This window comes from Sturnira hondurensis, unplaced genomic scaffold (genome assembly GCF_014824575.4).
Source record: "Sturnira hondurensis isolate 20B ecotype Veracruz unplaced genomic scaffold, ASM1482457v3 Scaffold0019428, whole genome shotgun sequence".
NCBI lineage: Eukaryota > Metazoa > Chordata > Mammalia > Chiroptera > Phyllostomidae > Sturnira > Sturnira hondurensis.
This window is the reverse complement of record NW_028092059.1, coordinates 3532289-3604377: the sequence shown is the minus strand read 5'-3', so window position 1 is coordinate 3604377 and position 72089 is coordinate 3532289.

Below are 72089 nucleotides of genomic sequence, written 5' to 3'. Positions count from 1 at the left end.
TTTCACAGGAAGATAATAAAATACCCTGATAAAAATGCATAAAAGCAACTTCTGGCCAAGATGGAGGCATAGATGGAAATACTGTGCCTCCTCGCACAACCAAAATTAAGGACAACAAAGATTTAGAAACAAAAACACAACCAGAACAGACAGAAAATTGAATGGTATGGAAGTCCCTTCCGACAACCATTCAGGCAGACCCATAAGAGGGGTGGAGTCCGCGGCCAGAGGAGAGGGATCATGGCAGGAAAAGGCAGTGGCAGCCAGACCCAGGAGCGCAGGTGCAGGTCACACATTCGTGTGCAGATAAACTAGGCAAAAATGGGCAGCAAGACAGACTGCGCAACCCAGGGTCCCAGAGAAAAGCACCAATTGAAATGGTGCCAGCTTGTGGGAAGCAGTAGAGGGGACTGAAATCCCAGAGAGAGTGGAATAAGAGCCATTGTTCCCTCTCTGAACCTGCCCCCACACATAGCATCATAACCCAGCAACCTGGGTTGCCCCGCCCAGGCGAACACCTGAGGCTCTGCCACTCATACTTAACAGGTGCGACCTGACCAAAAATGACTCAATGAGAAGAACAAATCAAAGCCTGAGAGCCAATACTTTTAAGCAACCAAGAGATAACCAACCTATCAGATGCACAATTCAAAATACTGCTGATCAGGATGCCCATAGAACTGGTTGATTTTTGTTGCAAATTAGATGAAAAAACAAAGGCTATACTAAGTGAAATGAAGAAAAATGCACAGGGAACCGATAGTGATGGAAAGAAAACCAGGACTCAAATCAATGGAGTGGACCAGAAGGAAGAAAGAAACAACCAAACAGAAAAGAATGAAGAAACAAGAATTCAAAAAATGAGGAGAGGCTTAGGAACCTCCAGGACATCTTTAAACATTCCAACATCCAAATATAGGAGTACCAGAAGGTGAAGAGGAGGAGCAACAAGTGGAAAACTTATTTGAATGGCTAATGAAGGAGAACTTCCCCAATCTGGCAAAGGAAATAGAATTCCAGGAAGTTCAGGAAGCTCAGAGAGTCCCAAATAAGTTGGATCCAAGGAGGAACACACCAAGGCACATCATAATTACATTAGCCAAGATAAAAATGAAGGGGAGAATCCCAGAAGCAGCAAGAGCTAAGGGGACAGTCACCTACAATGGAGTTTCCATCAGACTGTTTGCTGATCTCAAGAAGGGGCTGGAAAAAAGTATTCCAAGTCATGAAATCCAAAGACCTACATCCAAGATTGCTCTTACTATATGAAATGTTAAAGGGACTTATCTAAGAAAAAGAAGATAAAAAATATGAACAGTGAAAGGACAGCAAACTCACAGTTATTAACAACCACACCTAAAACAAAAGCAAACTAAGTGGACGCCTAGAACAGGAATGGAGCCACGGAAGTGGAGATCACATAGAAGGTTAGCAACAGGGGAGTGGGAGGAGGAGTGGGGGGAGAAGGTACAAAGAATAAGTAGTATAGATGGTGGGGAGAAAATGGGGGGGGGGAGAGTAGTGTGGGAGAGAACACTACTCTTTCCCACACTACTAGAAGCTAACGGGGGGGAGCTAAAAAACTTATGACACATGGACATAATGACATAATCAATAAAATATACTTTAAAAATGCATAAAAACAAATAACTTCAAACTATAGAAAAGGTTGTATTTAAAGACTCATTCTTTTTTGTATTTCCTTATAAACTGTTGCTTCTTATGATTTACTAAAACAATTGTAGGGTCTGTAATACAGAATAATTTTTAATGTGAAAAGCATGACTTTTGTCCAAGTTGTTAATTTGAACAAAATTTGAAATGCAGTATTGTCTTCTCCGCTGACAAGGAGACATCACTAAGTCAGTATTGATTTCCAAAGTCCTAAAAATTAGGATGGTCTTTATCATTTCTAAATATTGCCAGAACCCCAAATGGGCTCAAGACACTAGGCAGAGACACTGGCTGTGATCACATGTAGTGTATTTATTTCCAGCTGCCACAATAACTTGCTTGCCACCTATATTATTACGAAGGGACTCAGATTCACTATAAAAATCAAGCATTTTTTTTCAAATATAAATCTAAAATGTTGAGTATTTTTTCTAAGTAGAATATACTTAGATACCTTTAATGCATATTATAAATCATATTATGTAAATATTTTAAGTTATCAAGAGGCCATGCCTTACTATAAATATGTGGCAGGGTATGCATAAACAATCATTACAATGTCATATGAATAAGTAACAGGTGTTATTGGGCAAATATAATTTAGAGGTCAGCTAAATAGAGGCAACTGGCTTCTCATTGCCACTGACCCAGAAGAAAGTCAAAGTGGGGCTATGGCATTTCTGGATAGGCACTGGAGTCACTTTCCAATGGAGAAACCCACCCTCCACCCTCGCTCTTCAACAACAATGTTATGGTACAAGAGTGAGAAGAGCCTTGGAAGTAGGATATAAAAAGATAGCCCTTAGGCAGCAGATACTTTTGTATTAGAATTCCAGCTGTACAGGAAATTATCTGCAGATGCTGGTAGCTAGCACCTGGTGATTCTGAGATAAATTTGACTCAGAATTTTGGGGAAAGCGGGTCCTTGCACCAGTCAGGCAATTAGAACTATTTTACTAGAAAATATTCAATACTTTTTATTATGCCATAATATAAAACTCAGTGCCAATAAAAATAGTTTATTAGTAAATGCTTGCTAAATAAAACATGTAATAGCCACAAATGTAAAAAAAGACAGATAACAATATTCTTTGCCATCTTCCCCAATACAAGAAATTAGAATTCTCTTTTTTCATATTGCCTACATAACATGCAATTTGCTATACTAAACTTCACCGTAACTTGGGTATTATTATTTGAGTATTATTACCTCCATTTCCTGAGGTGAAATTAAGGTTAATTATCCAATGTTATCTGGATTAATTGAAAGATCTATAATTGAACCCAGATATAACTGATTCCAAAGTCTATACTCTTTTCATTTCATTTGTCAAGTGATGATTTGAAAACTCTACTTAGCTGTACACAGTTGTGCATTTTTTTATGCATTAAAATTTTTAAACAATGAAATTCTCTATTTTTGTACTACCAATTCTCTCCTGTCACTTCCTCACACTGTTACCAGACTCAGGACTCTAGAACAGGTAGAGTGTCATGAAGAGCTGAAATATTAGAAGAGATGAAGAGATTTTCAGTTTTTTCAGTCTAGAGCAAGTTAGAATCTGAATGAAGGTTGAAGTGAAGAGTGAAATACAGAATACAATGTATAACATCTCTTAATATTTGGATAAAAGACTTCAAGAAACCCCATAAGCCAGAGTATTGGGAGAAGTTAGTGCAAAAGAGATTCACAGCCATAGAAAGGAGAGACTTGTCTCAGGTACTGTATATTGACTTATAAACTGTGAATAATGACAAAGGATTATAGTGTAGTGGCTTTTGGACTGTGTTTAGCTAAGAAATTCTTGTTTCAAGCCAAATATTACTGACATACATAATAAAATACAACAATTCTGTTTCTGTTCCTGTTATTGTTTGGCTAGGAAGTATACTCAATCTTCTATTTTTATGATTTTTCTTCCTTGGACATCTTAAAATCTATGATTTTATGTATCTCCACTTAATATAAAGATTTGTGATTACATTTTGAGTGAACTATTTCCCTTGAAGTCTATGGCCACATTTTGACCTCCTCCATGGCTTTGTTCAGTGCCCAACAAACAGAATTATGTGTTTAAGAATTAATTACAGTATTGGCCAAAAGCTATTGATTGACCATCTATTAAGGGTAGATGTGTGTACAATTACCTGCATGCCTTATTTCTTGATCTAACTTCAATCTCTCTTATTAGGTAGTTGGCTTATTTAATATAGTATCTGTAGTACCTGAAATCCAGCACAGGCAGAATAAATGTTTTGGATGACAGGACCTTTGATTCTTCCAACTACAGATTGAGTTCTATTGGGTTTCAAAGTAGATTTTTATGGCAATTGGTAAAGTTTGGCAGCATCCATACAAAAGAGCTTGACACTGAGCCTGATAACCAGTAAACTCTCTGTGAAATCAGAGTGCCTGTATTGAAATTCTGGCTTTGTCTCCTACTAGATGGCTTACTGGGGAAACATATCTTACCTTCTCTATCCCTCAATTTCTATATCCATATACTACAGTTAATACCAATATCTATTTCATAGTATCATTGTAAAGATGAAATATGTAAGGAAGGAAGAAAGAAAGGAACGAAGGAAGGAAGGAAGGAAAGAAAGGGAGGAGTGAAGGGAGAAAAATTAGTATAGTGTTTTGCTCATAGCAAATATTTTTTATTAATTTTGTAAACACAGATTTTATTAATACCTAGGGATCTAGAAATTCCCTTCAGCTAGATAATAGGTAAATAAAATATTTACCTATTTTGAAGGCTAAAACTAATTGAAATTAAGGGAAATGCACAGGAAACCAGTAGTGATGGAAAGGAAACTGGGACTAAAATCAAGGGAGTGGACCAGAAGGAAGAAAAAAATGACCAAACAGAAAAGAATGAAGAAACAAGACTTCAAAAAAATGAGGAGAGGCTTAGGAACTTTCAGGATATCTTTAAATGTTCCAACATCCGAATATAGGGGTACCAGAAGGGGAAGAGGAAGAGCAACAAGTGGAAAACTTATTTGAACAGCTAATAAAGGAGAACTTCCCCAATCTGGCAAAGGAAACAGACTTCCAGGAAGTCCAGGAAGCTCAGAGAGTGCCAAAGAAGTTGGACCCAAGAAGGAACACACCAAGCACATCATAATTACATTAGCCAAGATTAAAATGAAGGAGAGAACTCTAGAAGCATCGAGAGATAAGGGGACAGTCACCTACAAAGGAACTCCTATCAGACTGTTACCTGATTTCTCAAAAGAGACCTTATAGGCAAGAAGGGGCAAGTATTCCAAGTCATGAAATCCAAAGACCTACATCCAAGATTGCTCTATCCAGCAAAGCTTTCATTTAGAATGGAAGGGCAGATACAGTGCTTCTCAGATAAGATCAAATTCAAGGAGTTCATCATCACCAAGCCCTTATTACATGAAATGTTAAAGGGACTCATCTAAGAAAAAGAAGATAAAAAATATGAACAGTGAAAGGACAGCAAACTCACAGTTATTAACAACCACACCTAAAACAAAAGCAAACCAAGAGGACAGCTAGATCAGGAGTGGAACCATAGAAATGAAGAACACATGGAGGGTTAGTAACAGGGGAGTGGGAGGAGGAGAAGGGGGGAAGGTACAGAAAATAGCATAGACAGTAGGTAGAAAATAGATAGGGGGAAGGGCAAGAATAGTATGGGAAATATAGAATCTAAAGAATTTGTGACACATGGACATGAACTAATAGGGGGAATGGGGGAGAGGAGGTGTGCAGGGTGGAGGGGAATGAAGGGATATAGGACAACTGTAATGGCATAATCAATAAAATATATATATATAAAAGAAAGATGGACTCTGCAATCTGGGAAATGCCTCAGCACAGGGATCCTGGCAGCTGTTCCTTCAGTTTTCTCTCCAAAACCACAAGCCCCAGACCTTCTTCATGTGCCTCTACTTCATGCTGCCCTCCCGCCACAGGAGTCCAGGGTAACTGGCTGCAAATAGAATTTTGTGCATTGGCCCTTTAAGACGCTTTCTGCATCTCCAGCCATCTCTCCCTGGCAGACAGAAGCCCCATTGCCTTTCAGAGCTGGAAATTATTTGAGTTCCTTTCTTTGTTCTCAAGCAGGTGAGACCATCTTGGGGGGTAGATCTCACTCTTCTTAGGGGGAACCTCCTGGCCACTGAAATATCCACCCAGAACTTTACCTGTGGTAGTCCAGCCAGCTGTTACCTGTGGTAGTCCAGCCAGCCCTCTTGTTCATCCTCCACACTCACTGCCAGTTACCTTGTGCGGAAGTGGTTTCTTATGTCTGTCCTTGGTTATGAGGCTTCTCTCCAGCTAGTGTTCACTTTTATTCAGAATGATTTCTCTACAATTTAATTCCAATTCCAGTTTGGTCCTGGGAGGAATTTCCACTTACTCCCCCACCATCTTTGATCCTCTCTCAGTTACAATTTCACAAAATTCTCACACTCGTTTCTGGTAACAAGCTCTTACAATAATGTAATTATTGTCTTTAGTAATCAAAAATATTGCTGTGAGTGTCTCTGAGGAATCTGGAAATTAGGAAAATATTCTTTTTTCTTCAAGTATTAGTTTTTAAAACCAACATTTATTAGATAAGAAAAGAGATGAGCAAAGTCACCCACAAGACTCAACTCAAACTTAAAAATCACTATACTTAAACAAATGGTGTCAAAATGGGCATTGGTCAACCATGAAGATAGAAATAATTATTTACAGAGAATAATGTTGAACATAAGCATTATTCTAAACAGTTTCCAGAAGAGAGAACATTTGTAATGGGCTTGGACTATTGCAGTTCTTTTGACAAGACCAAGCCTTGCTATTATGACATTAAAATATAAGGTTATATGAATCCAATACTATTAACACTTCAGTTTAGCAACTCTACTTTTATGCTGCATCCACAGTTACCAAATATCCTAATTAAGATTTGGCTTCCCCTGTAGATCTGCCTACTGGAGGAAAAGGACTGACTGTGCAGCTTCAAGTATAGTGGGTTATGGGGTAGTTTTTAGTTGAATACGTTGGTTGCAGGGAACAGAAATCTATTTGTGCTAGCTTAAAAAAAACAACCAAATATGAGTATGTGAATTGATAATGAAGATATTCCACAGGAAATAGAATGTGCCTTGGAATTTGTGGGGATGCATGCTGACAGGTCTCAGAAGTGGTCTAAAATGAGAAAGTGGAAAGCCACAGAGAACCAATAAAACCCTCCCTCTCCTGCTCTCATTTTCCTTCTCCACATGGATGCTTCCTTTTTCATTTTCTATAAACAATTACTTCTGTTTCTCTAGACTACATGGGAATTAGAAGATTACTATTTAGCATTTCCCCAGCATACTGTTTTTAAGTTTAGCCATACACATAGATTTTCTTTTCTTTCTTTTTTACTATTGAGGTATAATTGACCTATACTTATTACTCACAGGTCCATGGTTCCAGGACCTTCCTGTTGTGCCCCCTTTTGATGAGATCACCATGAAGCATACCAAAACCCTGCTCTTTTTGGTTTAAATTGATCAATCTGGCCTTACCCCAGAAACCCGAAAGAACTTCACCCAGAAACCCCAATAAAGACATGTGATTTGGTCTTGCCACTCTCTCTGCCAGCACCCTGCCCTGCCCTTCAGATGTGGCCCCTCACAGTGCATATGTCCATGTGAATCTAGGGCCTGTGCATAATACATTTTTCTATTTCAATTTCCTTTGTTGAACCACTGTTCACCAACCAGCACCATGGAGCTCTATCTAACAAAGCTTAATTTAAAAAGTCACAACATGTGTGAATTTGGGAATCAGTTTGTCAATTTCTACAAAGAAAGATTTCTTGAATGTTGTTGGAATTATGTTGAAACTATACATCAATTTGGGGAGAATTGACATCTCAACGTTTTGAGTCTTCTGACAAATAAAGAAGATTTATCATTCCAATTCTTTGGATCTTCTAAAAAATTTAGTAAAATTTAGTAGTTCTTAGTGTACAGAATTTGCATATTTTGTACCACACTATTTCTGCATATGTTATACTTTTGAATCTATTGTAAGTGGTATTTTATTCCATTTTTGAATTGTTTGTTGCTAGTACATAGAAATTCAATTGTTTTCTACATTGATCATGCAATTTTTATTGTTACTGAACACACTTAAGTTATAATAACTGTGGGTGTATTATTCCACATTTCCTTTATAAACAGGTTTATCTGTGAGTAAAGACAATTTTAATTATTTTCTGTCTGGATGCCTCTTATTCCACTTACTTTTATTATTGCATTGGCTCAAAATTCCACTAAACTATCAAAAAGAAGTAGTGAGATCAGAAATCTTCCTGATTTTAGAAAGAAAGGAAAGCATTCAGTCTTTCAACACTAAGTGTGATGTTAGCTGTAGGGTTTTTTTGTAGATACCCTTTATGTGAATTAGGATGTCTTCTTTTATTCCTAATTTCTTCAGAAGTTTTATCAGGAATGGATGCTGAGTTTTGTCAAATGCTTTTTCTACTGAGGTGATCACATGTCTTTATTGTTGTTGGTTGTGTTTTTAGTTTGGTAATAAGTTGGGTAATAATTATTTCTTTTATAGTGTTAAGCTATCTTTGTAGTCCAGAGCTTTATGCGATTTAACTATGATATATTATCATTTATGTATGTTGTTGGATATGATTTGCAAATTATTTAATTGATGATTTATGCTTATTTATTTATGAGGCATATTGGTCTATTTTATAAAACAGCTCTGGTCCATACCAGGATAATACTCACTATTGAAATGATTTTGGGAAAAATGCATTTTTATACTGTTGTAATGGAATTGTTTTCTTAAATTCCTTTTTTAGATTATTTATTGCCAGTTATTTTTGCATGTTAATCTTTTACCTTGAGACATTACTGGATTCATTTGCTAACTCTAAGAGGTATTTTGTGGATTCCTTAGGTTTTTCTATATGTTTTTTGCATTTATTATTATTATTAAAAATGATCATGTCATTTGCAGAGATAGATTTTCTTTTTCAATTTGAACACCTTCTATTACTTCTTATTGCATATTTTCTTTTGCTAGAACTTCAAGCACAAAGTTCAGTCACAGTGGCATGAGTACTCATCCATATAGTACTCATCTTTTTCTATTTGTCATCTTAGGGGCAAAGCTTTTAATTATTCACTATTAAACATATTGTTAACTGGGTTTTTAACATATACCCTTTATCATGTTGAAAAATTTCCTTGTATTCATGGTTTTCTGAGAAATTTTATTATGCATGTTGGTTTTTGTTAAATGCTTTTACTATATTAATTGAGGCGATCATTTTCTCCCATTCATTCTATTTATGTGGTACATAACATTAATTGTTTTGCATATGGTCAAGCATTATTGCATTCCTGGGGTAAAGCCCACTTTTTCCTAATCTATATTCTTTCTATATGCTACTGTTTTGTTGAGTAATTTTCTATCTATATTCATGAAGGATATTGGCCTGTAATTGTCTTTATACAATGTATTCATTTGATATCTGTATCAAGGTAATGCTAGCAGCATTGAATGAGATAGGAAGTCTTACCTTTACTCTTTTCTTCTCCCCTTCTCCTTATTCTTGTTCTTTAATTCTTATTCCTTTTTTCTTCTTAATATTCTTATTCTTATGCTTCTCCTTCTTTAGGAAGCTCAAACTTTAGGAAGTTTGAGAAGTATTGGTCTTACTTCTTCTTTAAATGCTGGGTAGAATTCACTATTGAAGCCTTCTGCTCTTGAGCTTTTATTTATTAGATTCTTTCTTTTTTATTAAATTTATTGGCATGACATTTGTTAATGAGGTTATCTAGGTTTCAAGTATACATTTTTATAATACATAATCTATGTATTGTATTGTATTTTGTGTTCACCACCGAAAGTCATCATCTTTCATTACCATCTATATGCCTAATTTTATTCTTTACACCTCCTATCCCTCTTTCCTCTGACAACTGCCACATGATGATTCTTTTTGTTAATCATTTTTTTACTGTTATTCTATTATAGTTGTCTCAATTTTTCCACTCTTTGCCCTCATCCACCCATCCCACCCACTATCCCACATTGTTGTCCATGTGTATGAGTCATTCATACATGTTCTTTGACTATGGTTCTTAACTTTTTCTGACACTTAGCATGATAATCTCAAGGACTGTCTGGGTTGTCACAAATGGCAGTATTTCATCTTTTCTTATGGTTGAGCAGTACTGCATTGTATATATACATACCACATCCTCTTTATCCAGTCATCTATCAAAGGGGTCAGTGTCTGAAAAAGGAACTCATACAACTCAACACCAAACAAGCAATCCAATTAAAAAATGGGCACAGGACCTGAACAGACACATCCCCCCAAAATATAGATTCCCTGCAGATATATAAAAAGATGCTCACCTTCACTAGCAATTAGGGAAATACAAATCAAAAGTACAAAGGGATACCACCTTGTACCTATTAGAATGACTATTATAAGCAAGACGAGTAGTAACCAGTCATGGAGATTGTAGAGAAAAAGTAATCCTCATTCACTGTTGATGGGAATGAAAACTGATATAGCTACTATGTAAAACAATATGGAGTTTCCTTAAAAATTAAGAGTATAATTATTGTATGATCCATCAAACATGCTTCTGGGTATCTACCCCAAAATTTTGAAAACATTTATTCTCAGAGATGTATACTCCCCCATGTTCCTTGCAACATTATACACAGTCGAGCCAACACATGGACACAACCAAAGTGTTCCTTCTTAGATGTTCAATGTTTTTGAATGAATGATTCAATGTCTTGCCTTGTTACTGATCTATTTAGATTTTTTTATTTCTTTGTTAGTGTATTTGTGTTTTTAGAAATTTATTTCATACAGGTTTTCTCACTTTTTACCACATAACTGTTCCTAATATTCTCTTATAATCATTTTAGTTCTGTAAGGCCAGTAGCAGTGAGCTCATTTTCATTTCTAATTTCATTCATCTTCACCTGTTTTATAAATCTATGTAGTGGTTTGTCAATTTGTTGAACTTTTCATTTTTATTTATTTTTGTTTCTTGGATCATATAGGTTTTGAGTGTATATTTCTGTGATACAAGGTCTGTATATTGCATTGTATTCCCTTATTGACTGTTTTACAAGACAAACTTTTGGTTTTACTTATCCTATTGTTTTCCATTACCTTCTTTTTGATTATATCTGCTCTAATCTTTAACATCCTTCCTTCTGTTAGCTTTGTGTTTTGAATGTTCTTATTTTATAGTTCATTTAGGTGAAAAATTTCATTGTTGATTTGAGATTTTATTTTTATATGTGGGTATTTATACGTGTAAGTATTTTGGTAAGTACTGTATTCTTTGCATTCCATAAATTTTAGTATGCTGTGTTTTCATTTTCATTTGTCTCAAAGTAATTTCTAATTACCTTCATCATTTTTCTTTGGCCCTTTGGTTGTTTAAAAATATATTGTTTCACCCTGGCTGGTGTGGCTCACCCAACTGAGCGCCGACCTACAAACCAAAGTTGCTGGCTCAATTGCCAGTCAGGGCACATGCCTTGGTTGCGGACCAGGTCACCAGTAGTGGGCACATGAGAGGCGACCACACATTGATACTTTTCTCCTCTTTCTCCCTCCACTCCCTTCTGTCTAAAAGTAAATAAAATCTTTTTAAAATATGTTGTTTAACTTAACATATTTGTTAATATTCTAGTCTTTTTTGTTATTGATTTCCAGTTTTTCTTTCATTATTTTGAGGATTTTATGATTTTAGTCCTTTTATATTGAAACTTGCTCTGTGGCCTAACATATGGTTGGTCCTGGAAAATGTCTCTTGTGTCCTTGAGAAATGTGTATATGCTGCTGTTAATGGGTAGAAGTTTGCCATTATGATTATGTCTAGTTGGCATGGTGTTGTTCGAGTCACCTATTTTCTTATTGATCTGTTAAGATATCCTATCCATTTTTGAAAGTGGAGCACCAAAGTTTCCAACTAATATTGTAGAACTGTTTATTTCTCCATTGAATTCTCTCAGTTTTATATTTTGTTGAATCAGTTACTGAGAGGAACTATTGAAATATCAAGCCATAATTATATGTTTGACTAAGTCTCATTTCAGTTTTATTGGTTTTTGCTTCATGTATTTTGGAGCTCTACATTTAGAGTTATATTTTTCTTAGATAATTGGCCTCTTTATTATCACATAATATTTCCCTTTCTCTGGTTAGTAGTCTTCTGAGTTCTGTTTTGCTTAATATTAATAAAGCTTCTGGCTTCCCTTTCATTAGTTTTTGTGGTAGATATTTTAATCCTTCTCCTTATAACCTATACATGTTCTATATTTAAAATGAATCTGTTTTAGAAATCAAGAAGTCATGTTTTAGTTTTTTATCCAATCTAACAATCTTTATCTTTTAAACAATATATTTAGACTGTTTATATGTAGTGTAATTAATGATATTGCTGGACTGAAATACACTATCTGGTGGTTTCCTATTTATTATCTCTATACTTTATTTCTTTTTCTGATTTATTTTAAAATTAATTTTATATTTTATGATTCCATTTTGTTTACTATTACCTTAATATTTATATCAATTTTTAAAACTTTAAGTGATTATTTTATATTTTAAAATATTTATTTATAATCAATTACATTATATGTTTATATTTTATTTTAGTGCCTTGGGTTTATAATACCTTAAAATATTTTCTTATTTCCTCCCTTCATTCTTTATAATGTTTTTGCTCTGCATTTTTCTTTTCCCTACTTGAAATATATGTACAAAATCATTATTTCTATTTTTGCTTGATTCAGTCAGTTAGAGTAATTAAAAATATATTTTACCTTTATTTACTTATTTTCTTATACTTTCCAATTTTTAGTATACATCCCAAATTTTGCCTGGTATCATATTTCTGAAGAACTACTTTTAACATTTGTTGTAAGGTAAGTCTTATGGCAATTAACATTCTCTTTCTCTCTTTTGCACCTGGATATGTCTTTATATATTTTTCATTTTTAACATAATCTTACTGAGTAGAGATTGTTTTTTTTTTAATATATTTTATTGATTATACCATTACAGTTGTTCTATTCCCCCCCCTTCAATCCCTTCCACCCACACCCTCCCTCCCCCACCATTCTGCCCCCCTTAGTTTATAACCACATGTCTCAAGTTCTTTGGATTCTATATTTCCCCCACTATTCTCGCCCTCCCCCCTATCTATTTTCTACCTACCATCTATGCTATTTTCTGTGCCTTCTCCTCCCTTATCCCTCTCCCCCCACCCTGTTTCTAACCCTCTATGTGTTCTTCATTTCTATGGTTCCACTCCTGATCTAGCTGTCCTCTTGGTTTGCTTTTGTTTTAGGTGTGGTTGTTAATAGCTGTGTGTTTGCTGTCCTTTCACTGTTAATATTTTTCATCTTCTTTTTCTTACATAAGTCCCTTTAGCATTTCATATAATAAGGGCTTGGTGATGATGAACTCCTTGAACTTGCCCTTATCTGAGAAGCACTTTATCTGTCCTTCCATTCTAAATGAAAGTTTTGCTGGATAAAGCAATCTTGGCTGTAGGTCTTTGGATTTCATGACTTGGAATACTTCTTTCCAGCCCCTTCTTGCCTGTAAGGTCTCTTTTGAGAAATCCGCTGACAGTCTGATGGGAACTCCTTTGTAGGTGACTGTCCTCCTATCCCTTGCTGCTTCTAGGATTCTCTCCTTCATTTTGGTCTTGGCTAATGTAATTATGATGTGCCTTGGTGTGTTCCTTCTTGGGTCCAACTTCTTTGGCACTCTCTGAGCTTCCTGGATTTCCTGGAAGTCTATTTCCTTTGCCAGACTGGGGAAGTTCTCCTTTATTATTTGTTCAAATACGTTTTCCACTCGTGGCTGTTTCTTTCCCCCTTCTGGTACCCCTATAATTCGGATGTTGGAACGTTTAAAGATGTCCTGGAGGTTCCTAAGCCTCTCCTCATTTTTTTGAATTCTCATTTCTTCATTCCTTTCTGGTGGGATGTTTTGTTCTTCCTTCTGGTCCATTCCATTGATTTGAGTCCCAGTTTCCTTTCCATCACTATTGGTTTCCTGTGCATCTCCCTTCATTTCAATTAGTTTAGCCTTCATATATTCCTCTAATTTGTAACTTTGTTCCTCTAATTTGTGACTATAATCTACCAGTTCTGTGAGCATCCTGATAAATAGTGTCCTGAATTGTGCTTCTGAGAGGCTGGCAATTTCTCGGTCGCTTAGAGTTATTGGCTCTGGGACTTTGAGTTTTTCTTGTGCCATCTTTCGGGTTGTTCATGCCTGTTCCATAGCAGGATCAGAGCCCTAAAGTGTTCACTAGAACAGGGCAACTAAGTCGCTGGATTGTGACATTGTATGTGGGGGCGGGGTCAAAGAGCGACAATGGCTCTCACCGGTATTGCAGGGTAACTCAGTTGCTGGGTTGTGACGCTGTATGTGGGGGCGGGGTCAAAGAGGGACTATGGCGTCCTGTCCGCCGCCTGCCGCCATGGCCCTCACCAGTGCCACAGTTGCTGCCGGGCCCACGCGTTTTGTCCCATTGCACTCCAGTGTGCCACCGCCGTCAGCCCTCGCCCCCTGGGGCCTGCGCGGTCCGTCTCACTGTGCGTGAATATGCGCCCGCGGTCTGCCCCACACCCCAACTGGTTCTCGTTTGCCTGCGCGCCTGGGTGGGGGGCCCTGTACTGCTCGACCCTGCTCGATGCTGGCTCCGCCCCTCTTACCATCCCGTTGAACGGTTAGATGTAGTCGGACGTCCGTATAATTCAATTTTCTGTCCTTTGGTTGTGTCTTCGTTTCTCCAAACCTTTGTTTTATTTAAACTTGGTTGTGGGAGAAGGCACAGTGTTTCCACCTATGCCTCCATCTTGGCGGAAGTCCCCTGTTTTTAACACTTTGAATTTAGTACTCCATTGCCTTTTGGCTTGAGTGTTTAATGCAATGAATAATAAATAAGCTTATTTCTAGTAATAATAGCAAGTAATTATAAAAATAGATTTCCATATAGTACTCACTGTTTTAAACACAGTTCTAATAGCTTTCAAATATTATTTATTTGTATCTAATTGTTTTTAAGCATTTTTAAAAAAGGGAATTGAACTGTTCCGTTTACTCTTTAAAAGAATAAATATACATACATCCTTGCATGCATGATGCTTGCTAAAAGGAAAAGAAGTAAATAACTAGTGACAAAAGTAATAAAGAGATCTGCTGTCAACACTAATGATTGTTTAACTTAGAAAATGAAAGACTGTTAAAGTTCTTAGTAAAATTATTTTTTGCAAAACATTTACAGGGTTGAAAACAGCTAACAGAGGGTTGAAGATTTAAAGGCAATTGAAGGGGAGATAGGGTGATATAAAATTTGTCTTTAGGTAAGTTTGCATGGAAAAAATAAAAAAGTGTGAAAATGATGAGAATAATTATAAGATTATAAATATAGAATACTAAATTTAAGCATTTATTTTTATTTACTATGCTGAGGCCTTTACATACATGATTTCAATTAATTTGTTTCTATCTTATCACAATATTTGGGAGGAAATTGTATTAATTATCTCAATTTTACAAATAAGAAAACTGAGCCATAATAAGTTAAGTAGCTTATCTATATCTTGAGAACTTTTTAAAAAAGTTAGTTCCTTCCCCCCTCTCTTTTCCTCCCCACTGCCACCAACCAGAAATTCTGAAATTAGCTGAATGCAAGTTGTATTTCTTTGTCTTGGTTGAAATAGATTTAACATTACAATGTTTTAAGTTATATTTTAACATTTAGAAGTCAAAATGTGAATTAAAGTTTATCTTATTATAATTGTAATTTGAAGAATAAATGGTAAAGATAATTTGGAGAACAATTTGGCAATATCTACCAAAATTTTAATACTCATTTATTTTTATTGCAGATGGATATTTCAGAGGATGACTCTCCCAATGTAATGATGAGATTCTTCCTTCAAAGGTTAGGGATGTGTTTTCTTCCTTTGCAACTAGACAGGTCTTTGTGAGTGCCTGAACCCATGCAATGTAATGGAAGTGATGTTCCATGACTTTCAAGAATGGAAGCAATACAGCTTCCCTTTGACTTTCCCCTCTTTTGAGAAGCTTGCTCTGGAAACCAACATACCATATTGTGAAGAATCACACCACACGGAGAGGCCAAGAGTGGGTATTTAACTAAGCACCTGGGCTAGCCTCATAGCTGACCATCACCCTCAGCCATCAGATTTATTCCAGTTCCTGACTTCAGGTCTTGCTGTAGATGCCTTAGGCATCATAGCACAAACATAAGCCATCCCCATTGTGCCCTGGTTGCATATCTGACCCAGATAAACCATGAAAAAGAATAAACGATTGTTGTGTGTAGCCATGAAATTTTGAAATATTTAGTTACCTAACGATAAATAACTAAGATGCCTTCGTTCCAGGAATTCCACTTTTGATATGTACTAAAGAAGAACTCTTGCACAATAGGGTAATGCAGAAGGTTTGTTGGGTCATAATTTGTAAGGGAAAGAAGCTTTAAAAACCTAGAACTAAATACCTCTGAAGTAGGGACGGGGTAAAAGCTCTTAGTGTACATACTACAGAACACTCCGCCATAGTCCTAAAAATTCAAATGTATTTATATGGAGCACTTTTAAAATCATGCTGTTGGATAAGAACAACTAGGCACAGAAGGGAATAGGACATTTATATAAAACACATATATGCATATCCCCAAAATAATATTACATTTTTTATATTGGGATATAAAATTATGTGAAAATTGATATATGATGAACTAGTCTACTGTATAGATAAAGAATAGTTTCATAAATTCAACCAAATAGGAATCAAAAAAAAAGAGGAAAAAGTTGTATGGGGCCTATTTATGCCAGTGATTAACCTATGAGTCTCTTTAATCTTATTTTATATATCTCTTATAATAATCCTATTAAGCATATGCCATTACTGTGTTTTTAATGGAAGTTAAGCTAGGTTAAGAATATTTAATACATGGTTACTCAGCTATATAATTGCCTGAGAGAGTCTGTTTTCTGTCTGCTTAGTACATACAGGTCTTTTAAAGGTGTATATTACTTTCAAACTGTATCTTTAATAAATAATGTATTAAACCTTTCGGTTTCTTCATGCCCATTGGTAAGGGACTAATCAGATGTATTGCATAATTACTTTAACTCTGAAGTTTTGAAAGCACATTATAGTTTGAATCAAACTAAATGAACATAACTTAGTGGTTTCTGGTTATTTGTTGCTTTATTCCAGTAGATATTTCTATTGTATCAATAACTGAGCATGTTCAAAGCAAGATCCTTCAGAGTTCTTCAGAGTTTTCTTTGAGGATTATGGAGAATGATATGGAAAGTTTTTATGCCTGTTCTGGAAAAAAAAATGCCAAATACTACTTGTATAAGGTTTGTTGATTCATTGATATCAACTCTACAGGTATATGCAACAGTTCATCTTGCTAAGTGTAAACAGAGTTTGGGTATGACCTGACTGCATTATCACTACAATGTGTGAGGGAAGTGGAACTCCCTCTGTGACAGACTCATCCAGACGTATATACAAACCCTAAGCCTTATCGCAGCCATGTGATTGTGCTTTGGTTCTGTGAGAAGTGGTTTTATCATACGTGGCATCCACATTCTGGTTTAAGTTAGTTTCAGTTTAGTTTCTTCTTCATTGCAATCCAAGTATTTCTTGAAGAGCTAGATCTATGTTGGTCCTGAGTAAGTTGAGCAAAGAGTAAGGAAAGCAAAGCAGTTATGAGTAGAAGATACTAGAACAAAATTCCAGTGATGTGCAAGAATATGAAGCGGTCAAGCTGGCTGCTCACAAGTGTGTTCTTGTATACTGTGTGTGTTGCATGTATACAGACAAATATGAAACAAGAGATAATGAAGAGGAATGGGCAGGGGAACAAGCAGAAAGTGATGAGATTATTTCTTAAGACAGGAACCAGGTAATATAGGCCTAAGGCATTAAGAATTTATATTCATATTCTTTGTAATGCATTGGTTCTCCTTAATTCTCAACTGCGCTTTTCTTAACTGAGTATGATTTAAATTACTATGAATGTTCAGGTACTCCAGTTTATCATCTTATGTCAATGCTATCCATCTTCTGCACATAGAGCTGTGCTTTGTCACTTGGTCATTATGATACCCATTAGTTTTCTTGAACATATTCTTTTCTATAATAACGAGTCAATGTCAAGAAATCTTGTGGCAAGATCTTGATATATTTTAAACTAGAGGACTCCTTTAAAAAATGAGTCAATGATGAAGGATTATCTTGTACTAAAGGGAAAAAAAAGTAGAAAGGTAATGAATCTGGACCTTGACGTGTCATATATCTTATGCAGGGACATTCAAGAATTGTTGAAGAATGTTGCAGATATTCCAGGAACCGTTGTGGCAGGATGATGGCCAGGTTGATGATGATGCATTGTCATTTTACCTTTGGAGAATCCTGTGAGGCTCGCTACAGAGTCTGGCGATCCCAATTACAATCACGGTACTTCATTTTATTCACTTGGGCAAAATAATGTCATTCCACTTAAAACATACAAAATTACAAACTAATAATAAAGCTCTCTAAATGGCCCTTAGAGTGAGGAGTTAACCTTGATAATAAAGTGATGTAAGGCTTAATAAACCTTGTTCTAGCCAAGTACCAGAGAGAATGAATTTCATATTATTCAGCTATATGGAGTCAATAATATCTGACTGCTGCGTGATACAAGCTAAATATGAGGTCTGAGCACAGTACTCACTCAACTATGCATATCGGCTAGGCTTTTCCTGCTACCCTCACAGTGCTTCCGTCTTGTTTTTCTTGTCATCAGATGACTCTGTGATGTGATCCTCAACCAGTGTGGTGTGTTTGACAATGGCTGTCCCGCAAGGACAGGCTCAGTTATGGACACAAATTGAGCACAGTTGAATGTTATAGACATCTATGCACTAAATCACAATAAACGTTGGGGGAATTATTTATAAATAACCAATAGCAAGCTTTGTAGTAAGCTGGGTAAATATAATAGCATTGTATTCAAAGATCTTTTATAAAAAATTGTTGAACACCTACACTTGGAGCTGTCAGTAGGAAGTGTGGACAGTAGTAGAATGAAGTATGGACAGTAGTAGAATGCTATAGACCAGGAACATTTATACTGTAGAATTTTGAAGAAATAACATTGGACAAAGACCCTATGTAAGCATTTTCTTACCTAACTATTCATTATTGTTTCCATGTTTTGGACTCAGAAAAAAATTTTGTGTGAGTATTCAGACATAAACTAAAACTGAGGGTGTGGAATTATGTAAGCAAAACTCTTGAGAGCATGGTATATAAAATATACTGATGTATTTGTATGCAATAACATGGTGGCTGTCCACCAATACATTCTATGTACCATTTAACAAGGTAGCTTTCAAGAGGTTATTTAAGTGAGTCTGAAATTAGCATAAGGATAAATAGTTGCATGATGTAAATGTTTAATGGCTTCATGTTGTGATATTTGAGACAGAAGACATTCTTGAGTTACCTTCAGGTATGCATTTTCACAGCTAGTACTGGGCAACATCTTCCCATCCAAGCTGACCCATCAACATTCTCATTACCTATTTCTTCTTTGGTTTGATCAATTTGATTCATTTTTTATTAGCTATGTTAGTTCTGTCTTATATAAATGGTGACAGAAGTACATTTATTACATAAAAGTAACAGTGGTTGGATTACAGTGAAATCTGAGTCAGTTTACCTGTTTAGAATTTATAGGTATTTCTGGGACTAGGAGGCATACTGTGAGGGTGTCATAACATGGGCTCTGTACTCAGAGCTATAGGCTGAATTTTGAGGGTATGATAAAACTCCAAGGAAGTTTATGGATTATGTGTTAGGACGAAGTGATCCACTTCCTATATGGAACACTGGGACAATAGTCAAGTGAACTTTTCCGCTACCCATTAAATGGAGAAGAATACAACTATGCAAGGTGTTAGAGTACAAGGGAGCTTTTTAGGGCCCTAGAAAATATCAGGTTGGACCATGGAATTGGAGGCCAGTTGAGAATGAGTCCATGACAGCAGCTGCTGGTGCGAGAGAATGTCGGCTGCGAAGCAGAGAGGAGTTTACAGCTTCTTAAGTCCTTCACAAACAGTACACAACCTTGGACCATTTTTTTTTTTTGCTTGAGGTCATGACTAATTTAATCATATATACCTATATTGTCCAGGCCATGGAAAAAGAAGGGAAGAAGGAGAAATCTTAATTGGTTAAGTTTAAACTTGTAAAGGCTGAAAAAAATACTAGAGTGATCAAGCTTACCTGATGGTAACTAGATTGATTTTCTTTCTTTCTTTTTTCTTTCCCACTAGTCAGAAAGAAAGATGAAATCAACATAAAAATCAAGTTATATTTTGCCAATCAGAAGCTGTGGCATAAAAATCCACATTTGCTTTTTGTTTGCATGTATATATGCAAATATAAATTGTATAATCATATGTATATATATACATATATACATAAGATTATACAATTTATACTGGGATTTAAGGCATTTAGAATATTATAAAAAAGATGGGTCATTGAATTTGAGAAAAAGAGAATTTGGGTAGCTATAATTTAAATGTATAAACAACTGTTCACAGATATTTCAATATTATTGGTTTAATGACAATAGATATCTTGATACAATTTTATGATGGAGTTTATATTTCAAAATTAATGTTACTGACTTTGCAGTTAGGTTTCTTTATTAAGTGTGTGGTGTTTTAATGATAGCATGTAGGAAAGAGGAATTGGGATGTTCCTAACCAAATTTTGAGCGATAATGGCCTCAAGATAGCTTTAACTTATTTATTTCTTTTATACAGCAATTTGTACCAAATATGACAATTCATTTTAGCTAACACATGTGGAAACAAATAAAAATGTGAAACTATGCTAATGAAATTGAAACTGATTATAAAATTTTAAAACAAATTTTAATATTAGTTGTTCCATGCAGCTGCATAATGAGACTTTAGTTTTTCCTATTTAGGTCTCCAAATAGCATATTTGTTTTTGTTATTTCATGATCAATGTAAATGCCATAACCCAGACAATTCAGAGCAATAAATAAAGTAGGAGAAATTCATTATCATATAAACTTCTCAGAAATAATATTAAGTTTCAAATCATTGGATGAAGTAATAACCAAATTAAATGTTATCAGGCTATACTAGTACAAAATATATGTTTCCATATTCTGTTACTTGAATATTTGAGAATTAAATGCCACTGGTAACATTAAATTTGATTAGGGATTTTAGGCCTACTGCTTAACAAGCTTAGCTATGAATATTAGCTTACTATCTTTTAGACCTAGAAAAAAATTGGAGCATTACAAATGAGTTATATTTTTTAAAAAATTTATTTGATTTTAAGAAATCACAGGACAATGAAAGTACTAATAGTAGTAGAAATTAACAATTTTTTAATCCAGTAATTAAGTGAAATGTACATTTTCCTGCCATGGGCCAGGTAATCTGGACTCTGAGAAAATATAATTATCAAGACACTATTTGCTCTCACAATGAATTAAGAGTCTCCTTGGAGAGAAAAACACAAAAAAAGAATGTAATTTAGTTCAATAGATACTTTAAAAAAGGCCTCACTGAACTGAGGAACCAAGTGAGACAGAGAGAGCTAACAGACCACCACACAGGGTTGTCAGTGAAGATGTTTTCTGAGCAAAGGGACACATTCTCCAGGTTTTCTTATATCAATGTGCCTTTGCTTTTATTTCCTTCCTCTTTGTCTGTACCAACAATAAGGTAATGCCGCATGATTGAAAGAGCCTCTGAATCATTACTGATCAGGAATATTGTAATTGGACTAATAGGTGAATATATCTGTCCACAGACATTCTGAAATAATTATTAAAACAGCAAATGCTACCCCTAACTAATCCCCCAATACTACCTAAAAGGATCAGAAGGGCTTCAAAGTTGACTCCTTAAACCTGTATGAGTTTTCTCAGGGAGTACATATAGAAGTGATGAGGGTGGAGTGAAGTGGAACAATTACATGTAGAAATAGCATGAACAAAGACAGAGACATCTGAAAAACTGTTCATATAAAATGTTTTCTATCATTTGGTATGTCTGTCATATCAGGTATGAGGAGAAGAGATGTATGAAATAAACTGAAGAAGTAAGCAAACAAGGACCATATTATGGAGAAATTTATATTTCCATGCATAGACTTTGGACATTATCTTTAAGCTGGTCATTTCTAATGTACATTTCACAGAGTCATAGAGCTAACTTAATTATTGTCACTGCCATTTCCTCAAGGGAGAAAGAGAAAGAAAGGAAATCAGAGTTGATTATGAGACTTGAAGAAATGTTGACCATTAATACCAGTCAGTAAGAAATATGGAAAAGTGGGTGACCAATAACTAGGGCAGGTATTTCAGAGTGACACTGGGGTTTAACTAAGTTCATGTACCAGAATGTTGTTATGTTGCCTATAGATAGATTTATTTAACTGGGCTTAGTAGTCACTGTATGGAAATAATGCTGACAAGGAAAACTGATTACAGATGTTACTATATAGAATAAGTCACTATAGTGTAGAATAAGTTAAGAATAGAAGCTATTCTGTAGTAAAACAAACAAATTAACAAAGAAAAAACCCAATACTCAAATCTCAGTACAGAAAATATTATAAAGGTAAATTTCTTGTCAGTTCTCATGTGGATTGGGTTGTTTTACGAGTTAAATTGTGTTCCCCTCAAAATACAATATGTTGAAGACCTAGCACTTAGCACCTGAGAATGTGGTCTTATTTTGGATAAGAGTCTTTGCAGATTCAGTCCAGCTAAGACAAAATCTTTAGAGTTGGCCCTAGTTCAGCTAACCAGTGTCTTGATAAAATGGTGCAGTTTGGACACAGATAGACACACACAGAGGGAAGAAAATGTGGAGACACAGGGAGAAAATGGCTACTTAAGAGCCAACAAATACTTGAAGCTATCAGATTGAAGAAAGATATCAAACAGATTGTTCCCTAGAGCCTACGGAGAGAGCACAGCCCTCCCAGACCTTAATTACGGAGTTCTGGTCTCCAGAACTGTGAGACAGTAAGGTTGTACTGTTTAGCCACTTAATTTATGGTACTTTGTATGGCTGCCCTAGCAAAGTAATACAGGTAGGCTTCCAGCTTTTCATAATTTCACCATCGGAAAGATACCTCCAAACTAGCCTTAGCAGAGACAAGCATGGAGTTTATATATTGTTTTTTAATCTGCCTTGGCTAGAAATGATACACATCCCTTCCATGTATAGTTCAGTAACTATAAATAGAAATACAACTTTAATTTAACTGCAAAGTATCTTGGAAATATAGAAATAAGACTTTAGTATTTGGTATACAAATACTGTCTTCACGGCAACAGTTATTGAAGTAGATGTATTTGGCTTCTTTATTATACTGGGAAAATTTATATTATATTAACCATTAATTTCTAGATATTTTAAATAGGAATAATCATATATAATTGCTATGAAGTACTCAGCAGAGCACCTGACAGAGAAACTTCTCAGAAATTATTGTAATTTTGAGAATTAGGAGTTTGTAGAATGAATTCTGTGGAAGGATATAAAAGACTGAGGGATTTAATGTCCTGATTATACTTTCTAAAGTTCTTTTGAAGATTTATTTAAAAATTTACATCTTTCATATTCCCAAAATATTGTTAGAGTTTAATAAGAATTCAACTGTTTGGGTACTACCCACATAAGCTCTCCACATCTTTACTTTCACTGACTCTATTTCCATCTGTACATAAATTGATATACTATGTTTTTCCATGTTTAATGCACACATTTTCCCCCAAATTTTTGAAGAAAAAATAAGGATCATTACACATGGGCATAGTGATTACATGGCATGGGTATAATAATCCCATGTATTATGCACATGAAAACATGGTTGCACATCATATATGGCATGATATTCAATACTGTATATGATAACTTGCTAGCAACTAGGTCTCCTTATTTTTCATTTTGATAACAGGAAACATTTAGAGAAAAATTTAAGTATGTAAGGGAGCATAGAGCCAAATATGCTTAATCAAAGTCATTTTACTTGGCATCCTTTTTATACTGAAGGCTTCTTATACTTCAGTATAAAAAGTATACTTCTTATACTTCTTATACATATCTTCAGTTACACTGAAAATAAAAGACAACAGGATTTTAAAATTCTATTTATCTGTTCATTATCAAGTGAGATTTTAGAAATTTATGTTTCCAAATAATTTTGTATTTGAAACAAAACCATTGTGCATTTGTATATGACATAGAAAATGGACTGCAGGATCTGCCCACTTACCTTATAAAAACAATAATTTATTTGTATATTTAAATAATTTTGACTTATATTAATGTAGTTATAGTGAGCACCATTTAGTCTTTTTTTACTTATTTATTCTCAATAATCTCACAATAATAAAATTCCCACATAATAAGATAAGTAGTGTGGCTTATAACAATGAAGTCAAATAAATAAAGATACTATCATTATGGGAAGAGCACAACAAAAGGAATTCCATTTGCAAAGTAGTTTAATCTTGCAAAGGATTCTACAGCTGGAAGAAAATAATATCAATGATTTTAAAGAGAGCTGAGAAAAAAAGCATAGGAAATCAGTTAAAAGATTGTGTGATGTTTTGGCAGTTTTAATAATACAGTCACAACAATATTACAAATAATTACAAAATTACAATAATCCATTAGGACTACAGAAAAGTATGGTTTTATTGTTAAATCAAGGGATAATTTCATGTTCTGTGCTGTTACTGAAGGTAAAGTGGACAGGAAACAAGTTTTTGCCGCCCTAGGAAGTAGGAATATCACTGAGAATAATAATGGAAATGACAATGATTAATGAGAAAGACCTATTAAAGAATAAAGCAAATGAATATTTGATATTGCAGAATGATTAATATAACTTTGGAAAGTCATTGATTCCATGCCACAATATACATTTATCATGGATGGTAGAAGAACAGGGTCAGTTGTGACAGACTATGGCCTAAGTCTTATGGAGAGTATTATTTTATACATTAAAGTTATCATGAAGTCTTCTTCATCATGTGACAAGTCAGTTGCCTCATACTCTTGCAGAAAACACTTTGTTTTCTCAGATTTGACAATTTAGAGCCCTCTACTGCCTCTGAGAATATCCGATTCTGTTCCTTTCTACTCCCTTTCGTACCAGGCATACAGTTTGAGGAGCAGACAAGTGAACTCATAATTCATGAGACTGAATTTGACTATTTTCTACATTCCTGGGGTTTTGGTCAAAAGTAGACTAAGTGCAGAGTTACTATAACTTTACCACTTAAAATCCTTATCGTATTGCTCCAACAGAGGTTAGCTTTTTTGACTGACTAGATATATTAAAGATAAAACAGGTAAGTAATGAGTAGGTTAAGACTGGAATAGTCTGCCTTTAAGTGACATGTTGTTAAATCAACATGTAAAGATCTGAATCACGAAAAGTCATTCAAGTGTTGTTTTCTTTGTGAAAATCAGAAATTTGACAAGCCTAATTAAAGAATGATAATTATTTTCTTTTTATGTATTTTCTACCATGACAGGGATAAAATAATATTTTAAATTTTGCCTTTCAAAGACTTAAAACATTTAATGTATAATGTTGGACCAACTGTCTACTTTTATTCAAGTCACTGTCTTCTCCCAGACCTTTTGATTTCTTCAAAATATTCTCCAAATATGAGTGAAAGAGTAAAATTAATAGCTAGTATTTATTGAGTACTTACTATATGCTATACATAAGTTTATTAAATACTTGATGTTCTCAACAACCTTAGAGGAGGAAGCACTATTCTTGTTTCCATTGTACCAGTTTGAAAATTGAAGGAGAGAAATGGTAAATTACTCTTCTTGGGTTATGCATAGAGAGCACTTTAAGCCAATGTGCAGATCTGGTGTGACTCCCAGAGTCATGCTCTCAAGGATGACATTATCCTGGTCTGTACTAGAAATAGCCTCCTGCTATATCTGTCTTGAAGCCTTTCACAGGCTCAAAGACAGAAGCCCTTATTTGATAAATGCTTTCCAAATTTCATATATATCAGAATCACCTGGAGACTTTTGCCTGTGCCTCATCCCAGGGATTCAGATTCAGGGAATTGAAACCTACACATTTGCGTTTTAACAAGTTTTTAGGTGCTGCTGGTCTTGGACCTATAGACTACACTTTGAGTTTCACTGCATTAAATTATATTTAATTGTCATAACCTTTTCTTTATTTACAGTATATCTCAAATCTGTACCTATGAGAATATAAATATGTGGCTCTTTTTCTAACCAGTTTTTGAGTTGATGAAAGCTAAATGCTGAGTCCTGCATAAAAATAAAAAGTTTGTCCACTTAGACCCAGCAGTGCCACTTGTATTTTTCTTAGTTGTGGGGAAACCATTCTTATTAATAGGTGGCAGCAAGAGAGAATTCGGTTAGCATTTAGCAGCTGGTCAGGTGCTCTTTATCTTTCTTTTTTGACACCCCTATTATGTGAATGTTGCTATGGTTCATGTTGTCCCACAGGTTCCTTAAATCATCCTCATTTTTCTTTTTTTCTTTTTGCTGCTCTGGTGGGGTATTTTTTCTTTTTCTACCTTGTCTTCCAAAATGGCTGATGTGGTCCTTTGCTTCATTCACCCTACTGTTCATTCCTTCTGGTGTATTCTTCATTTCAGGTAATATATTTTTTATATCTGCTTGGTCTTTTTTTAGAGTTTATATGTCCTTTTTTTATGCTGTTGGGCATCCTTATAACCATTATTTTGGAACCTATATCTGATAAATCGCTTGCCCCTATTTCATTTAGCTATTTCTTTGGAGAAGACTTCTCTTGTCTTTTATTTGAATCTTGTTTCTTTGTCTTCACGGTTTGGATGCCTCTGTTTGTTTTTACATATTAGCTAGATCTTCCATGGCTCTTCACTGGGTGACCTTATGTAGTAGGTGTCCTGTGAAGTCAAATGGAGCAATCTCCTTGATCCTCTGAGCTGGGTGCTTCAGGAATGTCGCTTGTGGGGGTTATGTGGGTCCTCCTGGTATAACCGAGTCTTGAGTTCTATAGGCCCATCTGTGCAAGGAGTCAACTGTAAGGCTGGCTTACTGTGAGGATTAACCTCAACCCCAGTATATGAGTAGCTATCCAGGTGCTGACCATACAAAGGGGAATTCTCCTCAGCTGGGTCAGTTAATGCTGAGATTTCCCTTTGGAAATGTGACTTGTGAAGCTAATTGGATCCTTTTCTGATGTTTTTGAAGTTGATCACTTGGTTTATTGGTTCTGAGGCCTTCTGGGTGAGAGTCTTATCCAGGACAATATCAGACACTGACTGTAACAGACCCTGGGAAACCTGTTTGGAACTACAGAGTGATTTGCAGTTTGTGTCTTCCTCTGCTGGGCCTGGATGTGCACGGGAAGGAACAAGTTGCTTACCAAGACCACTTTTGCCAGGACCAGGCTCAAGAGTAGGTAAGCAAAATTCCCAAGGCTCCCTGAGAGTTTTCTCCACCTGCATCTACCTGTCGGTTGCCTTTTAGACTCAGTCACTAAAAGAGCCTCTGGTGGTACTCAGGTTGCATGAGGTAAGTTCTCAGTGAGTCACCAGGTATGGGTGAGTAGTGTTCACCAGATTGATACAGGTTCAAACTTTGTGCCAGTGCTGTGTCTGAGGCTCTTCAGAAAATGTCCCAGTGTATAACAAGTCTAGCTGCCTTCTGCTAGGTACTTGCACACCTTTGTGGTGGGGCAGTTTCCAAAGGAGTCATCAGGGTAAGGTCCCGTGTATCAGGCCTAAACAAACCAAGATCTAGCCACATGAATGGAGGGCTCTACACCTTTTGAGTGTTTAAGGTTAAATGCTTCCTGTCTTAGAGCCATACAACTCAATCAATTCAAGATTGTGCTGAAACGGCTGGGCTCAGCAGGATGTGGCAGTCAGGCATGAGAAAGGTGAGGTTAGTGGATCTCTGTTAGTGGACCCCTGTGAGAGGCACTCTGTGAGTGCTTCTCAGGCTGGGAGAAAGAGGAAGGAGTGGCCTCCACCTCAGAAAACCACACAGCTCTATCAGATTTTGCCCATATCTTGGCAGATTGTAGCCACTAGGAGCAGAGATGGTAGGGCTAGCGGATCTCTTGTGAAAAGAGGTGCCAGTGTGGTTCATGGTAAAGTGGGGGGAATGACCCCTGCCCTAAAGCCATACCACTCAGTCATTGATACTTCCTGAGTTGGTCAATACCTCTAGCCCAGACAGCTGACTCTTCAGCTGGGCATTTGCTCTGCAGTGTAAGGCAACTGAGAGTCAAGAGGGTGGGTATATTATTTTCCCCAGACTGATGCCGTAAGAAGGGGAGCACTCCACATCTGAAAGACAGTGTCTGGGCTGTGGGAGTATGCCTCAGCACAGGGGCCTGACAGCTGTTCCTTCACATCTCTCCCCAGAGCCACAAACCTCAGTCTCTTTTCATATGATTCTAGTCTACTCCTACCTCCCCCTGCTGGAGCTGAGGGTGAGTGGCTGCGAATGCTGTTCATGCATGGTCCCCCTGGCAGACACAATCACTACTGATTTTCACTGGGAGATGTTATGTGGGTGCCTCTTCCCACCTCTGGTTTTATGGGCTGAGAAACATGGCTTGAGGATGAGACCCCAGCCCTTCAGCGGGAATGTTTGCAGCTGAGATTACCCTCCAGACTCTCAGCCACTGGGAGCTGGGCCAGCTCTTTTTATGTCTCCACTTTTCCTACCACTATTGATGTGGCTTCTTTTGTAAATCCTTGGTTATAAAACCTCCTCAGCTGGTCTTCAGTTGGTTATTAAATGTGCTTCTCTATATTTTAGTTGTGATTTCTATCTTCTTTCTGATCTGTGTATTTTGTCACATAAAATTTATTAGCTACCTAAGCCAGTAACAGAAGCATAAATAAAAAAATAAGCAAGATAGTAGTATAGTGCTTTCAAAAGAATTATTTCTTTTTAACATTCTTACTCAAGGATATGTGTATTGATTTTAGAGAGTGAGGAAGGGAGGGGAGAGGGAGAGAGAGAGAGAGAGAGAAACAGAGAAACATCCATCCATGTGAGAGAGACACCTCAGTCAGTTGCCTCCCATACAATCCCTGACTAGGAGTTGAATCCACAACCCATATATTTTCACTGACCAGGGATCGAATCCACAATCTTTTGGTGTATGGGTTAATGCTCCAACCAACTGAGTCACCTGACCAGGGCTCAAAGGAATCGTTTTTTATCATATCATTGTCATTTTTCCCTATAGTGTTTTTGTCAATTACATTGGCTTTGTATAAATATATTTCCCTAAGGTTTAACTTAGCAATGAACCAGTTCAAAAAAATCTTTTTTTTTTGCTGTCTTACTTCACGCAGGCCTAAATAATTTTCCCCTTTGTAAAGAGACATTTTAATATGTCACATTTCAGTTCCAGCTCAATAAACAACCATTTATTTACAATTTTAAAGCAATCTTCAGCCTAGTCAGGTAAGAATTATTTCAAAAGAATAAAAACATTTTCATTTCCCATCACTGCCAAAAAAGAAAAGAACATGAGTTATGAGTCTTGCTATGTTGTCTTAAGTTGATTACTATGGAATGATTAAAAAACTAGCTATGCTGTCAGTGCAGAGGAGTCCATTATATGTGTAATAACAGCTTAGGGATACAATCCATCAATGCCGCACTTGGAAGAAGAAAAAAGTTGATCTATTTCTTTGGTCATCATTTTCGGCATATTAGATGACAAATAATTGTACATTCATCAATAACAATAGATTAAAGTTGAAATGATTTATTGCTATTACACTGCTGTTATGATGGAGCACCGGGTCAGTCAAGCATCAGCAGGGTCTGTATTTAATTTTCACGGGTCTCTTAGCAGAAATAATAGACAGAGAGTAAACCACCTGAAACAAGGTAGATCAAAGTTGTTGACAAGTGATTTGTGGGTTGGTTCTTCATGAACGGTGGAGGAGAGGCAATAGGACCTCTTTGGCGGGCTTGTTGAACCACTAAATCGAGCAGACTTGTGGAGCTCAGGCTAATATGCAGGCAGGCAGCACATGGAAATACAAAAGCTATGAAGTTTGAACTCTGTTTAATATTTCCCAAAGGTAATAGAATACCTTCCATATTTCTGGGACCAAACCAGATGATTTAAATCATCTGTGCATCTTAGGTGTGCTAATGAAAGAGACTCTTCTTCTCAAAAAGTAGTTTAATTGTTCTTATATTCACTGACTATAAGGTGGCATGATCATGGGAAATTGTGTAATACATTCATCTTAAGATATCTTTTATGGCTTCTTTCCTCATCAAGGTAAGTATTATTTATATTCAATATGTTTGAACATTTAAATTTTAGTTAAACTCTAACTTATTAAGTACCAAATAGATTAGGTTTCCTCAAAGTGTGGTCTGTGTATGGGCTATCTATCAGAATCACCTGGGGTTCTTGTGCAAACACATGTTATAGAGCCCTTTCCAGATTGGGGTTAGGGATGTAAATTTCTACAAAATTCCCTGGGTGATCCTGATGAATCTAAACTCTAAGAACCAATACCCAGATATTGTGAAAAAGAAAAGTAGCTATACTATTATGGTGAGCTTCAGGAAGCCTGCCCATCTTCAGACATATCCTGAAATAAGTAAATATAGTTTACAAGAATTCAACTGTACATGGAGATTCATAAGGGATCTCGGTACACTTCTAAGAGTCTATTTTGATTTCTCTTATGAAACATCACGATACAATTCCTTTTATAGGAGGTATGTATTTTGTTACAACTCCTCTCACAGTAATCTGGTTTGATAGTCTATAAAGTATTAATTTGCATACCATATCACCCAAAATGCAGTGCTTTATAAATTTGCTTCATATTTACTGATTTCTGTGGGTTTTTAAATGTATTATTTATTTCATTCTCTGTCTTAGCACAATCTTAAGTATACAATTCATAATAGCTATAAAATTGTTTAACAAAATTAGGGAAATGTCACAATTAGAGAAAAATATTTGATGATGTGGAATTTTAAAGTAATATCTTCATTTAAATAATTTCCCGTTATTTAAAAACTAGATAGTAATTTTGAAATTAAAGAATAAATATTCTTCTCCTAGTCAAAGCAATGAGAAATTTGTCACTCTGAGAACTTACCTCTGAGGCCTGTTTTCAGCAGGGACTACCTGTGAAGGTGGGGAAAGCTCATTTGTAAAGTACTGTCTACCTCATTCATAAACAGAGCTCCCAGAATTGTGCCAAACTAAAATAAAAACCTCAAAATAATTTGATGTCATTATTATTTATGGGGAGACTACCAGCTCAGAAAGAAAGTAAACTAATAAAGCAGTGTTTGGTTTAATGTTGCTGCAGCAGAGATCAGAAATCAGAATACAATTGGCTAATACTGCTGGATTGATGGGGAATCCTCATCTAATAGGCAAGAGTGGTGATTGGTAATATCTGCCCAGAGTGCTGTGTTGGAAAGTGGTTCCAAAATCAGACTCAGCGACCAGCAGCTTATTCAGGAAATGAAGTAAGAAAGGGGAAAGAGAAAAGCTAATAGTGGCTAACTTCATGTGAAGTTATTGCTGTGGGCCATTGAGGCTCAATCCTGTTGGAGACCTCTTAAAAGACTACAGAATATGGCTCAAATGTATCCCTGTGCAGGGTAGAAATTCTGGGTATTAAAACCAACTTTCATCACTCAGTGAGCGAGGGCTGCTCTTCTGATATGTTCTTGGAACTTTAACTATTGGCTCTTCTGGCCTATCCTATACACTGATTGAACAGACCCCTATCTTAGTAAAAGGTATGTGAGCTTGGAAAGCACTGGCAAGTATAGGCCCTGTTCCCAGGAGTGGCCAGCTGACCTCTGAGGTGTACCAGGGAAATTTGGGCAGGGCATGAATGGTGACTTCTCAGAAAAAGATTCCCAGGTCAAGTGTGGACTTAATAGATAAGACTATATCCACAAAGGTCTTACATATGTCTGCTGATATTTGCTATCCCTTAACTTATTATAAAGCCCATGATTGTAATTCATGGAAACTAAATCTCATCTGATTTTTCCAGGGCGTGCACATATATATTCTCTTTTCATGGTTGATTGACATAAAAAGAAATAAAGGAACGCCACATATATGTCCATAGTGCCTTTAATTCTCAGTATCCCTAAGGATGTAGTTGTGGCCTGCACAGTAGAAGAATAAAGGCCACAAATGTTCTAACTGTCTGAGCATGCTATTTGGGGCAAGGAAGGCTGAGTTCTCAGATTGAATCTGGTAAACATAATTTTGTTTGAGGCAGTTGTCACAATACTGCAAATATTTGAAACCATGTCATTACATTTCCTAAATTAAGGCTTTAAAAATGTATTTAGTAGTCTTAGCTGTGAAGACGACAAAGTCCTACAAGAAATCTGTCTACAGATGTTTGTAATTTGTAACAGTATCCCTGTACAGAGCAGTGTACTAACAATCCCGGATAGTACTAGCCACTTCGTTAAGTTGAAGAAGAAAATGAGAAGTGCTTAATAATCAATCTCAAGTTTATCAGGAGCTAAATTGCACTGAAGGGAGAGGCAGTTCTGCAGTGGGAATGCCAGAAGAGCGTATGCAGTGGCCTGGAGCCCTTTGGAGATTAAAATTATTAGAAAATAATTAATGAATGTGGACTTAGAAAAGTAGATGACTAACTGGCTGAGTTTAACTTTTAAAACCCCCACACATGTCCATAGTTATCATCAGCAAAGTAGTATGCGTAGTTTTAAAAAAGCTTTAATTTTATGTCCAGTCAAATCTAAGTGTATCACATTCAATTTTCCTTCCTTAGTAATCTAAATAATTTCGCACCTTGCTTGTGATGAATGTCTTGCCAGTTCCTACTCAGTTCCTCCACTTTACATGACCTAATTAAAGAAAACATTCCGTGATTGCCTATTTTTTCTCATGCATGACAACCTATTATTTTTTCTACCACCTGATTAGGGCTTTATTACCCTTGGATTTAGATTGATTTGCTGAGCACTTTAATAAAACACTACTTAGTTTGATTTAAAGGGCTACAGGTTTCCTTCATTCATACAATTATTCTTATAACCATCTTACATTCTAAGTACACTGAAGTCCTCCTGAAAAGCAGTTTTAGATTGGCATTGCAGGATGTTATAAAATAAAAATCACAGGTGACATTCCTGTTGAGTACAGCAATGTAGTTTCCATTGTGCGCAGTCATGAAAGGACATTTTGCAATATAATTTGTCAAGAGTGATAAATCTATTTTATCATATCTGTCAGGAATGGCTCCTGTGTATTAAAATCACTATAAAGTTTACTCAAGATAAACCAAAACTTTTATATGATTAAATAAAAATATGTTTATGATGACAAATTACATTTACTGCTATCTACAATGCCAGCCAAAATTAGATCGAGTTCAAATGGATGATGATGCATTTTGATTTCATATCTATTGGATTTTTATTAAATAAATAAATGTGCAGCATTTATAAAACTGTCTTTCATTTCGGACCATTATTAGAAAGTTGTGTTCTACTTGTAAAAAACAAAGGAACACATATCCAAATCAAATTACTTACTAATTGAATAAAATTGCCAATAGGGGGAATAAAAAAATATTTTAATATTAACTGGAGAACATTCTGTGCTTTTTTTTTTCCAGTCACAGATGGAAATCAATTTTCATCTAGGAATTAATCATAAATTCTGCTGAATTGTGGTGAAAGACAGGTGTTGTTTAGCACTAGGCTACAAACGATGGACAAGTGAACCATACTGGAGTCCAGGGACTAAAATATTGACAGAAGGTTCAGCTCCATGAAGTCTCGTCAGAGAGTCAATCAATCAATTATTTATTTATTTAATGCATCTTATGTGGAAGTCGGAGAACAAAATGTTTTCTAGGAATTTAAAGAACCTCATGGGGCTTGCAATCTCATTGGAGTAACTGGGTTTATTTACCAGAAGGAATTTAATGAGGCCAGGCTTGAAATATGTTTTATATGTTTAAGGCACCTGATAAATCCAAACTATTCAATGGTAAGATTCTTTGCTCAGGGAACTCAAAGGATATAGATGTAAGTGACATATGGTCAAATGGGAATTTCTGTGACTCTCAACACCATGTGCATGTGTGTGCACAGGTGTGCACACACACACTTTCCTTATGCTTCTTCAGAATTGAGAGCTGTCCATACTTGGTAGCATTCACTAATCATAGAGAAGTAACTTTCAGTAGATTGGGTTTCCAGAACCTGTTTCAGATCTGCTGAACTGAGATTTCTCCCCAAGGATTTCTATGCAATAACCAGTCCTATACAATCAACCTGTGGAAATCTGGGTTTCAAAATTTTGATCAGTGAGAGAATTCAATGCAAAAATTCACCTATCTGAATAGCCAGGATAAAGGAATATGAGTGTTGTGAAGTGTTATAATTTCTGTAGAGCATGAGGTGATGATAAATCTAAAATATCTGTCTGTTTAGGATTAAAGATGTGGTAGGTATAGAGTAAGCAAATAATATAACTCATATTTTTTAATTCCAAACAATTTTGAAAGTAAAAGTGGATGCTGGTAATAAATGTGCTGTTTTAACAGACTTGACCCAGGAGAGTCCCAAGGTAACAAGACATAAGGTCCCTCTAAGGTTTGTACTTCTGTGTCTTCCATTGCCTTTGTCCCTGATTTATTTTCATACACAAGATACTGATTAAAAACAACTTCAGTTTCGCTGATACTTGTATCATCATCTCTACCATTTGTGTCCTTTGTGGCTGCCACATTTTTTTCTTCATGTTACTTTCTCTCACTATTGAAACTTAACTGCTGCATTAATTATTTTTACATTTCTATTCTTAGTTATCCTTCTCAATGACATCCATGGGGATGTTGCTTTCAACTTCTGGGCTTCTTATTTCCTGAATTTTCTTGTTGATAGAGGTCTTTTCAACCATACTTGTTTCAACCACACTAGACTGTGCATTTTCAGGCATCCACATTCCAAACATTATTACCACCAATAACCACATTACCACCAGAATCTTGTTTCAAGCATTTTACTTTCAACCACCAAATTTTATTTTTTTCCTTACTCTAACACTTCCTCTGTAGCATCTTTCAAGAAGCACAAACAACATACCCATATCAGTTTTTCATTATCTCTCAACATATGGCTCCTTCATATTTCTTGTCTCACTAACCTTAAAATCTATGACCTATTATTATAAACTCACTTGAAAATACCCTACAAATTTACTTCACTCTTTCCACTGTATACTCCTGGCCCAACCCAAATTTAAACCTAATTATCTACTTCTGCAAACCTGCATCCAAACAACTGAAATTTTCTGGGGGGAAAAGGTCACTTACAAAGTAATTGCTCACTCTCTGTCACACTTGCATGCGCACTTGCGTGCTCTCTCTCTCATCAACCAGTAAAGCATAGTCACGTACCAATCACAGTGTTCCAATGGATGCCAGAAGTACTGGCTGAAGGCTAATCATGTTTAAGCTTTAAGAAGGCATAATATACTTAATTCAATTTACATGTGAAATATGATCCCTTCCCTACTCTTTGAGAAAATTATTATTTCCTCTTGCTTAACAATGTTCCCACTTTATCTTTATCCAGTCATACCTGCTAAAGGAAATATTAGAAGTGATCCAGAACAATTTACCTCATCTTCTCACTAGAGGTCCAGGTCAATAACATCTGCATTTTCAGTATTACTCTGGATCTCATGTCTTCTCTGCTTTCAGTAGCTCCCTCTTCCTATTCTCTCTCTCTCTCCTCTGTCCCTTTCTCCCTCTCTGTCAGTCTCTATCTCCATCTCTTTCTTTCACCAACACACTTTACTGGGTCCATCATCACTTCTCTGGCTAGGATCATTTTTATGAGTATATAAACATACTATAGCATTTCCCATTTCAAAAGAGATTTAAATAAAAAATAAAATTATTGAACCATGTGTTCTACAGATATTGTTTCATTTCTTTACTCCTTTCATAGTAAAACATGTTGAAATAATTATTCACTCCTTTATTCTCTGTTTTCTTGCTTTCCATTCACTAACCAAACTTTTTCAATCTTGTTTTGTACCCGTTGCTGTATAGAAATTATTTCTGAAATCTTCATTAAAATTTTCATGTATCATATCATTCATCAACCACCATCATGTGGTAAGATCCCAATGGCTACACTCTTACCCAAACTTGTTTGACCTCTTAGGATCATTCAATACAATTGGACCTAATCAATTCTTCATTGTAGTGTTGTTGCATCTCCTTTAGCTATATCCTTTAAGTCCTGTAATCTAATTGTCATTCTTTACTAACCTCTGATTTTAGAACTTCCCAAAGGCTTGGTTTTTATTTCTCTTCTTTATCTACAGTATTACCCGTAGTAACCCAGATTATTTCTATCGACTTAAATAATGTCTATATACCATTTAAAGATACAGTTCTCTATCTCAAAATCCTATGAGCTCCCAAAATTTATTTTTAACTGACTAGTTGATATTGATCTGACTTCTATTATGTACTCAGAACAAAACATTTGATCTTGACCCTTCACAAAAACTTGTTCCTCTTCTGTTTGGTCATACAGTCATTGTGGCAAATGTTTGATCCAATCAAATGTCAAAAATAATATAATGAATATCATGAGTTCCAGACATACTTTTCCCTAAACTCATTGTGTACATTGTGTAGTTGTTTCTAGAACCTCATTGTAATTAAGGTTAATTACCCAAGCTAGTACAATAACATTTTTATTTGCCTGTTTGTACATTGTATGAAGATCCAAAGTATATAGTTATTCCTTTCAGTTTAGATGAAATTTTTTGATGTCCCTCAACAGAAATGTTTATTAATTCCCCTCATCCTTCTGAAGACTAGAACTCATAAACCCACAGAATTTAAGGTTGTGGTAACTATAAATTCTACAAACATCTCCCTGGGAGATATTTGATATTCTACAATATCTCCCTGATGACAAGAAAAGCCATTCTCACTTCCACTTCTTTGTTCTGATGTGTCCTAGTTATTGATTATGGGTTATAGGTAAAGTGTATAAACGTCATTCCAATAGACTGCCAGTATTCCAAGGCATTGATTTTGAGCTGGCACATTAGCTAAGCCTTCAGCATGTTATTCTACTTTTATATCAGGGTAGCTGTGTATATGGCCAAGCAGATAATCTTACAATTATTATCTTATGATGTGCTTGTATAGTTATAGGAGTTCTGTAGTTGAGGCAGTGTTGTATGTGATACCATGACAATGGATTGAGCCTTTGGATGGTGCTGGCATAGATGTTGGAAAAGGGCAACTGAACTGTGAACACCTGACTTTGTACTCTGTTTCTCTTTATTTTGTCAGGCAGATACTTCTGTATGATAAAATACATACTCAGGAAATAGCTACAGGGTGGGTCTGAGTACCCACTGAAATCAGTAGGAGGTGGAATTAATACAATACTCATGTACCCCCAGTTAGAAGGAGAACATTGATGGTATTTCAGATTCTCTTGTATTGAGTTAGCTCATATCCTGTATCTAACAGTCCTGGAAAACCTGGGAATTCCCATTTCTATAGTGTACAGTTGCATTGGTAAGTGGTTGCAGATTCCTTGGGGAAGTATTAAAGTGTTGTATTTACTTTATATCCTGCACTCATTCACAGAATCTACTCAAGGGGAATTGCAACTTCCCTTTAATCAGTTGGCTTAGGATATTAGAATAGACTTAAATCTGGAAAGTGAATGAAGACTGTGATTTCCCTTTGAAGTAAGCCTTCTCTTCAACAGCATCTCTTATAATTGAGATTATGCTTATGATTACCAAATAGAGCACATGCTAGTTGGCTGTCCATCTATATTGCCCTTCAGAACACCATGGTATATTAACCATTATCACAGATCTTTGTAGATCAAAATACTCTGATTGCTTCTGTTCACTAGTACAATTCTCTGATGACTTATTCATTAAGATAGTTTCATCTTCCTCTTTCTTGTTGCTTACATTCTTCCACCTTGTCTCTGCTCCTCTGAAATTTCACATTCCAGTTCAATGACATCTATTATCAACCCTGGATCAGAGATAGATGATAGCCATTTCCAAATTTCTCAAAGATTTTAGTGCTTCTGCTCACAGATTCATCACTTATTAACCTAGCAAAGGCAGAGCACTCTGCCTCTTGGAGAAAATAGTCAGGTTGTGGGTTATCAGGCCTTGCAAAATAAATGGCTTCACATCTCATCTTTTAGCTACCAAATCATACATAGTGCCTGAGAGCAGTCTTCTTTGACAATCCTATGTAAAGAAGTCTTCTCTACTGTTTCTTTATTATATCATTCCATCCCATCCAGTAGGCTTAAGGAGAATTGAAACATTTATTGAATTAGTTGACTATTTGATGTTATCCAGTTCCCCAGTAGAATGTGAACATTTCAGTGACAGAAACATTGTTTGTCCTACCGTATCTTTAGCTGTAAGGAACTTGAGAAATACTTATCTTTCAGAAAAATTATATTTTCTATTTTTAATTGTCCCTAGAAAACTGTTACTGTTCTTTCTTATGTGCAAATAGTGCTTTGATTCATAGAAGATATAAAAATACCTGCCAGGTTCTTAGTAAATGGCACAAATTCTTCTGGTTCACAGATGACTATTAGAGCAAACCTCTATATGTTAATAAAAAGTTTATTTTTTCTTCATGTGTATTTGAAATGTTATTACCACAGTAGTATACCCTTTTCTATTGTGGAAAAAGTAGAAGACCAATTGATTACATTTTATATTATATAATAATTTTTTGGTGGATATTATGGTGTGTAAGTAAAGAGAATACCCAGATCCAAATTTTTAAAAGAATAAAAAGAATGAAGTATTTGGAGACTTCAGGTTTTACATTATGACCCAAGCCAGAGATTAAGAATGTACATCTCCTTTAAAATATCTTTATAAACTGTGTACTCTATTTTTTGTTAACTGCTAATATTCTTCTTCTAATTTAAACTTACAAAAATATATGCATATCAATTGGAAAGGGAAAAGAGTTAAAATCCAGGTAAAATTCTGGGATGAGAATTCTGAAATGTTTAGTGTAGTCAGAAAAGTTATACTAATCCATTTGACATATGAAAGATCATTATGGAAGTAAATTTAGTTCTTATGTGGGAAAACTCACTTGTCAAGAAAACATCCCAGCGGAACAGAAACTTTTAGTAATGGTTTAGAAAAATGCTTTCTCTTTTCTATAGGAAAAGGGAAGAATATGCTAGGACTGAATGGGGCATTATTTTATATTTTATTCTATATTCAAATAGTTTTGTTGTTTCAATAAAAGGATTTACATTAAAAATTACATTGAATAATTCTGGCTTATTTTGCTCAATTTTTTTGAGTATCATCCTGTAGATGGAAAGGTCCTGGATTCTATTCCAGGTCAGGGCACACACCTGGGTGGCAGGTTTGTTCCCCAGGTCAGAGCACATATGAGAGGCAACCAATCAATGTTTCTCTCTCACATCAATGTTTCCTCTGTCTCTCTCTCTCTCTGTCTCTCTCTATGTCTCTCTCTCTGCCTTTGCCTCTCTCTCACTTCTTCCCTCCCTGAAAGCAGTGAAATAAAAATAAAATTGCATTGAATAGGAAAGTCAATACATATGTCGTTCACCCTGCATGGAAATGATCAAATTCCAGATTTTCAATAATTAATTTATTTCACTTTTTGCATTTTTTTGTGTGAACATTTTCCCCCTTATCCATATGGAATGCTTTCTTTATCAAGGAACAAAAATGAAAAAGGACCAACTCATGGACAACAGTGTGATGATTGCAGGAGTGAGAGAGGGCATAAGGGAAGAAAAGGTAATGGAAAAAAATTCAATAAAAATGTAAAGTGTCAAAGAACTCCAACATTCAGTATATTTAAGCCTATTTAAGTTAGATTCAAAATTGGGAATGTGGGAATTCAGAGTGTTTTGAGCTGGGGTCATGTGAGATCTTTCTAATTCTATACTTACATAAATTGATCTGAAGTTTGATGTGCCTAATTAAAATACAGAAACAATAAATACTAGATAGACAGGTAGATAGATAGATAGATAGATACAGAAATTTTAGAAAAGTCCAATCATATAATCTTTACTAAGTTAAGGGGTTACAGTATTCAAGGGGTAAGAGTATGAAAGTTTTAAATTATGGAACAGACCTTTCCCATGCCCACCCCCATCCACCTCAAATAGTTTACTTGCTAAACTGGCAGCTGACTAAAGCAAAACTTTTGAGAGGATAAGCTTACAGAAATACTTTTGAAAAATTCAATGTAATTTTTTTTAATTCTTAAAGAAGTTGACTTGTATAAATCAACTAAGTTAGTGTATTAGGCACAATCTTCTAAATGTGTATTATTATAAGAAAGGTGTATATTAGTTTTATGCTTAATACTTTTGAATCAGTACAAAGGAAGATTTCCTAATTTGTTATTTCCAAGATATTATATAGATGTAATATGACAGAGGAGCAAATCAGTGATCAATAGTCAAGAGAAGGACATAGCAGGCAGGCCATATATAGAACAGTGGCTTTGTTGCCCAACGACATACGCTTGGACTATTTAATTTTATCCAGTTGTCTTAAGTTTATAAGTTGAGTTTTCTTGTTGTAGAAATGTAGATCACAGATACTGAGTATAGAAGATACTTAAGTTCCAGAGTGCAAGGAGGAGATTGTCGTTAAGCTTAGGCTGGGAAGGAGAAGGGAAGGCAGGGACAATGTTGCCAGCTGTATCCCCCTCTCCATGTGAATCAGAATTAGTGGGATTGTAGAATTCAGATGCCTGGGAGAAGTACCAAGCCAAGGATGTCCAAAGTCATTAGCTTTATTGGATGAAGAACACTTATTTACTGACATAAAACCTAAAAGCCAGATAAGAAACATATAATGAAACAATAGATTAAATGACACAGAAAATAATTAGAGATACTCCCAGTACCCATAACCCTCTCTTTTAATAAGCTTGTTTTCTATGTACCACCCTGTTGTATAGATAAGTCAATCTTTAGGAAGAAGGAGGGACATTTTCATACATATATTCCAATGCTCAAGTACAACATACAAATAAGTGAGTACTGTTATTCATTACAATATTGTTTCAATAGTAATCATTCTTATTTTATGAAATAATTCCATTAGAAATAAATAATTGGTTATCTTAGTGAACTATCAAGAGCAAAAATTTTTACCAAATTATTTTTTTGTGCCTCAGTTTTTTCTTTTTGTGAAAACGGCAATAAATGTTTTTTATCTAATGCATTTTCATTTTTAAAATAATATTTAAAAAGTTTGCTGTCTCAATGGCAAAAAGAACTTTCAGGGAAGAGCTGTTTGGTGATGAGATTATAGATTTGCATGATTCTGTTGATTTATGACTTATGGGGAACTTACATACCATCTTAGTTTGTTCTGTATTCATCAAGGAGAATGAAGAAACTGACATGTGGAAAATATACCATTTCAGTTCCAGGACCGTGACATATTTTAAAGCTTAATACATGGAGCTATTCAAATGCAAAATGACTAAATTTAAGGCAGTACATAAAAACATGTTAAATTTTTTATCAAAATATGAGTCAAGGCTGCCCAGATTCAAAACAATTACTTTTTTTTGGTAGATAAACATCAAAAGTAAATTTCTTCATTTGTTGCTGTTAGAGTAAGGTGCTTTATCAGTGTAATAGTTGAGAAGGATATGCTCTAGTAGTATTTTGATGAATTACATGATTATAGTTAAAATGAACAATTTCATCATGCTTGAATTAATAACAGTACTATGATTTGGCAAGGACTCTTGCAACATTCTCTAACTCATCTCTTCAGAAGACAGACCTGTACAATCCATCCATTGTTTTAGAAAATACAAGCTCATATACACTTTTGGAATAAGAAGGGGAAGAAGAAACATCAGCTATAGAAAGTAATGCATGTACAGATTCTCATAACATCATTGCTTGATTGCATTACTCTTGCTGCTCATTTTAATCTCTGCATGACTAACAGTAAGTTTGAAAATAAAGAGGCACTTTTTAAAGTTTTGTTGGTTACCAAATTTAATTGAAAATGTTACACACCACAAGGTATTCCTGAGACACAGAAATTGCATATATATACATGTTATTTTGCATTTAGAGTTAAGAGGATTAGGAAGGATAATATGTAATCAATGCAACATTCATTTGGGTATCAGTCAAATAAAACACACACACGGAGCTGAACACTACATAATTTCAGTCATAAAGAATACAAATTGTGAATTGATTTAATATATTCCTAAGTACTATCCTTTAATGTAACTTGCAATTTATTTTATAAAATCATTCTGTTCATTTTCTTTAAAACTTCATATGCCTGGATACATTTTCTTAAAAGAATCTATATAAAGACACTCTCTTAAGAATCTATGCTTATACTCTATATTGTAAATCAGAGGTACTCAAGATTAACACTTTAACCCTTTTAATTACAGAAACATAAAGCTAAATCACAAAGATTGTTCTTCCTTCTTAAAATAATTTGTAGATATTTTAATAAATAAAACTGTATTGAAGACAAATAATAAACATTCAAAACTAAATGACACTCAGCATTCATTTTTTTGCACATTTTAAACTGGCTTATTATGTGATATATAAGTTTTATTTTTTTAAGAGCTAGAAGTAACATCAAATTGTGTATCCACTTTTTTAATGCTTTATTTTTTAGCAATATGAAAATACAACAATATCACTGAAGATTTATATCTACAATAAAGATGAAATAAAGATTTTTTGACAAATAAAATTGAGAAATAAAGAGAGGAGAATAATAAACTGAATATTTGGTTCCTCTTATCAATCAAGATTTCAAAAGGTATAAATAGAATAAAAAATTATCTATTGTTCTGAGTCAAGCATAAGGCTATAATAGATGCAGTTATAATTATTTAATACATATTAGAGTGTGATAGAGAAACATAATTTAGAATCAGATAGCAAAAATTCTCCTATGTAAAAATATTTTTATTTGACTCTAACTTACAACATTCCCAAAAATTAATTTGAAATGAATAAGGACTTAAACACAAAACCTGAAACCATGAAACTCTTGGAAGAGAGCATAGGAGAAAAGCTCCTTGACTTTGGTCATGGCAAGCATATTTTGGATATGACACAAAAGCACAAGCAACAAAAGTGAAAATTGGTAAGTGGGACTATATCAAGCTAAAAGGCTTGTGCACAGCAAAAGTAACAGTCAACAAAATGAAAAGATGACTTAGAGAACACTAGAAAATATTTATATACTATGCATCTGATAAGAGTTTAATATCCAAAATATATAAGGAACTCATACAAAATAACAGAAAAAGAAAAAGAAAAGAAAGAACAAAGAGAAAGAAAGGAAGGAAGGAAGGAAGGAAGGAAGGAGGGTGGGCGGGAAGGAAGGAAGGAAGAAAGAAAGAAAAGAAAGAAAAGAAAGAAAGGAAAGAAAGGAAAGAAAGGAAAGAGAAAGAATTATCTGATTGAAATACTGACAAGGGAACTGAATAGACTTTTTTTCCAAAAAAAAGACATACAAATGTTCAAAAGGAACCTGAAAAAGTATTCAACATCACTAATCATCAGGAAAAGGCAAAGCAAAATCATGGAATATCACTTCACATCTGTCAGATGGCTATTATCGAAAGGACAAGATATAACATGTTGGCAATGATGTGGAGGAAAGGGAACACTTGTATTAATGATGGGAATGTAAATTGATACAGCCACTATGGAAAACAGTAATAAAGTTACTCAAAAGTTAGGAATATAACTACAATTTGATCCAGCAATTTTCTCTTTGAAATCACATGAAAATAAAAATGAAATGAAAATGGAATCAGTGTCTCAGAGGGCTATCTGCACTCCAGTGTTTATTGCAGCAGATTCACAATAGATAAGACAAGGCAACAACCTAAAAGTTTGTTGATGAATGAATGGATCAAGAAAATGTGACACACACTGGACTATTATACAACCAAAAAAAAAAGAAAGAAAGCTGGGGTGGACCTTGAGGGCATTATGCTAAGTGAACTAAATCAGACACAGACAGATTCTGCATAATCTCTTTTATGTAGAATCTTAAAAAGTTAAACTCATAGAAACAGAGTGGACTGGTAGTTTCCAGAGAATGGGGGTTCTGGGAGTGGCAGAGCTGAAGTGAGGAGTTGTCTATCAAGAGTACAAACTTACAGGAGAAATAATCCTATATTTCAGGGATCTAATGAACAGCACAGTGACTATAGTTAACAACACTGTATTGTATACTTAATACAACAAAATCTGAAAGTTGCTATGACAGTAAATTTTGATGATCTCACCATAACAAGTACAAAATGGTACTTGTGGGAGGTAACGTATACATCAACTGTTATTATAATAAACATTTCACAGTATGTACGTGTTTCAAATCATCACATTGTACACCTTAAGTTCCCAATATTGTATCTCAATAATGGTGGAAAGATAATTTGTAAACATGAAATTTCACATGAAATTTGAAGAATGAGTTAGCTAAGTAGATGACATGAAAGAGAGCTTTAACATTGGTATATTAAGTAAGGGGATCTATGTATTGTGTTCATGAATCCTTCCTGACATAGTTTCATGTGCTACTGCATGGGAAGCCTAAATCCTCTGTAGAACCTACTACTTGTTTAATGCCCACCATCAGCACAATAGCTTGACAATACCAATTGAAGGTGAAGTGAATAAAGATGATTACAGCACATCTTTATCCTCGGAAGGCTTTCCTATCTAGTGGGAGTAGAGTTGGCTGCGTAGTTGTGCATGAATAAGACGCACAAGTGAACAAAGTTGGCTAGAGTAAATGCTGAGTGTGGACCATGAATGGCAGTATCAGGTGTTCCAGGAGGAATCCTATTGTTGAGTATGGGCTTTTTTGAAGTGCACCCTCTCATTTTTAAATCTTTCACACCTGGGCAGTGTGCTGAGACTTACTATGTCAGTCTATTCCTAGTTTGAAACCTCAGATCCATTTATTATATTAAGATCTCAGATAATTTTTAACTCTACTCTGGATTTTACTACTACCTCTTCCAAAAGACTCCCTTGAACCCACAGCTCAGAACTTTTGTGATAAATTTTATAGAACTTTATATACAATCCTCATAGTCACTTAAAGTACATGGGTTGATGAGTTTATTTATTTATTTATTTATTTATTCACTAAGTCACTCAAAATAGTTTATTTTCAAGGGCATTATTAAGTGCAGGAGATGGGAGAAGATAGCTGATACAGAACTGGCATAAAATTGTAGCTCAACTAGCTTATTAGTCTCTCTGATACTCCGAATAATACTGTATCGAGCTCTTTAAATAAAGACTGCTATCTTTTGTGAGTAGAAAATGTGTCATTTTTCCCTTGTTTTCATTTATAATACATGTCCTGTAGTTCCAATAATGGATCAACAGAATGGACCATCTGTGGACACCTTATGTCAGTGTACCTAAATTAAAAGATCAAGTTTTGAAATCTTAATTAATCCCTTGAAAATAATGTTTTTAGTTTTCAGATTCAGTATTCAATGATGGAAGCATGACAAAAACCCACACTTTCTATACTGACATTTTTTCTCAAATGATTCAGAACAATCTGAAAACTGTATAACTACTGTATTATAAAATGTACTTTGTCTTATAATCTCGATGCATATGTCTTAAATTTATAAGTTAATTTGTCCACCATCTGAGATAAATAATTTTATTTGATTGCACATTTTAAAATTATAAATGCTTAGTTAGAATTTAATTTTTATTTTCAGAATACTATTATATGCTCACTTGGTGAAACATAAAAAGTGTTTATAAGCAAATAGATTAATTTAAAAATACTGGTTGCCTCCTCAATTAGAGATAAATTTAGTATATTTTTCTATAATATACATGTAAGTATAATTATGAAAATTAAATAATACTGAGTGATACTGTATTGGAGATAGTACCTCATAGGCCTGCCGGTAGGGTTAAGTGGAAGCATGTAGTAGAGTGCCAGGTACAGCAGAAGCATGCAATAATGTAGCTATTATAGTATTTACAGTTTTGAAACCTACTTCTATCATTAGTGTTACTATAATGAACACTTGTGGCTACATATTCATTTGCAACTCCTGCTTTTTTTAATGATTGGACTATATTCAATTATATGGACATATCTAATTAATTTTCCCTGTTAGCAATAAATTATTTCTAATTTTTATTATAATAGGCAATAATGAGGCAAATATTTGTGCTGTATATTTTTAATTTCCTTAGTGGTAACTTCTTCAGTTAATTAGCTTGACAACATGCATCTGTAATACATTTGCCTACTTTAATTTAAGATTTTACCATTTCCCCAAGACAATAAGTCATATATTTTACTATCACATGCTTTTGTATCCTACAAAACATTGTGTGCCAGTTAGAAATGTATTTCCTCTGAGCTCCAAATTTACCCTTCATTGCCCTGCTTAGTGATACTGAAGCTGCACCCTACGAACATTTCTCCTTTGCCAGTTGTTTCAGTAATAGACTTTGCAAATAGAGGGGCTGAAAGGGCTCTGCCACACAAAGCAAGGGAGCAGGCTTGCCTTCCTGGTTCTGCTACACTTTTCTTTTTTTTTTTTTTTTTTTTATAGTATTTTTTTTTATTTAATTATTTTTCAAGTACAGTTTTCTGTCTATTACTCCCAACCCGTCCCACCCCCCATCCTCCCCCCTCCCTCCCATTTCCACCCTTCTCAGTTGTTGTCCATGTATCCTTTATATAGGTTCCTCTAAATCCCTCCCTTATTTCCCCTGAAATTCCCTCCCCTCTCCCCTCCGGTCACTGTCAGCCTGTTCTCTATTTCAGTGTCTTTGGTTATATTTTGCTTGCTTGTTTGCTTTGTTGTTTAGCTTCCTGTTAGAGGTGAGATCATATGGTATTTGTCCTTCAACACCTGGCTTATTTCACTCAGTATAATGCTTTCCAGTTCCATCCATGTTGTTGCAAAAGGTAGGAGCTCCTTCTTTCTTTCTGCAGCATAAAATTCCATTGTGTATATGTACCATAGTTTTTTGTTTTTGCTTCCTATGAAAATACTTCCAGTGGCACATGGGATAATGTCCAGTGGGTCTCAAGCATCAGGATTTCACCAGAAGTCAAGCAACTTCTACTCACTGATCCTAGTATATGGACCAGCCCTGTCCCATGGCACCCAGTCAACTTCCTCTTCCAGTGGGCCACAACCCTACCCTCTCCAACATGCTGAATCTCAGCCTTGTGGTTGTGGGGGCAAGCAGGGGCCAAGTGCATTTCACCTATCAGTGGTCTTCCTCAGTCTTGGAGGTAGAAGATTCTCCCATTTGTTACTTCTATACTGTTTAAAGTTCTCTTATACCCTTTTAGTGATTAACCATCTTTAATTAATAATTATTTATAATAATATAAATTAATTTACATTCAAATGATTTCTGTTCAATTGAGTATTTTCTGTTTCTAAACAAAATCTGATCTATACTGTAACTTTAAAAAGTTAAATTCATTTCTATTGCTTACATGTTCATCATTTCTGTTCTATTTTATTCCAAACTGAAGCTTTGAGATTCTACCATAGGACATGTTTCTTCATTGTGATGGAATCTGTTTAGTATTTAATGAATTGAGAATAAGAGGGGTGCCTTTTTTTGTTTATTTTGTTCTTAAAACATCTTTATTTCACCATGATCTTATAAGCATATTTCCAGTGGATATACTCTACTAGATTCATAGTCTTTTTTTCCCTTTCAGTACTTTAAATATTTCAGTCTGTTGTCTTTGATTGCCAAAATTTGGTAAATACATTTTTAAACCTTCAACCAGACAGACTTATTTTGTAAAATAGGCACATAATAATATAATGTTTATTCCTTAATAATAGTAACTATTCATCTATAATGATGGTTTAGCAGAAAGTTTGGATAACTACACATCTATTAAAAACTAAGAGCAAGTTATTACTTTTAGGTCTGAAAACATAAAGATAAGTAAAACACAAATCCTAACCTCAGGAACATGTGATTGACATGATTACTATTCTTTTTAAACAGTACTCTTAATATCTGTAAACATACTGAGTTGTAAGAGTATTATTCTATATAAATTTGCTTCAATTTTTCATTGGTTTCTTCTATTCATATAAATCACTTTTGACTATTTTATAGAGATATATGTATGCATGTGTATAAAGACATCTCTTTAATTCATTAAATGCTTCCTGTCATCTTTCTCTGTTTACATTTTTAGACATGCAAATTGGCCCTTCCACTTCTATAATCATTCTTGTATTACCACTCTCCGTTTCTAAATCTGCTGAAAGAGCTTCATCTCATTTTCTGTTTCACAAAGTAGTTCTTAGTTGTATCTTTTTGAACTATGAATCAAGTTCTGTTTTAACACCCAGAATCTCTAGTTGTTATGTTTGGTATACTTTATTTTTTTGTTCTTGTTTAAGCTATATAATATTCACTCTGCCTGTTTGGCAACATTTAGCATGCTCATTTAAATTCCTTTTTTAATTAGCTTTACGTATATATTTGAGTTTTTGTCTTTTTCTTATATTTGTGGAGTTCACAAGAATTTTTTAAATTTTTTTTCTAGTAAGCTTATAATGTCTTTTGGGATTAGTCACCTTGTACTGGGTTGTTTGCTTGCAGATGTGGAGAAATCCATGTGTTCACCTGCCCTTCATGGTGAATGCAGGTGGAAGGGGACATAGTAGAGCACAAAGCACCGTCCTGAGATAATTTGCACATTTACCCAGACACTGTTCTTTCAAAAGAGATTGTTTCCTCAGTCTCCTCCCAGAGTCAACACTGTTCCTGCAAAGGGCAGAATAGGGGAAAGAAAAGGGCACATATCCAAGAAAACTTATGCCTATTTTACCCAAATCAATATTCAGGGGTGTTAAACCTGTAGCCAGTGGGCCTCATGCAGCTCAAAATGGCTATGAATTCAGCCCAACACACAATCGTAAATTCACTTAAAACATTATGAGATTTTGTCATTACATATAGCAATGTATTTAATGTGTGGCCAGAGACAACCCTTTTTCTTTCAGTGTGGCCCAGCAATGGCAGAATGTTGGGCACCCCAATAGACAATTTTACTCCAGGTTCTCTCTCGTCTCCTCTCCCTCCACCTCCCCACCACTTCCCCACCTACGCGTAGCACTCTCACAAGTTCACAGACACTTTTATGACCTTTGCTAGATGACAGTTCTATCAGCCTCTCAGGAACTAGAAATTGGAGTAATCCTTCCAAGGATAAATATGGAGGCATATAAATTAACACCTTAAATGATAGAATTCTAGAATCTCAGAAGTCAAATAGCACGCCAAAATTATATTTCATGAAAATATAGGAGTGCTCAGAGTGAGAGGTCCACAAATGTTAAGTCATCTATTAATAAAGTTCCATGTAATAATGTTATTAAATTTGAAAAGTCTAAAGACCAAATTGATTGAAGTGGCTAAGAAAAACAAAACAAACACTAGACTACTTTTTTGAGGGTTAATTCCAGAATAACTCAAGTCATTGAATATTTTTAAATATGCAATTAACCTGTGACTACCTACACTATACACCCTCCACTGATAAGTAAGTATACCATGCTGCTTCAACTCCAGTGTGTCTGATCACACAGAAACTGATGGTTTAATAGTTTTTTAAAATATTGCTCTTTGTACTAATTATTCTGATATAATACTGTAAGTCTTTGAAAATTAATACCAAACAAAGGATTTATATAAACATAGACAACAGTTTAAAAAGAAATACAATCATACAGTGATTTTATTAGATTTTCTCTAGTTCTATATATTTAAAAAAAGGAGGAGGGGTTCAGTGAAAAGGATGGTATTCATCCATGCATTTAAAATCAGTTCTGCATTTCTGAGGGCTAAAGGAGTTACAGTTGCACTGTTCATTACTTTGGAAGTGTCACATTTCCTAGTGTGACAAGATGTATTATGGACTGGGGGTTTACAGATGCGGAGAATTCATTTTATTACAGATGCGGAGAATTCTCTTTCCAAGTTTTTTATTTGATTTTCTCCGCTTCTGCCTCTTGGTGCTTTCGTGACCAACCTTGGGATAATGGGATTACTTTATGCTTTCCACATCAGGCTCTGGATGAGTGCACAAAGGCCAGTGGCAAGAGAAATAAGGTGGCTGTAAAAAATGCAAACTTGGGAAGTTAAAAAAGGTGCACCCGATAACTTGCCCTTAAATTTAAAGGGAACTAAATGAGGAACTTCTGGACAATTTATCTTGCTGTTTACTGATAACAAGTCAGTTTGTTTTTATGTGCTCAGTCTAGTATTCCATAATTTATTTGAAAGAAGATGAGAAATAATGTAGATAAATGATGAAGTGTCAGGGTCTGACGCTCTTAAATGAAGCCATTATGGTCAAAGAGAAAACGTAAAACCTGTGGCTCATTATGAGAGTGTTCTACTTGTCAGTTAAGTGAAAAGGCCTGGAATGATTTCCAGTTTATTTGTCATTGCAGTTATTAAAGCTGTCTTTTTGGTGCCATGAAAATGAATTGAAGACTTTATTCGAAGTAAATTTGTACTAAAGGTTTCAGATGTATCTTATGTGAATTCAGTGAGGCAGGGAAGCAGCTTAAAAGCTGAAATATTACAAGGAGACAACTACCAAAGTCTTTGAAAAACAACAGCGTATATAAGTGCCACAGATAAAGTGCTGTCTTCACTAGAGGACAAATTTTGTGACACACAATGGAATAAGATTGGTACTGAGATGGATCACTTGCTAATTGTTTTAAGGTATTTTATTCTTCTGAGGAACAAATTGCCTGCATATTTGAGTAACAGTTCTACTAGAGTTTTTTCCTAACATTGAATTTAAAGAAAAGTTAAAGAATGTATCATTGTATTTTTTTCAAAAATTTTTAAAATTTATTTAATTATTTTTCAAGTACAGTTTTCTGTCTATTACTCCTGTTCCATCCACCCCCCCCGCCCCGTGCTCCCCGCCTCCCTCCCATTTCCACCCTTCTCAGTTGTTGTCCATGTATCCTTTATATATGTTCCTCTAAATCCCTCCCCTATTTTCCCTGAAATTCCCTCCCCTCTTCCCTCTGGTCACTGTCAGCCTGTTCTCTATTTCAGTGTCTTTGGTTATATTTTGCTTGCTTGTTTGTTTTGTTGTTTAGCTTTCTGTTAAAAGTGAGATCATATGGCATTTGTCCTTCAACACCTGGCTTATTTCACTCAGCAGAATGTATCATTTTAAATAATGTATACTTGTAAAAATGAAGTGAGAATTAACAGAATAGATACATCATATAAACAAAATGGTTTAGTCCTTTTTGAATAGCAGTAACTGCTGGGCTATAGCAACAACCTCTTGAAGCTTTGAAGGTAAGAAATTTGGAAAACCTAAGTTACATAATCTTATTTCCTAATTGAATTATTAGACTACAAAAAACTTCATTTTATTACAAGGAATTAACATATTAGGAACACTATCTTGCCCAGATATTCTTAAAATAATTTACATCCTTGCTGAGGTATGATAATAACTTACATTTTAGCTTAAGTTAGAAAAAGATCAAGTTGGATGCACTGTTGATATTGAGACAAATTTTTCTGAAGCTCTGAAAAACTCAGCTCTTTTGTATTTTCTAATTTTGTGACCTAGAATGTGTTTCCCCACACTACTGTGTGGTTAAAATACTTTTTTCATAGTTTTACTATGATTTCTGATTATTTAAAGGTGTCCACTAAAAGTATAGATAAAAGAAAATTGGAAGACTCTATATCACTTCCCACCCTTTCACATGAACTGAGTAGGATCACTAACCTGAAATGTTTCATTCCAAGCTGGAGAAATCTCCAACCATGTCTTTGACTCTATTATGGAAATTACGAATATTTTGATTCACCTTCAGGGTCAGTTTAAAAACAAAATGGATTTCTGTAACCCCCTCAGATACAACCTCTCGGTGTTTCCATCAGATATTACATCAATGAAAGTGATATTGTCAAAGTAAAAGGTTTACTGGGCTCTTTATTACAAATCTTATTTTCAGGCTTTTAAATGTGTAACAAAGCCTTCCTTTAAAATAAAACTTGATATGGATGGGTGTGACAGACAGAAAACTGTACTTGAAAAATAATTAAATAAACTTAAAAAGGTAATAGATAAATAAATAAATAACTTGATATTCTGTTTGGAAAATTTTAAATATTTTTATAACTTTTTATGGTAATAATTACAAGTTCCAAGGATTTCAAGATAAATGTTTTTAAAAACTCAGAGCTGTGATGTGACCATGGAGAAAGTGGCATCATAGGAATTGCCAGTTAAAGGTGCAGAGCTTAGATCCAGACTGACTTTGATCCAGACTAGGTTTCTACTCCCAGTAAGACTTCAAACAAACAAAAGGTTGCATCTGTTGGAAAGCAGTTCTTTGGCAGTGGCAGGGGTGGGGGAAGGAAGGTGAAGAAACAATTGAAGACTTGTGTGTTAGCGTTTGTTTAAATAGGTCCAACTTTTGTTTATACATACATTCTATCAGGTCCCTATCCTTTTTCAGCATACTCACATTTCCATTTCAAATTAGTTAATTCATTATGGTTGGTCAATCCAATATATATTATCTCATTTTACTTATACTCCCAATAAGACTTGAAAACACTAAATTAATTGAGTTACAGATTGAACAGTTTCTCTTTTTTATTCAGCTCAAGGAATAGAGTAGGAGGCAAAATAATAAAATTATATATATTTAAGTGCACACTAACATAGGCATTCAGAGATATATAATTCTACCTAGGTTTATAGGTAAGGCAGGCTCCCCAACAGGAATGATTCCTGACCTTGAATATTGAAGAGAAGAAAAAATGATTCAGTAGGATTAGCTCAAAAGAATTCTACATTCATTATTATATGACCTCTGATAATCCAGCTGGCTAACTCTTGGCTTGTCATGACATCAGTACAAATTTCTCCCCTGAAAAATATCTAGAACACTATGGGACTATAACAAAATTAACCATAGGGAGTTCAAAATCTATTAGGTTAGCACTGGGCACTAGACCTGGTTTACTTTACTATAAATTGTAATCATACTCATGGTCCTAATGTGTAAAAATATATATATATTATATATATATTCATAATGTATATATACATATTCATATATATATATGAGTATGTATATATATATTCATAATGTCCAAATAGAGACTTAATCAACATGTGCTATTATATATTAAAGGTGGAAAATAATAAGGGAATTCAGGAATCTGCATAATATTTTCTCAAATTAATTTTTGATCAACAAACTTAAAATTGATAAAATTAGAAAAATGTTTTGGTGGCTTATCATGAATTTCTAATTCTTAATTTTTCTCTAAAAGCATGATAATTTTATTTTTTAATTTTAATTTTCAATTACAATTTACATTCAACATTCTTTTGTACTAGTTTTATACTGCAAAGTGGTTAGACAGTAAGATACTTAAAAAAGTGATCCTCCCAATATTTCTAATACCTGCCTGGGACCATACATAGTTATTACAGGATTATTGATTATATTTCCTATACTATACTTTACATCCTTCTAATTGTTTTGCTACTAAAAATTTGTAATTTTTAATCTCTTCACCTTTTTCACTGAGTCCCCTACCTCTCCTCCCGTCTTGCAACAGTCTGTTCTCAAGTAGAATGATACTTCCAACTTTGTTTCTTGTTTGTTTCTTTTGTTCTTTAGATTCTACATGTAAGTGAAATCATACTTGTTTTTCTCTACATGATTTATTTCACTTACTATAATCCCCTTTATATCCATCTGTGTAGTAGCAAGAGTAAGATTTCATTTTTTATGGTTAAGTAATATTCTGTTGTGTATATGTACCACCAATTTTTAATCCACTACTCTATTGATGGCCATTTGGATTTCTTCCATATCTTGGCTAGTATAAATAATGTTTCAAGGAACAAAGAGGTGAATATATCCTTACTGTTATGAGTTACTTTGGCTATACCCAGAAATGGAATCATTGGGTCATGAGGTAGTTCTATTTTTAATCTTTTGAGGATCCTCCATACCATTTTCTATAGTGGCTGCACCAATCTGCATTCACAGTAACAGTGGGTATAGGTTCCATTTTATCCACATGATTGTCAACATTTGTTGTTGATTTACTGATGATAGACATTCTGACAGGTACAAAGTGATATCTCAAAAAAACTCATTGTGGTTTTAATTTTCATTTCTCTGATGATTAGTGATATTGACCATCTTTTCATATGCCTATTAGCTATTTGTATGTCCTCTTTGGAGAAGTGTACTTTCAAGTTCCTTATGCATTTTTTAATTGGATTGTTAGGATTTTTGTTTTTGTTTTTGGTAAGTTGTATGAGTTCTTTATAAATATTGGATTTTAACTTCTTACTGAATATATTATTGTACAAAACCTTTGTTGTTTATTGAGTCCCATTTGCTTATATATTTTTTTTAAATCATTATTTTTTATTTCCCAGTTACTATTATATTAGTTTCAGGTGTACATTCTAGTGATTAGACTGGATACTAAGTTGTCACCCCAATAAATCTCATACTTACCTGACAGCATATATAATTATTGGAAAATTATTGACTATATTCCTTATACAGTTCTCCACATTTCCATGACTATTCTATAAAAAAATTTGTACTTCTTAATCCTTTCATCTCTTTCACCTATCCCTTGATGTTCATCCCATCTGGCAAGCATCAAAATGTTCTCTGTATCTGTAAGTCTATTTCTGTTCTATTTGTTCATTTTGTTTTTTACATTCAGTTTTTAATGGATATGTATTTATTGACATTTAATTGTTCATATTTTTGAATTTTTCTCTTCTTCTTGAAGAAGACCCTTTAACATTTCATCTAATACTTGTTTAGTGATGATGAACTCCTTTAGCTCTTTGTTGTCTGGGAAGCTCTTTAAACGTCCTTTAATTCTAAATTATGGCTTCAGTGGTAGAGTAATCTTGGTTGTAGGTCCTTGGTTTTCATCACTTTGAATACTTCTTACTAGTCCCTTCTGGCCTGCAAAGTTCCTGTTGAGAAATCATCTGAAAGTCTTATGGGAGCTCCCTTGTAAGGAACTAACTTCTTGTCTCTTGCTGCTTTTAAGATTCTCTTTCTTTCTTCTTCTTTTTTTTAACTTTTTGAGTTTTCATTATAGTTTGTTTTAGTGTGGGCCTCTTTGCATTGGTCATGTTTGGGACTCTGTGCTTTATAGACCTGTATACCTATTTTCTTCCCCAGGTTGGGGAAGTTTTCTGTCATTATTTCATTCATAGGTATTCATTTTCTTGCCTTCTCTCTTCTCTTTCTGGCACCCCCATGATGAAAATGTTGGTGTCCTTGAAGTTGTCCCCAAGGCTCCTTACACTATTTTTATATTTTGTGGATTCTTCTTTTTATTTCCTGTTTCAGTAGAGTATTCCAAATCACTGATTTGATTCCAAATCACTGATTTGATTCTTGGCTTGATCTACTCTACTGTTGATTGCCTGTAAATTATTAATTTCAGTTAGTGTACCCTTCATTTCTTATTGTTTCTTTTTTTTTGGTTCTCTGTTCCTTTTTCATGCTGTTGAAGTTTTCACTGACTTCCTTGAGCAGCCTTTTAATCATTGTTTTGAACTTTGTGTCTGATAATTTGTTTGCCTCCATATTATTTAGTACTTTTTCTGATTTCTCCTGTTCTTTTATTGGGGACCTGATTTATTGTCTCCACCTTTTATCCGGTTCTCTATGTTTGTTTCTAGGTAACCAACTATGTTTGCTGGGTAGAATAATCTAGGTTGTAAGTTCTTGCTTTTCATACTTTGAATGCTTCTTGCCAGTCCCTTTCTGGGCAGCTTCTTTTGAAAAAAACAACTGACGGTTTTATGGGAACTCCTTGGTAGGTAACCATCTGCTTTTATCTTGCTGTTTTTAAGATTCTCTCTTTCTCTTTAACCTTTGACATTTTAATTAGGATATGTTTTAGTGTGGTCTTCTCTGAATCCATCTTGTTTGAACTTGCATGTCTATTTCCTTTACCAAATTACAGAAGGTTTTTTATTTCATTACTTTTTCAAATAAATTCTGAATTCCTTGCTCTTTCTCTTCTCCTTCTGGCACCCCTATGATTCAAATGTTGGTATGTTTGGAGTTGTCTCAGAGGCTCCTTTCTTTATCCCCAATTTTTGGATTATTTTTTCTTCTTGCCATTCTCATTGTTTTTTTCTTCCTTATGTTCCAAATAATTGATTTGATTCTTAGCTTCATCTACTTCACTGTTGATTCCCTTTACATTTTTCTTTATTTCACATAGTGAAATTTATTTCTTCCTAGGTCTTTTTTATGCTGTTGAAATACTCAATGAGTTCCTTGAACATCCTAATAACCAGTGATTTGTACTTTGTATCTGATAGATTGCTTGTTTCCATTTTGTTTAGTTCTGTTTCTGGAGCTTTGTTCTATTCTTTCATTTGAGTCATATGTCTTTGTCTCATTTTGGCAGCTTCCTTGTGTTTGTTTTTATGTATTAGGTAGAGCTACATTGACTCCCTCTCATAGTAGTGCATTGTAGGGACTTATCTTCCTGGCACTGGAACCATGGACTCTGTGGTGTAGTGTGAGGCTAGGATCCTTCACTGCCAAGATATCCCTCTGGATTTTTATCTACCACATGTGGGCATGGGATGAGCACTTTCCATGTCCCCGCATCTCTGCCCCTCCTACCCATTTGAATGAATGTGACTTCTTTAATTCCTTGGTTGTTGAAGTTCTATATAGCTGTATTTTCTGATAGTTCTGGTTAATAGTTGTTTTGTAATTTAGTTGTAACTTTTTTTGTGGTTTTGTGAAGAGGTGAGCTGCATTTTCCTATGCCTCCATCTTGACTGAAAGAACTCTATTAGTATTCTAAGCAAAAATGTATTAAAAATATCTGATTGAATTCCTAATAATTATGTCATGATGTATGATAACTTGATACCCTATTACTTTCCCCTTGATTTTCTTTCCTTGTGTATATACTTCATTATTTCCCTTTTTAGTTTTCTATGTACTTTTTCAAAAAATAAGATTAAATGAGTTTCTTTCTATTCATTGACAGTTTTTTATTTCAAAACTCTTGTGACAGCTTTCCCATGTGATGAAATCATTAAACCTGTCTGTGTAACTATTTTAATGAAGGCAATGTAACCTCATATGGGGGGATCAGGAGAGGAGAGTCGGATACCACCATAGTTAAAGCTCTTACATGAAATAAAGCAGGGACATATGCTTAGTCGCTGGCATGTTTCTTTTAATGTACCTTCACCTCTTTATCACTGAGAGCAATCCACATGTAAATTAAATATCTATTCCAATAGATGAGAGTAGTAATTTTTTGATATCTCTCTCTTTTCTTTGGATGAATAAAATGAACTTTCACATGAATCACACTACTCTTATGGAGGTAGTGGACATATATAAAGTCTGTATGGCTCCATAAGTTGGACAGATAGGGGAATTTAGGTGACTTTTTCAAGATCACTCAAGAGTCAGCCATTGGAGGACTCTTGCTCCCACAACAATGATTTTCTTTTTCCATTTTGCCTCATGGCTACAGAAAAAACAGACTTGATCTCAAGTATATATCCCTCAATAAAGGGTAATCAGTGGCCAGACATGTGGTGAATATATTACTCTGGTGTGCTGTTATTTGAGATTTATGAATAGGAAATGTAAAGTAATCTCAGAAGAAATTTTATTTTAATGTTCTTTCAAAAATGAAAGGTTTTCTTTGAAAGGAGTTAGAATGACAAAAACCTGAGATTATTGGAAACCTGGTAGCAGATCTTTTCTTGGCAATATTAGGGTAAATTATACTGGTAAGTAGTGAATGTCTCCATTCATTTTCCTTTTGTATGATGAACTTTAGAGGAACAGTTGCCAAAGGCATTGTAGCAGACCATTCAGTCACAGTGCATTGTATTGAAGAAATATGCTACCTTTTGAGCATTTCATCTACTCTCCTACAGGTAGTCCCTCTATTTCATCTGAATTGGTGTTTCAATAAAATTCTAACACAGCCACAGGTTATTGGAAAAAATTAAAGCTTCTTGCTTTTCAGAATCACTAAAACTTTTTAAATCACTAAATCACTTTTTTGCAAAAAATTAGTAGTAGGCATTGTTATTCTTTATATCAATGCCGTTGTTATTTATATAAAATATCTTAGTATATTATACTATTTCTGTATAGCCATGTCAAACATTTTCTTCTACGGAGTGATAATCCTAGTGACTGTGTGTGAAACCTGTGTTTTTACTGCCAAATGCCTATTTCAGTATCTTGATATAAGAAACCAAAACATTAGGGATTCAAGGAAAAAACTCACAAATAAATGGTTTGTATACTTTATGGCTTCTTTTATGAATAATCAACTTTTCTGTTTTATAAAGTCCATGTACTTCTCATGGAAAGAAATAGTCTATTTCGTGGCAGATGCTCTCTCAAAATACCTTTGTTCCCCAAACCCCAAAGATATCATTTGACTTCCTTATGATTGCTTATTATTTCTCATTTACTAATGGAGTCTTTACTGTCTAAGATATCATTTGTGGAAGTGTATATAATAAATCTTATGGGACATTGGTGTATCATAATCAATATACAGTTCATAATATATCATAGATAATGCAATGAGGAATTTATGGAAGATAAAATTATTTTCTATAAATGGCTTTATTTTGATGTTGGTGTGAGAATTCTGGCTAGGAGAAGAAAATTTTCATACCTACCTGACCTAAAGGTGGGCAAAAGAGTGAAAGAAATGTGAATGGAATTCTTCAAATATATTTTAATTAAAAGTGGCTGACAGCTCTAGGGGGAAGTGGAGGGATCAAGAGACAGAGACACAGAGACTATGTGGTGATTTTGGGGGTATAGAGGGTATGTGAAGGTGGAAGAGGGTATGGGGGATAAATGATAATGGAAAAAATGCAATAAAAATAACCTATTAAAATAAAACAAAATACTTAAAAACTTTAGAAATGAGCTCTTTAATTTCTAAATATAAATATCCAGTTTCTGGTGGAACAAAACTCAAATTTTCTAGCTTGATTAAAGGTCAGAACTTCTTAGGTATGAGAGACAGATTTTGGCCTTACTGTTGTATATGCTAGTGGAAGTGGGGCATCTTTCAACTTGAGAAATCTTCAGATTGAGGGTCAATGTAAACTTGGAAGCCCTTCCAAAATCTGGATAAATTAAATCCAGGCAAGCCTCATTAGAAATTATAGTGGATATCAGGAAGTATAAGATCATATGAGTTTGAGACCCTGTCCTTGAAAAGTGTACAGTTCAATTGGCAGCCTAATGATGACTGATGAAAAGATACATAAAAAATTATTTAAATAGTTATTCAAGGAAGTAAATAATACTAACTATTTCCCAAAAGAGCAAATATCATTGCTTTATAAATTGGACAGAAAGCAAGAGTAAACAGGCCAGAGAGATTATGTTAAAGTGAGTAGCCAATGTAGATTGTGTAGTCATCGGACATACATTGTTCTTTTAAAGCTGGGTCCTTCGAAAGGCAGATATTTGTTCAAAAGTATTTTAGATGGAAGCAATGCATTGATAGATGAGATAATATTCCAGTAGGGGACACACAAGAAGCAACCACACGTTAATGTTTCTCTCCATCTCTTTCTCCCTTCCCTCCCTTTTCTAAAAGTAAATAAATAAAACCTTTTAAAAAATACAATTTTAGGTGGAAGTTATCAAGCCAGGAGACTTTGTACTATAGCCATTTATGAATAGCCTCATAGATTTTGTGTATAATCTTCCTAGTGGGATAGAGCTGTATATGTATGTTTGATTTGATTTATGAACCTCATATGAAAAAAACAAAATTAGGAAAATTGTTTTACTGCTTCAGGATTTTTTTTGTGGGAAAAAAATCTGTTTTACTTATGAACTATTTTTCAAGGGACAATAAAAAATGAAAATTGAATATTGATTATATTAATCTGATTATTTTTAAAAGTTGGTTTTAATTTTGTTAAATTATTTTGTTTTTTCTATAGAGCTATTTTTCTCAACTTTTGACTCTTTTGTCCAAGGAAATAAAGTGTCTATGTGGTGCTTGTTTTCTTGTGTATTTGTGTGTATTTTTCTGTGTAATAGGGATCTCTAAGATTTGGGTTGTTGCATTTGATATGTGCTATTTCCTGAAATATTTCCATACAGATAACATGGTAATAGAAATAGCTAATATTTTGCCAGTCAATGCCATCACATTTAAACAAAGACCAATAATTCTGCCCTGATAAAACAACAGATTACTTTGTAACAGGCACTGTGCTAAGATGGCACTCACAAAAGAAAGAACTAGAGTTTATATAACTCTGGAATTAAAGATCTCTGTAGAAACTTACTCCCAGTGGGAGAAAATATGTATTCCTGATAAAATGTTTTAACTACTCTGACAAGCTGGCTCAAATCAACTCTGGGTATTAAAGATATATAATATCTTTACTTCATGTAAAATGATAATAAATTAATGATGTTAAGATTATAGATTAGATTCTAGAAATTAGAAATCTATAAATTAGATTCTAGAAATTAGATTCTAGAAATTAGAAATTAGTACACATTTTAACACTTTTAAAAAGTATATTACTCAAGGGTTTATAAACAAAGCTTATTCAATTTCCAAATATGTATTCAATAACTTGTTTACATTTTGTGAAATTTTTGTAATGAGATAGGGAGACTGATGGGTAACAAAGTTTGTGGAGTGGGCATATTTCTAAGTCTAGATTAGTATACCTGGTAAAAAAAAAAAATGGAGACAAGCCACAATGGGCAATATGAATGGGCACCATGCAGTAGCATTCTAGAGTCACTGCACAAACACTTTGGTGTGTTACCTTTTCTATTGTAACAAAAAAAAGCTATATTTTTAAATTTAAAGACTTTACCAAAAAAGTAGTGTATCTGAACACATATTTTTATAGCTATAAATTCCTCTGTTGGGAAAAATATTTGAAAAAAAATTATTATGATAGAGCAAGCATATAGAGTTCTGCTTCTTCCCCTGAGAGACATTCTCTAATTCTGTACTTGAAGGTATATCATCAAGTTTCATCAGCCTTGTCACTAAGACATTCTCTAGAAAGTCAAATCCATAGTCCCTATGGCAATGAGTCATCCAATACTTAAACTATTATGTTACTGCATGGCTTTTTCCCCCCTGAATAAATTACTTATGTTCTTCATCATTGTTCAAAAGCAACACAGGCCCTGAGTTCAACTCTGAACCAGTTAAAGCTTACCCTGGGCTGTGGGCCTTCTGATTTCGATCTTTTCTCCACTTCAGGACACTTCTTTCTTCCTAAAATCATTTCAGTATTATTCTGGAACCTCTCTATAGACATTGTTATCAAGGAATGATAGAAATCACCTTCTGAGGACAGTAAATAACTGAGTAATTTTATGTATTGCTTCCCGGCAGTGCTTATATATCCACTAAAAATAAAAGCCAAAGCCTTGAGTTTAAACTTCAGTCTGAATGCCTTTGAGAACCTAATGTAATAATGTAATCAGGCACTTCTTCAGAGAGAAAAACACAGTATTCCTCAAAATATTAGAGAAAGACAATATCTGGGAAATTTATCCATAAAATGCATGTTAAAAACCACACAATAGGAAGAGTAACCATATTAGGGTATAATTTTGGTTATTAATGAGGAAATATTTTCTTAGGTATAGAATTTTTCTTTCACTCGTACATAAGGTAAGTCTGACTTAAAGCAAGTTATTTTCTAAATATTTAATATATTTTTTAATCTTAAAACTCTCTTTTATTTACCCATAATCTCTTATTAAGTGCAGCTCTCCAATATAGTTTCAGTACTCCCAGGAAGGTGGTACTGATCAAATCAGAATACTGTGAAACAATTCCTCCCCTGCCTTTAGACATCATGTCCTTTGAGAGTACAAAATAAGTGAATCAATTGTTGAACTTAATGTGTAAGGCATAAACATGTCATTTTTAAGCCAAAAGGTAGATTTCTCTATATATGCATCTTGTATAGCATACATTAGCCATATTTGTGAAGTTCATGTTAAAACTGATGTTCTTTTTTTATTGTCAGCTATTGAATTATATTTTAAAATTAATTGATAAAACTGAAGGCCCAGTGTTTGACTAACCATTGCATTTTTACTTCTTAGTCACTTTATGTCAAGGACAATTTTAGCACATTTAGTTGTATTTCAACAGTAATATTTTCCTAAGATGTTTCTAGTATAACTTAATCAGTAAAAGCTATTCTGCAGGGAACTCATAGTTTTAAAGTTATACATGATTAAAGATAAAATCTGTGACACTTTACTATTTTTTAGTCTGAAATATCTATAATTCAGCTTGCTTAACTAAACATAAATATAGATATGAAAGTTAACAGATTTGCAATTTACTAAGCTGACAAATACAGAGTGCTGGCTGTTATTTCTGTTTGGAAGTCAGAGATTTGAGCTATTCATTTTGTAGTCTGACAGTCATCACTACTATTCCTCGAATTCCCAAAGCTTTTCGTACAGCTTCCTCAAGGACGGCTATCATGTCTTAGCTACTGCAATGACAGATGGGATATAACGTGTCATGTGATGGATAACTCTGGAGCCATAGTACTTAATCCTTCTAATACTAATAGCTGCATTATCATAGAGATTTATGGGAATGTCAGTTTCAAGTTCCCAGTTCCATTCATGGGTTTTTAAAACTTCAGCTGCAAAAAACATGCATCCATCCCATTAATTCTAATTATCATGGTTCATCTTCTCAGCAGTTTTGCACTCCGGAACCTTTCAGTGCAAATTAACGTACCAAAAAAGTGTATTAATTAATATTTGTAGCTTTTAATTTCTGCAAGAGTGTTGTCTGGAAGCAGCTGGCAGTACAGGGCCGCTGCTATTGAATCTTTGCCAAACAAGTGCAGATGTAATTTTGTTATCTCTTGCTTAGTCATTTACGCAAATTAATTTGAACAATTAGCCTTTTACTGGTCCTTCATGAATCATGCAAAAGGGATCTGCCAAAAATTGCTAGTTGACAGAAAAGAATTGGTTAATCTCTGCATTTTGTGGGAAGGTAATGCAAAATGAAGCTCAACATTATTTTAGACTGTAGACAATTGTCTAAATGTTCTATTGTAAAATTTACTTAGTCCTGTTAAACAAACTTGAGAATTCCTTTTAATGAAGTAGAAACCAGTAAAATAGTAAAGGTTCAGTTTATAGGAGAGCTCAGATTTTTCATAAAATATACAATTTGAATATGTCTTAATCAAGTAGATAGGCAAAATAAGAAATGAGCATTCAATATGGGATAGAACTTAGTGAACTGATTTTTGCTGCTTTTCAGGTTAAAAATCCTTGTTTTTATTCACTTGATGTTGATGTGTATGTTTGTGTAATTATTACATAAGGTAAACCTAAAAAGGGGAGCTGGAAGGCTGAGTGTTAGAGGTGGAGGGATGGAGTAAAAAGGAAAAAATGCATAGATTTGAACACCAGTGTGGTGATTGCCTGGGTGGGGGTGGGGAGTAGGTGGAGGAATGTATATGGGGAATAAATGGTGATGGAAGGAGACTTGACTTGGGGTGGTGAACGCGCAATACAGATAATATTTCATGAAATTGTGCACCTGAAATCTGTATAATTTTGTTAACCATGTTTCACTACAATAAATTCAATAAAAAAGAAAAAAGAAAAAACCAAATGTAGCCTCATTTGATAGCTTTTGATAATCTAACCTTCTAAGAAGTTAAAGAGTATTTTAAATATTTAAATATACAGTTATTAAATTTCAAAGGCCTTGGTAAATAAGACTTTAAGTGAAGGGTCTGTAGTTCAGTCACCTCAGAAAGGACAGAGAACTAGTTTTTTGTGTTCACACAAACTTACCAGTATATTAAAGGTAAAAACAAGGAAACAAAAACAGAAAACAATAGTTGTAAAATATGCAGTTCTTTTCTTTGGAAGTAGTCCAAACTACCTGTGAATTTATGTTTTCAGTTTATTCTTGACTATTTTTTTATTTGTAGTCAGTGGAGCTAAGAGTTTTTCCATCTAATATATGCAGATGGTTGTACTCTATTGTAATGTGAAGATAAAATTCACAGAAACATAAGATTTATTTTTTTACTTTGTATAAAATTAGTTTAGAAAGGGCTTAAGAATTCTTTCATAGTATACAGTAATGTATATTTATAGTTATTCATTGACATGTTTACATGTTCACATGAACAGTATATTTGTATTTGATTAAAATGTATCACTGATTTTCTGTTTAATTATCAAAATAGTAAATTATTAGTCTTAGACTGTAGCTTTTAGAAAAGAGAATTAAAAAAACAATAAAATTTGTTTAGATGTGTGTCTCAGAGGTACAAATAGATCTTAAATGTGATTCTACTTAAGGCAGGTTTAATAAATCCTCTACATCAATTATTTTCAAAATCCAAGTCATTGATTACTATATGGATAATAAACCATTGTAATCTTGCAGATTAAAATCATCAGGCATGTCTAAAACTGAAAGTTCCGTTTTTTCAATCAGTTTTTTGTCCCATAATGAATTTCAAACCTCCAAATAAAATTTATATAAATCTAAGTTTAATAAATAAATTAAATCATGTGTATGAAATATTTTAAATTGTCGTTTGTAGAAAATCTTACTTTATCTATATGTTGGTCTTAGGCATCTTGAAACTAAAAAGTTAGAGGACTTCAAGTGAAAACAGGATGCCAAATCAAGCTCAGTGTAGCACAAATCCAGTGAATGCTTAGGTGACATCCAGACTTTTAAAATATAATGTTTTATTTTTCAATTAAAAAAGCAAAGTTTTCTCACTCTTGATAACTAAAAAGTTACAACAGAGAAGAAATATTAAAAATCACCTTTACTACTACTTTTGCAAAGTAACTACAGTTAATATTTTTATTCACTTTATTTCCTTCTACATATTTTTTAAAAAATCACAATGCTGTAATTAGTACTACATGATATAATATGAAAAATTTTCTTCCTATTAAAATGGCTATTAACATGCAATTTAAATAAATTTATAGTTTTTTATTGCCCATTCAATATTGCTATATATTGTTATATCTTTTAGTTGTAAGTAGTAAAGCAATGAACATATTCACAGATAACTTCTTCCTGCATTTCAGTAAAAATTTTTAGGCTTGATTTTCAAAAGTGGGATTGTTTTCTCAAGTGGTATGAATACTTGGAAATGTTCTGTACATTTCTTTCTTTCTTTCCTAATTGGTTGTATTTTCTCTTGAAATGAGAGAAAAGTTAGATAACCACATCTCTAAGAGCATCAACTATGGTCATCAAAATAATGATGAAATAAATCTTTAGTATTATAGGTTAAAATTAAAAATTATATATTGCTTCCTCACTTCTCACTATTAGTGAACTTGAACATTTTTTCATAAAGTGTCTAATGTACAATTTTCTTATCTTCATAATAATTATATAAAGCTTAGTATTTATTTTTTAAGATTTAGTTGAAATAATTTATTTAAAAGCACTTTATAAAATCTATAAACTATAAAGTACTATCAGTTACATACTACTGAATAACCTATCTATAAAACCTGATTTTTAAGTTATATTACTCTTGTTTCAATTTAGCATAAAAGTGTACTTAGACACTGTGCTTAAAAAATTAGGGATCACTCATTCCTTTAGCAAAAACCTTTTTCAGGAATTTATTTTTCTTCTGTATTAGTATGTGGATCATTATTCAGTATAAATAATCAAAATTTAATTTACATTACAAAAGTATATAAGGTGATTATATAATTGTGATTTTTCTAACTCAAGCTATAAAAGTTTGGTCAATTTATTTATTTTGTTTTATTTTCACTAGCAAATAAAGCCATATAGCTACTTATTTTTGCGGTCATCCTATATTTGATATAATCTATATAGTAAAATTCCTTGAATTTAATTATATTTTTTAAAAACATGCCCATACAGAAAACCAAAAATCGAATGAAAAAAAGCATGATTTTTAAAAAATATTTTTACTTAACTGACCAAGGTAGCAGTGATTTTCTGATTATCATTTACTAAGCTGTATACACACATAGTCTACATTATTGTAACAAACATCAAACATTATAAAATAGCTATCCAAATATTGTTTTTTAAAATAATTATGTGACTTGGTATAGTAATCATTTCTCAATCAAATATTGAGAAAAATGTAAGAGAGGACAAAATACTGCCTTGGCTATGTAGTGTATTCTTATGTATAGAATGAGGTAAGTTAATGTCAGTTACCTTGTTACAAAGAAGTTTTTATTAGATGTTAAAATGCAGAATTAAGAAAATAAATATGACTCATAATAATCAAAATAAGAGCACTGTCATATGTAGGTGATTTTACTTACAGATTTTTTTGCACTTGCATATATTTCAACACAATAAACTGGATTTATTCTGCTTAATATATTATAAACAATTCTTATATTATTAAATACATTTTTATAAGTACTTATATTTATAAGTACTTATATTTAAGTATTTGGAGGCATGACCCATAATTTATATAATCAATTTTTTATTTTTAATATTTATGTTGCTCTGAATATTTGGTATCATGAACACTGAAACAAACATATGGATAGGTAAATCTTTGTATCCATTATTAATTTCTTTAAATAAATTCCATATTTGATTTTATATTGCAAGGCTTGTTTCTGTATGTGTTTTAATAAATGCAAGCTTTAAAATACTAACTCATTAGCAGTGAAGACTAAGGAATTCAGATTTGTAATCATTTTTAGAAACAATACTTTAAAATAGTTTGCAATATTTTGGTGTATTGTTATCAAATTTACAACTAGTGTCTCAGTATTGTGTCTCTCAACCAAGTTAGTGGCTTATTTCATTGCTGGGTTACTGACTAATCAGGAAAAAAATTCTCCTCATCCATATGTACTGAGAGAAATGAAGCGATTCTCTGTAATTGAAAGTATCAGTGGTAAACTTGGCTGGAGCTTGATTAATAGTATATTAAAATCAGATTCGTTTTGGTGAGTGCTAGATAAGAAGTTTGGGGTAAATTACTTGGTTACAGGGAAGCTTTTAAATTTCAATCATGGAAGTACTTCAGTGTCATTAGAAAGTGGAAGGACAATGGGGGCTGCTGGCAAGTTCTCTGAACTGCGCTTTCAGGCTCTCCTTCAGGCTCCCCAGCCTTTCCATATATATGGAAAGGCAGGCATAGGCTGCCATTGACAATTCTTTTGCTCTCCATGCCTTTGATTGCTATTATTGTAATTTAGTATTTCACAGTATCTTGAAATAAAATAATTCATGGAAACAAGAAGTGATGATGTACGAGGTAGGGGTAGGGGCTAACAACTGAAACTGAACTCAGAATTCGTCCAGGAAAACAGTTTTAAGTCTATAAATCTTTCCTTAGCCCACTGAAGTTGCAGTGAGAAAAACCGTTGTCTTAAAGATGTTTAACTTAAAATAAGCAACAGGCATAGAAGAAATACAGAAAACTTTGTTCCATTTTTGAACCTATGAAACAGTAGTATTATTTAGTTGCAGAATGAGAACTGTAACAGGAAACACAGAAGGTTGAGCAAGTCCCAGTATGTTTTGACATTACATATACAGAATTAAGATAAAATATAAAACACATACTTTTATCCAAATAAGAATGCAAAATGCAACAAGCTATTATTAAATTTTTATATTAAAGTTTTATCAGAAGATTATTTGATGCTCAAAAGGAAAATTAATATTTTCTTATATGTGTGTTAATTCTAGGTAGTATAAGCCCTGGTTTTCTCAGAGTTTTGTACAAGGTAAATGAGGGATAGCACCATAAATTTAGGTTCTCTTCAGGGATTTTCAGCATAGTTTACAAGCCAGAAGAGTCTTTTAATGTGTTTGATATTTTAAAGAAACAATTTCCAATGACTTTTGCAGGTATTTTCTAGAAAATGACATAGAGAAATTGGGAAATTTAGAAACAATTCTCTGAATAATTCTAAGAAACCAATGCAATTACTCTGTGCCTTGATGGAATGCTTATGTGTTGTGTTTCACTCTTAGAGTTGCTTCAAGTATCTCTAACTTCTTTAATGCATGCTGACCTTTTCTCCCTTAAGGAAAAAAAAAGGAAGGCAAACCAAGGTAGGTTATTCATAATCTAATTATGAAGAAAGCATGATCTATTCAAACAGAGATATGAGCTCTTTTAAGCAGTAGGGCCATAAATATTTATCATGGAGTAGATTGCAAGAGAGCAATCACTTTTTTCCAGTGTAATGTGGTAAACAAATTTCTAAAGGCACATACAAGATTAAGCAGTACTAGGCAACTGATATGTCATATAATCATTTCTTGATTATCTTCCATTCATTTTTCATACACAATTTAAAATTTATGTATTTATTTATTTATTTTTAGAGAGAGGGAAAGGGAGAGAGAAAGAGAGGGAGAGAAACATCAATGTGTGGTTGCCTCTCACATGGTCCCCCCCCCCCCGCCCCCCGGGGATCCTGGCCCGCAACCCAGGCATGTGCCCTGACTGGGAACCAAACCAGCAACCCTTTGGTTCACAGGCTGGTGCTCAATCCACTGAGCTACACTAGCCAGGCCATTTATTTTTTATTTTTTTAATACACTTTTTTTTTGCTTTAGAAAAAGTCTCAGATTTATAGAAAAGTTTTGAGTATGGTACAGATAATTTTTTGTTTGTTTGTTTCCTGCACCAGTTGAGTGTACCTTACTACCCTCATGTCCCTGCACTCCTAAATGTTTCAGCATGTGTTTCCTACATGGCAACAATACAGCCATCAAAACTAGGATCTCAACATTGATATAATCCTTTCATTCAATTCTCAGAGGATGCAGGTCAGAGTCAAATAGTACATTTAGTTATATTTTCCTAGCCTCCTTTTGCCTAAAACATTTCCTTAATTTTTAACCTTCATAACCTTTTGAAGATCACAGGCTAGTTATTTTGCCAAATGTCTTCCAAGTTGGTTTGGCTGTCATGATTAGATCCAGATGATATTAAAAGGAATATCAAGTTATTAATTCTGTGTTTTCTTCATTAAGTTCTATTGAGGAGCTTGCAGTTTCTTGTTTGTCCCATTACTTAAGATGTCCATTTCACTGCTGAAAGTTGTATTTGCCAGAATTCCTGAAGTAGGCATATACCACACATTCTGCCACTGGTTGTGCAGTTATTCAGAGGATTCATTCCACCTTGCAAGTTCTCTACATTATTTAACATTGGACTTAATAAGTGTTTAATGGAGAAGTACTTTCAAATTATGTAATATGTTCCTCATATATTTATTTATATCTATGGATTCATAGTTTCCTATTCTTTTCAATGGGTTCTAACCTATTACTATCACTTTTTTGACATGGCAGACCAAGATCTCTTGGCTTATATTGTACTTTCCTTGCTCTAGTCCTGGAAACAGCCATCTCTAAGAGGCTTTGGTTCTTTTAAAGACTAAGCGATATGTAAAGCCAAGATCCAGTTTCTCTATAATTTCTTGCTGAAACTGAGGTATCATTGCTCTCCCACCTGCAGTGGGCAAAACTAGGAAATGTTTGAGTGTATAGTACACACATATTATTTGGTATCTATTATTGATATGTATCTAATATTACATCTGCATTTTCTACATTAACTATGTATACTTATATATGACATATATGTACATGTGTGTGCAAGAGCATATGCTCCTGTGTATCTGTATTTCCACCAGTAATCCTAATTCCAGTCCATCATCACAGGGTTTATTGTAATTTTTTACTTTTCCCATATTTGTAAACTGCTTTTTTTATAATGGGAAACCTGCCTCCTATAATTCTCAACATACTTGTTTGATTAAACCTCTGTATGTATACAACCTAATTCTTGAATTTGCACTTGTTCCCTGCCATGGACTTCCTGTTGACATGACCTGAGCTTTCATATTAAATGATGGGCTTTTGTTACGTAAACCTACTCTATGTTCCCTACTTAATATCTGACAACTCTTACTGGACTGCCCTTTCACACCCATCACCTGTTCTGGACTCTACCCCACACACCATCTCCATCTACTTAACACAAATTGTGCTGCAGCTGAAGCCTTTAATCTCTAGGAGGCTTTAGGCCTAAATTAAGAATAAAAAGGACTAAAAAAAGAATGAAAAGGAAGAGAGCAGAAAAGAAAGAAGGAGGAAGAGGAATAGCTCTACATGTCTATCAACTGACATACTATTTGTGTTCATTATGATCATTCTAATGCACTGTTCATTATTTTATGGTTACACTAAGAGCTCTTAGAATTTGATGGTGATAGTATGTTAAGTGTGCCCACACCCTAAAAAAATATGGGGTATACTGTTTTAAAAGACAATTAAATTGAATAGTTTAGAAAAGTCTTTGGGAGGCAAAAGTACCCTAGATATTATTAGCTTGGGGAAGACTAGCACATGAAAATATCAGAGGAGAGAAAGAACATTGTTTGGGTGAACAGAAATGTGGTCTGCATTTTTTTATAGTGACCAAAGAAGGTAGTTATCTAAATAATAGCAACCAATAATTTGAGTCCTACTTCTAGATTTTTAATTAGTTATTATTGTAGTACATAATGATCTCTCCCAACTGTCCAATTTGACAGTCACCTCAACTCTACATATTCTAAGTATCCATTAGCTGAATTTGTCAGGATATTTTGGGCAGAATTTATTGACCCAAAGGACAGGATGGCTAGTTCTTGATTGCGTAGCCAGAGGACTGTGAAAATTGCTCTGTGTTAGTATATAGCTATGTTCAAAAGACAATTAGAACAAAGAAGTAAGGAACCTTTAGAATACAAAAAGTTACTACTGACTTGATGGGAACCCTTCCCCCAATTTTGATTCCACAAATTCAACATTCTAATTTGCATGGATCATAAGCATTGAAGTTGGCACTGTTGAGTCAGCATATTTGAGAGAGCACTAACCATCTTTGAACTTGATTTTAAATATTTCATGGAAGTAAAGAAGTGAGTTTTATTATTAAATAATAACACAGGTTGCTTGATTAAAAATGTGAATGCAACATGTAAGTCTTAATCCAAAAGCTGACGCAGACTATTATTGGATTTCATTAATAAACAAGCGTATTGGATGCGCCTTTGATTTGGAGAGGCGTCCCTAGTGAAATGGCTTACGGAGAAGCAGTGATCTCAATCCCAAATCCTGGGAAGGATGCCTTGCCTGAACTGGTGATCTTGCAGTCATTCCAGTGCAGTCAAATTATAATTTTGGTTCATATAGAAAAGCCTTTAGAGGATTCTAAACTTAAGAACATAACATCTCTGAATGGTGATTTTTGCTGTTCTGACTCCTGAGGCTGGAGCCATCAGTCAGCCACATCATACAATTTCCATTTCCTGGTTCTGGGTGTGTCATTAAGCTAACCATATGATTTTATGTTTAGCTTTCTTCCTTTGTTCTTTTACTTATTTTTTCTTCCTTTTGGAATGGGCATGCTAGTATAAAGGTGCTTATATGGATCAACTTATGTGTGATTTCCCTTGAAGAAGTGTGAGGTTTTTGTCTTGCAAGGGGACCCACTCCTCCTCCAAGCCACCCCATATTTAATCTTGTCTAATGCTGCACTCTGAATCCTCGCTCTTTACTTGTTTCTTATGATGATGGTACCCATGATTCAGCAGTATCTTAGGAAAATGTTGTGCCTGATTACTTAATGTGTGTTTGCATTGTGTGTGTCAGTTTGGTGTGATTGCCAAATACACAAAAAAATGGATTTCAATGTAACACTCAAGTTTTGAAATTTAGAAATGTATGGGGAAAACAGAGACAGGAAGGCAAGCAAAGTTAAGATGAAACTGGGGGAGCTGAGTGTATTCTCAGACAATTACAGGACATTTATGTGGAAAATCCAGCATGACTATATAGAACTGAATCAAAAAGCATTAATTTTAAGTTATTTGACACAATACTCTGTAGCACTTGGAGTTTTATTATGTTGGAAAAAATGCAGCATCTTATTATGTACCTGTATCTTTCT